Raw genomic sequence first — 63,165 nt, forward strand, 5'->3', positions numbered from 1 at the left:
GGCAGAGTAAGCACCCTTACTGAACTTTGCAACACGGTTTATTTCATAAAGTTCATCAGGACTAGCATTTGGAAGCTAATATAAGTTTACTGGGACTTGGGTTTGTTTTTGCATCTTGCAGCAACATTTTTATACCATATAAATCCAAACAACACAAAACTCTCTTAGTGGGCTCAATCCTATGTAACTCCCCCTCTCAAAATGAGATTAGACAGAAACCCACCTTGCTGAACTTCAGGTGAGTGACTAAGACTTACTTGTACCAGAAAGCTTGTTAAGCTAGTGATAGTTTTAATGAGAAAGTTTTATTGCTACATTTTCTGTGATTTGTTTGCTGAGAAATGTAAATGATTAAGTGGTATATAAATGCCTTGAATGAATAATAAATAATTGTATTTTTAATTAGGTATTATTGATTATTTTTGTATTTTGTAGTCTGCTTTGAACAACTCCCTGTTGGAAGGGAATAGTGAGGCATTCATTTTTATGTAAATAAAATTAATACTCTAATATTATACATAAAGAATTGCAATAAAGCTGATTGCCAAAGACACACATTCAGATGTAATGGAACAATACAAGGACCCAAGGTGTACTCATTCAGATTTTTCATTTTAAAAACTGTGTTAAGCAGTGGCGTGGGAAAAAAAAGAGATTTCATGGGATGCATTGATGCAGCTACTTTTTCCTCTTTTTCGCTATTTATTGCTCTCCTCTCTTGGTTGATGTCGGTATATGAGATACACTTCTGTACCAATTCACTGAGTCACATCTGTACTGATTGATTTCTTCCTTTCTGGAAAGAAGCAAACCTTTTCACATCTGAATAGTAAAAGTCCATCTGCACAAACAGCATGCAGTGTCGATTCAAATAAGAATTTCTTATTCTTCCAGGTAGTTGTTTGTCTTAGACTGTGAACAGACAATAGATTTTCAGTGACTTAGAAGAAGTACCATACTATAGAGAGCCTCCATTGCGTTCAATGGACCACAAGGAATTGGTTGGAATTGACATAGCAAGTGTCTTCACTGCCAGCCCCAGGTTGTGAATGCCCCCAGGCAACTCTCTCTCCATGGTTCCCCCACCATTGGGTCCTCCCCCAGTGAGTCACCCTCCCCACTGTCAACCTTGCCAGTTGCTGTTGTTCATCTTCCTACCATCACTACCACCTGCTAGCTTTACGGACAGAGAGCCAATGACACAGCAATGGTCCCAGTGAAAATGGGGGCAGGGGAAATGAGAAATGCCCATTGTATTCTGTTCTGGGAGTTCTTCTGACCCTTCTGAGCAGGTCTGGAGAGGGCAAAGAGGGTGGGGGAAGATGAAGGAATGTTCTGTTATGAAAGCAGGACCTCTTGTGTTGGCTTCCACTGGCACAGCAACTTAGTTGAATCTGGCTCCAGAGTTGCTATTCTGTTTCTATCTTAAAGGAGAATAACGGCTTAGTGTTGGGCCAACCCAAGACAAAGCACAAGATAGTGCCTTCGGCGCTGTGGGTTAAACCACAGAGCCTAGGGCTTGCCGATCAGAAGGTCGGCGGTTCGAATCCCCGCGACGGGGTGAGCTCCTGTTGTTCGGTCCCTGCTCCTGCCAACTTAGCAGTTCGGAAGCACGTCAAAGTGCAAGTAGATAAATACTGTAGGTATACTCTGGTGGGAAGGTAAATGGTGTTTCCGTGCGCTGCTCTGGTTCACCAGAAGCGGCTTAGTCATGCTGGCCACATTGCCTGGAAGCTGTCTGTGGACAAACGCCAGCTCCCTCGGCCCATAGAGCAAGATGAGCACACAACCCCAGAGTCGTCTGCGACTGGACCTTACGGTCAGGGGTCCCTTCACCTTCACCTTTACATTCCATGAACAGAAACTGAACAGCCTGGCGGGTGAATATTTCTTTGACACCGACAGCAGGAGCGTGTCTTCTACTGCACTCCAGGGCAACTGTCCAATAGCATTGCTGTCTGAAGCAACTATCTCACTCTGCCTTGTGGGAGGACTGGCCCTGGTTGGGTACTGGCATGTCTGCATTAAGATCAGTTGTTGGATAGAATGGGAGCTCCTGATTAAGGGTGGTCAATGCCTCAGCCCCACCACCCCACCCACCCCGCTGCTCTTTTTGGAACTCCCAGTGCAATAGAAGCCAGTAGGGCTGGCTCCAACTGCATTGAAATGGCTGAAATAATGCTCTTGAATTCATGAATATGAAGGAAAACATGTACATTTACTACAAGCTAACTCCACATCTGATCCACATAATCACTGCAAGTTACACCTGAGGGAGGTAGATCAAAGGAATTATTGTTGTTCATCTTTGGGTAGGAGAGAGGCGTTGGATTCTCAAAGGAGCTAAATTTGAGAGATCAGATTCTAAATATTTTAGATTAAATATGGCCACACAACACTGAATGGTCCGGTATCTCTTCTATATGCCTCAATTTATAAAAAAAAAAAAAGCAGCTGCCGGTAAAGTGTATTTGTAATATGACAGCTCACAACCTAGGCATATTAGGAATAACAGTTTACGGGCAATTTCTAAGCCTGAGAAGAAATTGCTTTTAGCCAAGCTTCAAAAGAAGATTCACTGCAAGAAAATTGCACCTCTGGTGAAATATTTTCTAAGCTTCAGCATAGACTTCCCCAGCATCAGGAATTAAAGGCCTAGAAGCTATGATAAATTCCAATAGATACACACACAAATTACTTAGAAAAAATAAGCCATAGAGCAATGGCTCCTGATTATTAACCTATATGCTTTAATATATATATTCATCTTGAAGCACTATTTTTTTAAAAATCAGATAATTTCCAATTTTGAAAATGTGGATGTTTTTGGAGATATCTCTCTCACACACACTCACACACTTGCCAAAGCCCCATATTTTGTCTTGAACTTTGAACCTCTTGATATTTCATCTGTGCCTTCACTGAAAATTCACTGCAGGAGAGAAGCTTTCAAAGAATTACCTAAAAAGAAAAAGAGGGAGGAGGGGTTGTTGGCCTTTTGAGGCTATCTGAAGTGACAAGGGGAAGGAAGGCAAGCAAGCCAGACTACATGCTCTTCAGAAACTTTCCCTAAAGGTTGCACAGAGGTAGTCAGGCATTTTCTTGGGCTGGAAATGTCACTTATGTAAACATCTATGGATCTAAAAATGCTCAGGCTGTGCTGCTCATAGAGCTCAGCCAGCAAAAGCCACATTCATTTCAAGGAGGCTCTGTCCTGTTGGAGTGCTGTGAGGATTGGCATTGCCTGTTTTGACTGTGTTGCACTGAGGCATGAATTTCTTTTGCATCTTATATAAAAATAGATTTGTCTCTTCTAATAAGCTTTGAAAGCCTGGAAATCCAAGCTAAGAAAATTCATTAGCTGAGCCAGAAGTTCCTTGACGGAATTGGTGAAATGGAAACATTTTAGATCAGCATCCCAAATACCAAGCCAACCTCCTATGAATAATGTTTTGGTTTAACTGGTTCTAAGAAAGAATCTATCCGGCGGATGTGGATATGCTCATTTTCGCTATGCAAATGAAAGCAATGCCATAGTTAAAGCAGGTCTAACTGCCAAGGTGAAGAAATCACACAATGTTCTGAAGTAAAAACAATACATGATGTCTTATTCTCTCATGTTCTATACTTCTTTCATTTGACAGTCCCTTTATTGCTTCAAAAGATTTGGAGACATTCTTTATACAGCACAGGTCTACCAATGACTATAAACTACTATATCCTTTTTAATTCCAGGAAATAGCCATGACAGCTTTTTTGGTGAGGTGACAAGGGATTAAGGGGCTCGGTGCAAGAGGGCAAATGGGTGGCTGGGAGCCCTCCTTCAACAGAAAAGAGCAGGGTGCAAACAGTGGCAGATGAACCCTCTCTGGCACCCGGGGCGGGACACCGAGGGGCAGGGCGAACCGCCCAGTGACGCACACACAACGTCCATACGGACTGTGCATGTGCGGCATCCCATACAGACTGCACATGTGCAGCATCCCGTACGGTCACCGTGTAAGAGGCAGCCCGTACGGACACCTGTATGGACGGCGCAAGAGCGCGGCAACCACATGAGCAGTGGCCATACTGACTGTGCGCGCCCTCGGCCACTCTACAGCTGTGGGGAAGCAGGGGCCATCTTGTCACACACACACCAGAGTGGCACCCGGGGTGGTCCGCCCCCTCCACTCCCCACTCCATACGCCCCTGGATGGAAATCAGAGTTTGGCAGTGGTGTCACCTAGAAGAAAAGGTGCAAGCTAGAGAAAAAGAGACACATTTGATTTCTATTTGAATCCAAGGCTGCGGCTATGGGAGAAACCAGACCCTTTTGGGGTGTCAATCCTGTGAGCCCCTCCATCGTAGGCTCAGGTTGTACAGTGCAATGCACCAGCATCTGTCTGTTTTGTCAGAAATGGAGTATACCTCAGGGGGTGAAGTCAACCCTTTGTGTTAGCAGCACCAAAATAGCCTCCCTGGGACGCAAGCCTGGCTAGTGTGCATGGAAGTCCTGGCTGCCCAGATGACAGGACCCCCTTCTTGACCCTGATGGTGTATTCCAAAGGAAAGCAGGAGAATATGTTTGGCACCAGGTGGGCTGCAGGAGTTGCTGGAAAGAGGAGTAAAAGGTGCCATCCAATCATTCTAGGAACTTCACTCTGGATTTGTGTAAGGTTTACTCCTTAGCCCAGGCATCCCCAAACTTCGGCCCTCCAGATGTTTTGGACTACAATTCCCATCTTCCCCGACCACTGGTCCTGTTAGCTAGGGATCATGGGAGTTGTAGGCCAAAACATCTGGAGGGCCACAGTTTGGGGATGCCTGCCTTAGCCTTTCCTGTTTCCACAGGAGGTTTAGGGTCAGAGTTTGCCTTCTCCTAGATGGGCTACCTTCCCATGTTAATGAGCTCCATCTGCCTTTCACTTCCCTCTACAGCACATACAGAAACTACCTTCTTGATCACTGGACCCACTATTGGCCCCATCCACTCAAGCGCCAGAGCCTGTCTCTGCATGCAAGGGAAGTCTCTAACTCACCAAGGGTTTGGTGAGTTAGACTACCCTCACCTGTTTTAGCCAGCCTGTCAAAGCTGTTCCCAGGATGTGGCTGCTGCCACATGCTGACAGGTTCTGGGAGTCACAGGTGAGGGCTGAGTGCAGGGTGGGGACCAAAGGTGGACAACCTACCCCAGAAGGAGGGTGACATTTCCCCCACCTGAGGTACTACCTCTTCCAAACACCTAGGTTGTATATATGTGTAAATAAACCTTAAATCATAAAGACACCACAGTCTCCGCTGTGCCTCATTTTCAAACAGAAACACAAACCCTGGGTGAGCGCTGGAACTCTAGGAATCTCACATTGCTCAGAGACTGGGGAGGCGTGCAATGCTATGATAGTTGTGTGGTACCTTTTTGTTCACAGGCAATAAACCTCTGTGTGTCTGATCTACTAAGCACAAAGGATAGGGCAGGGTTGTTTACCTGGTGGCTTACTTTTGGGTTTCCCAAAGTCATCTGCCTGGTTATCTTTGGAAAGAGGATGTGGAACCAGTTGTCTGATCCAACAGATGTCTTCTAAAGAGCTTTGTAGGAGCAATTAGAACTCCCACAGGCAATCATTACTGCTCTTGCCATCTTTCCACTGATCACAGACAAAGCTGGAAGTATAACTCTGTAACTTCCTTTCTTCAGGGATATGCTTTACCCAACGCCTATTTATTCAGGATAGTATGAAGCAGTTGAAGTAAATGGTATCCCCTTCACAAAGCAATATTGATTTTTGAATTTTAGTTTGCAGGTCCTCAGCAGACATAATTTGCACCGTAATCTTTGGAGTGTAAGAGTGAAGAAAACAAACACTGAGTAAAATTTTATGGTAGTTTTTCTAGGCTTTTGTTGTTGTTAAGAGGCGATGTGTTCTTGTACAACTCCCGTTCATTTCTATATGCAGCCCACAGACAAAAATTATTTTGTGCTCAAGCACCTTCATGTTTGAGAACCCATTGCAAGTGTATACAGTGGTCCATACACCTCATGTTTAAAAGTCAAGGCTCACCCCATGCAGACATGCCTTCTGTTCAGGTACTTTTAAGACTCCTTATTCATTTATAGTTAGATAATGAGAGCAATTGGTAGTATGAACAGCAAGCTGTGATTTATCTCTTGTTATGCATTGTAATTATTTCCATTAGCACAAAACATAGAGGAAAGCTGCAGGTGGAACTTGCTAGTTGGTGACCATGAATCAACAGCCATTATCTAGCAAGCAGGTAGGGCATGGCACCCTTCCAGAAATCAGGAAGGACGATTGAGGCAATTGACTTGCTTTGTAAAGTTTGAGTATTAAATTGTGGTGCATATCAGAGACAATGGGAAACCAGATTACATCTATAAAGGGGATGTAAGAATGACCATGACCAATAACTGTCCACTGAGTCTTGTCTTGTCCTGGACAGGCAAGAGTTAACTACATTAATACTTAATGGCTCTGTTTTCTATTCCGTACCTGAACTAAATATATGCGACTTCATTCAGGCTGAGTTTATACATTTTAAATTGCCTATTTCTTCAGTCTCAGCAATGCATTAGCGTAAGCTTTTTTATGCTAAAAATAATATTTACTTTTACAAATGCTGTGTTTTTCAGGCATAATTTTACCTCATTCTCAAGTCTTATCTCTTTAAAACATTATTTCATATGCAGGGCGACGGAATTGGTAGGTGCTGCCTAGAATTAGGATTTGTTCAGAAGGAAGTTTAAAAGCAAATGCATTCTCGTTGGCTTGAAATGCAGTTCCATCATTTGCATTTATTGTTTTATGGGGATGTGTCTGCTTCCGAGAATCCATGAAGAAGAAACAGGGGTGACCAGCTGCAAAGGAAGACATGACTATTGAGCCTTTTACACTTGTATTGAAGAGAATAAGGCAGGAATACGGAACTTATGGCCCTCCAGGTGCTGTTGGACTCCAACTCACATTATCCTTAACCACGGGCCATGCTGACTGGGGCTGATGGGAGCTGTAGTCTAACAATATCTGGAGGACCACAGGTTCGTCATCCCTGGTGTATGGGAAGCTATAGGTGCCAAAATTCTTTCTCCTATATATCTACAAAGTATATAAAAAAAGTTCTATTCATCCAAGCATCTGTCCACCTCTAAGAAGGAATACTCTCTGTTCTTTATTATCCATGTGAACAGGGTGTTGTTGGCAACTCCACTTGAATAACACAGACTTAGTCCAGAGAGAAAAGTCTGAATAGTGCCTTACTGAGCAAAACTGAACAAAAACAGTGTATAAATTGAGGAGAAAGTGTATAAATTGAACAGAGGAGGTTTGCCTTTCTCACTTCAAGCCTTGTACATGGCAGGAAGAGGCCCTCAGAACCACACACATGCTACCTCAGTGAAGATCATGCCACTCTGCTTGGTTGCTAAGAAACACCTCCACCCGTCCACCTCTTGGCTAGTTGACTTTGACACTAACAAAATTACAAACTGAATGATCCCTGCTGTTGCACTTCCAATGCAAGGTTCCACACAAACACCATCTCTCCAAGTACTATGAGTTTCCATGAAGCATCTCAGATTGATTCCACCTCTATGGATTTTCTCTTCTCCCTTTTGTCCCTTACTATCCTTTTATCCTCTTACTACCCTTGGTTGGTTTCAATTTGGATTTAAGCCCAACTTGGACACAGTGGCGAAGCTTCATGCTCCGGCACCAGGGGGCGGAGAACAGGCTGGCACGCATCCTGGAAACGTGGCGTGCTGCCCACAGTTACGTGCCCACAGTTACGTGGAGGCGTGGCGCCCAGCGCGGGTGGGGGAACAGCTGAGATGGCACCCCAACAGGATCGCGCTGCCGGTGGCGGTGCGCTCCCTCCGCACTCCTCTTCCTCTGCTACTGCTTGGTCAGTCAATGCGCCCTTTCCCTACAATGAAATGGAAGGTATTGTTTCATTCTGATACCTACTGTATTTTTGCTACTACATAATGTACTTTCTTGCGTGTAAGTTGGGAAAATATTTTTTAAACAAACAAAATAGAATCTTAAAATAAGGTTCGTCCCAAAGAAATACAGAGAGAATAAACCAAGCTAATTAAAAGTAACAGGAAAAATTGGGGGTGGCGGTGGCTGTTATTTGGCACCGAATGCAACCAGTCCTGATCATTCCTTCAGGAGTAAAAAATTCTTTATCCATCAGTGTGTGTGTTGCTATGCTGGAAAGATTCTATAGTAATGTGTAAAGTGAAGTGCTCAGTTTCGTAATAGCCCGGTGATGGGGGCAGTCTCCAGCTGCCAATTTGATAATACATTATAATCATGTGAAAATATATCGTAAGCAGGGGGGACCCACTTTTTAAGCAGCAAGGGCACTCAGTTTCAGTCACCACCTGTTAACCCTTTGCCCTTCCTAAGCTAGTTAAAAAAAAATCATTCCCCACTGTTGGAAAAATCAACCTTATAAATTGGCCATGCTGGTTTTGTTCTTTCCCCAGGTGTATTGTGTTTTGACGTTGCTGCTTTCATGCCAGGCATTTTTTTTTCCAGCATGAAGTGTACAGTGACTTATTAGCCTTGAAGTCTTTTCTCAGATACAGTAAGTGGTGCAACCCCATTGACTTCCATGTCTACCCTTGAGGCGAGAATTCCATTCCAGAGACTATGCGCTTGCACATTCAGCAGTCAGACACTGTCTTTACTACACTCCCCTGAGACATAATTTCGGGAGTCAGTCTTCATCTTGATGCCTTTTAAAAAAGAAAACCAATTGTGGTTGTTGTTCAGTATGTCCCAGCTCCTGACAATTGTCACCATTAATCAAGAACCCTTCCTTTCACCAACAGTGCAGTTGCTTCTTCAAAGTTGTCATTTCAGCAAGACAAAATACAAGGGGAAACGAGCACGCATTCTAGAACCAATCATTATACTATGTTGGATTATTGCTTAGACTGCTTTTATATTGATAACCAGCTAATGTTTTGAGTTTAGCCTCTTGCTCTGTTTTTTGGGGGTGAGGGAATGGGGAAGTGGTGGAGGGTAACTTTGCAGTACCATAATTTATTTTTTGGGGGGGTCTTATTGAAACATGATGATACATAACTGGGTTAAGGCAAAGGTTGTGTCCTGGTCTAGCTCATAGAGCCTGACCTAAGGGCTCTTCTAGACAACTTGTTTACTGAACATTCATCCTGATTTGCTTGCATAAAGTTATACATTGCTTGCTCTTTACTGAGCATACATTCAAATTTGTTTGCAGGGAGGTTAAATATCAATGAGCATTCATCTTGATTTGCTTGCACAAAGTTTATGTGGCGGTTACATGATTCCTGCTCTTTACTGAGCATTCTTTGTTTGCTGGGAAGGCTATAGCAGGCATCCCCAAACTGCGGCCCTCCAGATGTTTTGGCCTACAACTCCCATGATCCCTAGCTAACAGGACCAGTGGTCAGGGAAGATGGGAATTGTAGTCCAAAACATCTGGAGGGCCGAAGTTTGGGGATGTCTGGGCTATAGGTATATAAATGAGCAATGCATTCATCTTGATTTGCTGGTGCAGAGGTCTTCCTGTCAATCACTTATTCTGTACTTTTTAGTGCATTTCCCCTTCATCTTCCTAACTGCAAAAACTCATGATACAACTTCTGACAAATGCTGGAGACACACCTTTTAACCCTGGCTTTTGACATTTGAGGATCCACCTTATTTCTATGATCGTAGGTAGTTTTAAACTGTTTTAATACTGCAATTTAATGTTGTAACCAATCTTGGGACCTGAAGCAGTCATGTGACTGGGCCCTGAACTCCTTAGAACAGGCATAGGCAAACTCGGCCCGCCAGATGTTTTGGGACTACAACTCCCATCATCCCTAGCTAACAGGACCAGTGGTCAGGGATGGTGGGAGTTGTAGTCCCACAACATCTGGAGGGCCGAGTTTGCCTATGCCTGACTTAGAATAACAATTCAGCCCTTAGGCAACCAATTATCAAATAGCTATTTATTTCTTTGCAGTAGTTCTCAGTCACCCAATAATTAAGGTGTCCTGGATGAAATGCAACACGTATTGTGTCATTAAGTGCAAATTTGGATCACGTTTAAATGCAAACTGGATCAAATTTCTCCCCCTTTCTTCAGACACTACTGCTTCTGTGCAAGTTCTGCTTGTTTTGGAGAAGCTTTTAGAAGACTGGGATTAGGAAAGACACTGCCGAGCTTTTTCTAGAAAACCCAGATTGCATGAGCCTTTAGCTCCCATGGTAAAGTTTGTGGGGGTGGGGAGGTGCCTAGAAGAGGACAGGTAGAAATGAATGTCCATTTTAGGGAGAATCAGGGCTGGCCTGAACCCTAGGGTCAGGTACCAGAAGCCCAGAAGTGGCTCAAGTACAACTATGGCCTCCTTAACAACTTGGTAAATAGAGCTGTCAGCTGAAAAGGTTAGTGAAGCATGATGCTTCCCATGTAGCGTAAGGATGGCTGCATTTTGCCCCCGTCCTGAAGCAACTATCGCATTCACAACACTGAGAATGGAAAGATATTACTATGGCAACAAATTACTTTCATATTCAGATCAAGCAAAAAATAGATCTCCCTCCTCCTCCTCCTCCGTAGGAAGCACACATTCTGAAGTGCATTCAAGATTAAAGGTGATAAGCAGAAACAGCTGCAGGAACATGTTCCTCACCCCCTCGCCTTGGCTTTATTCAGATGTCTGTTTCAACTCGGAAGCGCAGAACTGAATGAAAGCAGCTACAAACAACTTCCTGCCAGGAAACAGAAACAGGTTCAGAACAAGAAAACAGGGTGCAAAGGGGATTCGAGACCATTCCCTGTGCCCCACGGTCCATTGGTTTGCATATCCAAATGTAGTCATTGCCAATTATGAAGCTGTTGTATACTAAGAAAGACCTTTATTCCGTCTCGGCCCATATCGTCTGTTCTGAGTGGCAATAAATTTCCAAGGTGGTGGAAATTTCTCAGCATCTGCTACGTCGGCTCCTTTGAACCAGAGATGCCAAGGATTGATCCAGGGGCCTTCTGCGTGCAAAGCATGGGCTCTGACACTGGATTACTTATATTGCGAAAGGGTATACAGTGGTACCTCGTCTTACGAATATAATCCGTTCCGAATGGACCTTCGTAGGTTGAAAAAATCATAAGTAGAAGCCTATGGGGGCAAAAATTCGTAAGTCGAAGCAACCCCTATTAAAAATTCGTAAGTCGAAAAAAATCCTATTCGCGCCGCATCCAAAATGGCGGACAGAGCTCCGTTCGTAACTCAAAACATTCGTTAGTCGAGTTATTTGTAAGTTGAGGTACCACTGTAGCTCAGTGGTGGTACATCTCCAGAAAGGGGTTGGAGAGACTGTTATCTGATACCTGGGGTAGCTGATACCAAACAATGTAGGCAAATACTGAGCTAGGGGGACCAGTGTGCCGAGCAAATAGAAGACAGTTTCCTATATTTTCCTACATTTCCTGTATTTCCCCCACTTAGGAATCTAGCATTTAAGAATGCTTTTCTTTGGCTTCCTTGATCCCACAGGGCATATATTCTGAGATATATTCTGTGTTCCTTGTGTTGGGATGCAGAGAGGGCCACACAGAGCTGCAATTCACAGAGTTCCCTTCGGAGAGAGGGCCCTGAACCCTCCCCCATTTTTGGAATAAAGAAACTTGACACCAGTACAGTAATACCTCCGCCTTGTCTAGCGTCCATTCCGGCGAATGTCCGCAGCAAACCCGTAAGTACCAGTATGGGTTACTTACGGGTTTGCCGCTCGCGCATGCGCAGAAGTGCTAAATTGTGCTTCGCACATTCATAGAAGCGCAAACCGCTCTGCGCATGTGCACAGATGCAGCGCTTTGCCCTGCGTCCTTTTCAGCTAGCGGCCGGGGCTCTGGAACAGATCCCGGCAGCAAAATGAGGTATGACTATATTTAAGGTTAATGGGCTAAAAAAACAGCCACAACTTTATTGGTTACAGAATGTGAGTGGCATTGGCTTAGGCATTGAAACCAAACCAACTATATATGACTCCTGCCTGCCTGCAGGAAGTCTCAGAAGGGTTAACCACCAGTAGGGGGAGCCCTGTTGAAGCACATCAAGTAGGAATTCCCCCAGGGTCACCGATAGGGGTTGTGCCATGGCCCTAGCCGCCTGGGCTTTGGATGGGGCCACGCCCCCAGATTCCTTTAACGGAATACAGTGGTACCTCGGTTTACGACGACGATCCATTCCGGGGAGCCGGTTGCTCCCCGAGTTCGTCGCTCGCCAAAGGCACGCTTCTGTGCGTGCATGAAGCGCTGATAGAGTGATAGAGTGCTTTGCGCACGCACACACGCGCTGCGCAGAGTGCTTCTGCACATCCACGCGTGCGGAACCCGGATGTAAATATTTCCGGGTCTGCGGCGATCGCTCTCCGAGTTCGTCATAAACGGAGGCGGTCACAAACCGAGGTTCCACTGTACCCTTGAAATAGGAGGGGTAGGTGATGGCCACTACCTCTCCTCACCTCTAACCGAATACTCCAATGCCTAACCGCCAAGCCTTTCAAAGTTGTGACAATTTGCTACGAGGTAGGCGAAAAACCAAGTGGCTGGTGCCAATTTGCCAAATGGAAAAAATTCCTACCAGGCTCCTTCAACGGGCAACCAACCAAGGTCCATACCGTAGCAAGGTCAAAGGATTAAGAGCCTAACCATAGAGAGGGAGAACTATGCGAACGGGAACCAGAAAAGGGGCAAGTTCCCAGCCGCGGGCTGCCTGCCATGCCCGCCCGCCCCCCAGCTGACCTGATTGGTCGCCCTAAGGAATGACGCAGCCAGGGACACCCTATGACATGGGGGCTAGCCACACCCCCAGCGCACGGGGCGAGCTCGTGACCAGCCCGCAACTCCATTTCCCTGGGGAAGGGAAATGGCTTTATCAAACCAGCTCTGGTAGGGAAATAGGAGTCTCGTAACAACTCTTATCACTCTTAACACTACATCTCCCATAATTCTTTGGGGGAAGCCATGGCTATTTAAAGTGGTATCATAGGGATTAAATGTATGGTGTGAATGTGGACTAGGACCCCGGACCATGGGTTCAGCACTTCACTCAGACATAAATCCCATTGAAAGACTATGGATCAGTCAATATCTTTCGGCCCAGGCTCTACCTCATAGGGTTGTTGATGATAAAAGGGGGGGAGAGGAGAATCATAAATAAAATAACAAATTTGTTTTTGCCAGTTGAGTCTTTGAGGTTTTTCCCCTTGCTACACAATAACCCCATACAGTCATTATAGCAAATGTGTGTTCATTATGCTGCTACATACTTATTGAATGTAAAGTGGTTTTGCCAGGCAGAAGGATTTTCAGAAAGTCTGGAATACTACCAAAACAGACTGCTTTTGATGCACTTGTTTGATTTTGTCGTTTTTCATGTAGTAACCTTGTGCATGTTTCCTTTCATTCGTGCCCTTCTTGACGAACAAAGGCTTTGAGCATCTCTACAGCTTACCTAAATGTAGTGGCATTTGTACGACCGTTTGAAAATGTAAGGATTGCATTTGTCTTCTGCAGATTCTAATGACAGTCAAGCAGTAAGTTCAGCTGAAACCCCTCAGGTATTCTGGTGTCAAGTGGCAAAGTCATTTCTGCCTTTTAAACAAAACATCCCTGGCATCTCTACCAGCTGAGCTGGCAACTGGCTCAAGGTTTCTACCAGCAGATCGCCCTGCCACTCAGGAAGTCAAGCCAATCAAGAGCCATGGGTGGGTCAGGCCTGGAGGCCAAAGGTGGACCTCGGGGCCTCTTTCTGGTGCTAGGGACTCTTCCCAGCCACAACCCCTCACCAGCCACTAACTACTCTGCAACATTTTGTTGCAGGTCCCACTTGTTTCATTTCTAAAGATCAAGTCTAATCATAGCTGTGGATAAACCTATTCCTCATTCACTTCTCTAATCCTTTTTTTAAAAAAAAAATTACCCCCGTAACCTTCACAACATTAATTGGCACTAAATGCCATGAGTTAATCATGCATTGTGTTAATTATAGTTTTTAATCTGTACAGAAGATAAACTGTTCTAGGGAAACGTCTAAATTTCCCTCCTCCTGAATTTCCCCCTGGATTTATTGGTTCCGAATTACCTTCTCCTGGCAGTGCCAAGGCAGTTGTTTTCTGCTGTTCTTTCTGCCTGGATGTGTTTTTTTTTAAAGCACTTGTAAAGATTATGATCAATGCATAGTTTGCTGTTGCTGTGGCTTTGAGCTCCTTTTGGCAGCCTCACCCAAATTGGCACCATCCAGATGTTTAGAACTACTAAGTGTGGCCTTATGGGAGTTGTAGTCCAGAACATCTGGATGACAGCAAGTTGGGGAAGGATGCCTTACACTGGCATTTATTTACATATATATTTAAAATATTATCCTGCTCTCTCTTTTTTTGCAAGAATTTAAAGCTCTAATAAGCATTATGGTGGGAGAGTGGGACTGGTCCCTATCAAAGCAACATAAGATAAATCTAACACCAATCTCAACTTCCTTCAAATGCCTTCTAAAAGAGACAGCTCTTGATGAGTCAAAAACTGAAGATGAAGCTAGCTGGGCTTCCTGGGGGAGAATATTGTACAACACAAAAAGTCTTGTGTGTTCTTCTCACCTACTAAACCTCAGTCAGTGGGTTAGCCTTACATAGAACATCAGAAGCTGAACGGAGTGCATGAGAGGGAACATGCAGGAGAAGGTATCCTTTTGGCATCCATGCCCAAAGCTGTTCAGAATTCTAAATGTCAGAATCTGCAACTTGAACTCAATCCAGAATCAAATGCATAGCCCCTGTATGTCTGTTAGTGCTGAAATTGTATACTTCGTGCAACCAACTCCAGACAAAAATCTGGCATTGTGGACCAAGGCATTTCAACAGGGCCGGCCCTACGGCCAGGCTGGGTGGCGCAGGGCGCCATGGCACCCGCCCGCCAGGGGGGGTGCCACAAGCTGCGCCCGCCCGCTGGCCCACTGGCCCGCCGGTCTGCCGCGCAGCTGCGCCCACGGGAACCGCGCTGTGCCTGCCCACCCGCCGCGCAGCAGCGCCTGTGGCAGCCGCGCTGCGCCCACCCGCCAACCGCACTGGGAAACGGGGTGGGGCCGCCGGAGGGATCCAGCGCACCACGGCGCCAGGGGCACTTAAGACGGCCCTGCATTTCAAGATGTTTTTCAAAGCCCCATGTAGAGTGCTGCAAAAGTCTAGCATGGTGATTGCTAAAACATGAATTACAATTTTCCCCCTTTAAATAAGCAATGCTCATGATCGTGTGCATGATCACACCAGCATTTATTTCAGTTAATGGAAAGATTGTGACTTGTACTTTTGTGGCATTTGTTCACATCCTAAGTCAGAGATGGGATACCTGTGTCCTTCCAGATGACAGGAAAAGTGAGATGTCTTTGTTCTTTCCTCCCAGATCTTCTACACTGGACAAGCTTAACTCCAGCATGATTTTCATTCACTAAAGAAAAAAAATGGGAATGTTAAATCCTGGGAGGATGGTCACTATGGTCCATGAGAATTAAAGCTATTCATTGTTTCCAAAACGAGAACAACTTATGTCTCTTTAGCACTGTTCCTAAAGGTTCACAGTTAAATGCTCCTCTGTAATTTATTCCACTCTTACGGCTAATTGGGACTCCAGATCTGTGGCTTTTTTCAAAGAGGGACAGAAGAGTTTCATGGTCTGCATGAATGAACTGAAGATACGATATCGTCAGATGAAAGCATCCAGAGTCTGTATAGTCAGTCATGCAGATGCAAAAGGTTTCTTGTCAAACCTTATTTATTCTCATTGTGCACGCATGAGCCAGAAACAGTTTGCCCACCATATTTCGTTGGTCTTTCAGAGGCAACTGTACGGGCAGGTGAAACTGCGTTTCAGCTTCATTTGCAAGACAGAATTTGAGACCAAAGTTTTCCTTTGATGGCAATGTGGCATCTGAAGCAAGATGAGATGGACCTCTGGTGTCCTCCACTGAGCTTTTGCAATATTCTCCTTACATTCTCATGAAGGCCAGATAGAATTGCACATACAGGTGATCCAATGATGGAACTGCTTTATGCAGGCCCGGCTCGCCCATTGACTCTAGTGGTGTGTTGCGCCATGGCGCCTGGGCGATCAGGGGGCGCTGAGGGGCGCCCCAGCAAGTGGGGGAGCTGCGCAGCGGCCTCCCTTTTCCCTCCACCAGCCGCGCCGGGAGAGCAGGGAGGTAAGCGAGCGGAACAGGGGCACTAGGACCCTGTTCCGGTCTGCAGCGCCAGGGTCATCCCTCACCCCGGCGCTGCGTTTCATTGGTAGAGGCGCCGCCACATGGCAGCACCTCTACCAATGACACGCAGTGCCCTGTTGGCGGGAAGGAATGCAGCCCCTGTTGGCACAAGGAAAGGGCTGTGGACCCAGCAAGCGCCAGAGTCGCGGGAGATGGCTGGGAAGGCCCACTGGGAGAAGGGAGGAAGGCCAGGCGGAGCAGCGGCGCCCCCTCCCCCACTCAATCAGGCATCGGACAGGTGGGCGGCCTCCGGTATAGCATGGCCCCACTGTGAGGCATGGGGGCTGGCCGTGAGGCTCCCCCCCACCCCCGCCGCCCGGCACGCCAGGTAAGAGCTTTCCTTTTTTTAAGAGTGGGGGGGCGCCCAAGGGATCCCTGCACCAGGGCGCCCGATGACCTTAAGACGGCCCTGGCTTTATGGCTCTATGGGAGGGAGCAACACTGTAGTTGGGAGTTCATCCCTCCCCTGGCTCAGTGTCTTTATTCATCTTTAAGGCAGGAGTTGCAGTTCACTGAGAATCAATGAGAAAGGGGCAAGGAACTGGCACAATGTGTGAGGCTGCATTCCTAACCCCACGTACTTATTCCCAAGTACCGTTGAACTCGGGGCTCCTCCAGGCAACCTATTTATTGAGCATTTGTCCTGATTTGCTTGCCCAAAGCTTACACAGAGCTTAGACAGCATCTAGTCTTTGTGGAGCGCTTGTAATGATTTGTTTGTGAAGATGTTATGCAACAAGGAGTATTCATCCTGATTTGCTTGTGGGGTGTTTGTATTTGTTCCCATTAATCATTTGTTCATTCCATACAGTTCAATGCATTTCACTTTTCTAACCTCAAAAAATTCCCTTTCTTTTTTGAAGTGGGTTTGTTGCACTAGGAAGACAGAACACTTAAATCCACTTTAATTGCACAAACCTAAACTTCCCAGTATGCGGTTAGAATTATATAATTATCTGATGTTGACCAAAGGGTAACTTGGTAGCAATCCTCCAATGAGCAGGTTAACAGGGAAAACCACAGATTCTACATATATATATATATATACAATCAGTCTATGTAGCCAACTGCTGCCTTTTTCATATATATTTCAAGGCTCTTATATGTGATTTTCTCTTTTATGGTTTTATTTGTAAAATGGCTAATAAAGGTTTGATAAGTAGTATATAATTGTAGAGTTGGAAGGGACCTTGAGGGTCATTTAGTCCAACCCCCTCAAAAACATCTGAATTTAGATGTGCCCTCAGGGGCATGTTCTGAGTAGACATGGTTAAGATTGCGCTATAAATACCAGAAGCCTTCTTGTTAGGTATTTTAGAACAAGAAATGCTGAAGAAAAATGGGACATTATTTATGTATGCTACTACAGCAGCAAGAATTCTAATAGCACAAAATTGGAAGACTGGAGAAATACCATCTAAAGAACAATGGCAGGAAAAATTGATGAACTATGCAGAATTGGCAGAGTTAAATTGCGTGAAAAGGACAATAGTGACTTTGGAAAAGAATGGGAACCTTTTACAACATACTTGCAGAAACAAAACAAAAACATGGACTTGACAGGATTTAAATAAACATTTACAACTTTATTTACAGAGAACAAGAAATATAATCAGTGATAAAGTGTGTCCTCCCTAAAAGAGGTGAGACCAGGAGACTGACCTCCTGTGTTATGGGTGAAGTAAGACTGGACAGCTACCTATTGGTAGGTCCCTCGATGTTGGGTTCAATCTGGCCAATGGGGTGCAGTCCAAACGGATCAAGGGACCTATATATATCCATCCACATGACCCAGAGCTTCCTCTTTTGGCTTGGAACACCCGCCCACCTCTCCCTACTTTTAGGGCTTTGTTGTGCTTGACCTTGCTATGCCGTCGTGTGTCATCTGTCACTGGGACAGGGGCACGGCAGGAATTTCCCCCACTTGGCTGGTTGGCTGGTGCCATTTGTATTTTGCCTGCCGCGTAGCAAATTGTCACAACTTGTAAGGTTGCGGATAGGCTCTGGTTCAGGTGATAGGGATGGGAGAACGGTATCGTCATCCCTATGTGAAGTGTAGTCCGTTAAAGGAATCCAGGGACTCAACTGGTTTGGTCAACCCCCGAGATGGGGTTGTGCCTGTGCCTGAGTCCAGGGGGACATCTGGGTGGCGGACATAGTCTGTTCCCGGCTTTCTGCCTGTCCAGGTGTTCACCCTTGGCTGACCTATGCTGGTGCCCTGGGTCAGCGCTACCTGCAAAGGTGCAGGGAGCTAATCGAACCAGAGCCTATGCAACCACTCACTTTTCCGTGATCAATAAAGTTGTGGCCTAAATTCTGCAAAAAACCAAAACTAAAATTTGAGTGAAATGTATGTTTATTTAGGGGGGAGGTCTCTGGGTTTGAACACGCAACAGAACATTATGTATAAACAGCAGAATGTAACATTTGGTGTAATAAACCAGAAATGGAAGTTGGTGGAAGTCAACAAGGAGGGGGGAACTAGAAAGTGGGTGTTAAATGATGATATTGAATATTTGTTATGAGAAAAGAAAATCAATAAAAATTATTATTTTTTTTAAAAAGAGAGATTGCGCTATAAATGACCCCTGACCCCAAACATCAAAGTCCAGTAAATTTATTACAACTGTTACATGCTGTGTAACAACTTCTTTTCACCCCACACTCCAGTGATCTGCAGAAATATATTGAAAATGTGGCCAGAGATTCCAGCGCTACCCCAGGCCTCCACCACCCCTATAAGACTGGATAATTTGACTTTCAATAGGTAGTGAGTTTTCTGTTTGCAAAAGAACTTCTTACCTCCTCCCGTTTTCATTTTCATGTTTGAAAACTCCTCCTGTCCAAACACATTTGTGTCGCTTCAAAGCTCCCCCCCCAAAAAAACCCTTTTTTGTCTCCAAAATCCTCTGATTTCTTTGCCCACGCTGCCATTTAATCCCATTGGCTGTCACAAACCATGTGTTTGTGTGTGCATGTTTTAATGTCATCATGATGAAACCACAGCTGCTCAAGAACAAAATAATGTGGCGGAGCCAAAGAAGATGGGGGAAAGAAGCAGTAGCCATGGGAACAAAAAAGGAGGCCAAACAGAATCAAGACGGTCTTTGACAGCAGAAGTATTTTACCCATCATTTCTGAAGCTGCCTTAATCATGCTACTTTCTCCTTATAACATCAGAAAAGATTTGGCTAAGTGCCGCTATTATACACCACCCGTTACAACATCTCCAACTTTATTTGTGATTATTGGACTGTGTGATTTATAGCCGAGCCGACTGCTATTCCCCCATTTGTCTGAGAACGTCATACATTAAAGAGCCCAGAAGAGTCAAGATTCTATTAGGCATCTCATCAAACTCTCAGTCAAATAAAATGGATTGATGCATGTAAAATGAACTAAAGGTTCTTAATAATCAAAGCAGCTTCCTTCTCCCAGGAGCACATGGATTTTTCAATAAAGGTCTCTACTCTGAGAAGCGTTTCAAAATGTTTGTATGTTGCTTTGACGTCTGACCCCTTGAACCAAGCTGGCATTTATAGGGTTGTTCTTCCCCGCCAAAATCTATATCTGCATCTATTTTTTTATTTTTGGAAAAAAATAACTGGTGGGATAAGCTCATTGATTTTAGCTCAGCTTATTTTCTACACACACTGAAATATCTTTTAAAGTGAGAAAGACATCCACCTGTTATTGGGATCCCTTGGGCCTGAGACAGAAGGTGGTGTCCCTCCCATGAGTTGAAAAGGGACCATGACTAAGTAAGCTTCTCTTTTCAGCTCATGCAGGTTTTTCTTTTTGACTAGAGACAACAGTGGAACAAATGTAATAAATAAGTAAAAACCATGGGAAACAAAACTTCACTGGAGAAGGGATGTACAGCAGTGATCAATCTGGGTTTCTCAGACTGGGTTTTTCCATTCGTAATTTCAGTTTTCCTAATTTCTACATCAGTTTGTGATTTTTTTTTTAAAAAAAACTCCTCAACCATGAGTTTTCAGATGGTGTTGGACTACATCCCCCATTAGCCCCAGTCATCTTAGCTAGTGGTCAGGGATGATGGGACTTGTAGTCCAACAGCATCTGAGACCCAAGTTCCAAAGGACCGATCTAGATGTGTGCTGAACTCCTACAAGTGCCTTGGAGTTCATTTCAATGCCTAAAGTAGCTGGATCACAGGAGATGCAGATAACTTAAGTCCTAACTTAAGCGCCTTCACTGTATTATAGTCAGCTAATGTACATTGGCCAGCTTATAACCACTTCGGGGGTATCCTTTGCACTGAAAATATTCCACCTCTTAACAGGGCGAGCCCAACTCTCCAATGGTAGTCTCTCTCACACACTTTAAATCTTATCTTTGTGAGAAGCTAGAAGCTCACCATAAAAATAAAAGCAGAGATTCTCAGGATGCAGAATGCTGTGCTCATTCAATATAAATGTCTATGTGAGTATAGCATAATTGTACAAGGATGGAATGCTGAGAATTATAAATATTTCATAGGGGGGGCATGCGCCAGGTAAAGATTTTTTTCTGGACATCCGCCGAGTTCATACATATAAACTCAATAACAAACCTTAAAGCAAGCTGTGATTTTGACCAGAAAGATTTTTGTAAAAGCAAATTGAAATAAAAGTGTTTTTTCTCCCCCAAATTGGTCGAAATCTATAGGGAAGGGGGGGAGCCAAATGTACTGGCTTTGGCTGTAGGATTTGTGCAATGGGGAGTGCAATGTATCAGTCTGTGAATTATTACCATATGTATATAAAAAAAAATTCCCCAGGTCATTTTTTTCAACATGATGTCAACATGTATTTCTGCAGGGCTAACAGAACGTAAGAGGATGATGCTTGTTTCCTTTCCATCTATGGTTTTGTTTCTCCATCTATAGTTTTGATAAGCTTTTCTATGGAATATATTACAGATCCAAAAATGTTGATATTCTCCCTGCCCCCGGTATAGGGAAGCCCTCTTTGTATTGCTCCCTTGACTTCCCATCATGCTGGAAAGTAATTATAACTGCTCCTTCCTTTTTCTTAAATTTGTATTTTTTTTCCCTCATGTAGGAAAACAGGAAGCTATTTTCTCACATAGTATTTGGTATTTTTCTTTTACGCTTTTGCAATTTTCATATTTCTCCCCACTCCACTTGTATATAAAACAGTGCGTTCTCAGGGTTGGTGGTTTTTGTTTCTTTCCTTTAAAAAAAACAACACCTGTTTCTCTACCTTACAAAACATATTTCTCTTTCTGGCAGGATTGCATTTGTAGTAAGAAAATGAGTTTTCCCCATGTTGATCTCCCTAAGAAAGGAAGAAAGAAAATTCAGACGAAACATCTTAAGAACATTTTTTAGGACCCTGTTCTCTCCTTGCCTAGGACTGCTTTCAGCAGACAAGTTGTTATTATACTTCTTTTCAAGCAAAGCAATTCCAAAGATTTGAAAAGATGTTTGCCGTTTCTTCCAAAGCCCAATTCCCCTTTCTGCACTCCAATATAAGCTTTCTTTTTTTAAAATGGCTCCCAGTAGGGCATTTGCTCTCTCTTTCAACCAGGATGTATCCAAAGGCATTTCTCACCAGGTTCCTGGAACTGAGTTTGGTTATGAAGAGCAATAAATATTTCTTTCCCTTTCGGAAGTCCCAAGACACTGAAAAATCTCCCATGCATGAAGTTATTCCTGCTAATGTGAATAGCCAAACGCTGTGAGAACCCTGCAGCTCACATGGGCAAAGTGAAGAGGGTATGCGTAAATACTTGCAGAAGCTGTTCCCACTGCAGCCTACAGAAAAGCAACAGTCATTTCCCTCTAATTACACAAGCCCTAAAGGTGTCTTCCTTGCCATGTATTAACAATATAAGGCGTTCATTGTGTATTCAGACCAACACGCCAAGTAATGCAGTGCTATCAGTTCTGACTGGCACCAGATGTCAAAAGCAGCTGTTCAAAGGGCTGGTTCAGAGGTCATGCAAAGTCATAGTTTAGCTTGAACGTGCACTGCAGCAAGCCTCAGGCTTACCGGTATATACTCACCACTCTGTCTCTGTTGTCACCACGAGGAAGAGTCTGGAAAACTTTCTGCCCCAATTTCCTTTAACCACGCAGCTTATTTTGTCACCCAAACTGGATAAACTGTGGCTAATATTAACTAGCATTTGTTTGAAGCAAGCGAGCTCGAAACCATGACTTGGGAAGCTGAATTGTTTAAACAAAATCACAGTTAATGTTAACCTCGGTGTAGGGTTTGGATGACACACTAAACTGTGGGTAATGGAAAGTGGGAAAGGAAAAACAGAAGTGGGGATAAGGCTGAAGCTTGCCTAAGTTCACTCCATCATATTAAATTATGACTTAACTTGATATCAAAATGCAGCCAAAGCATTTTACTTCCTGCAGCGCCCCCTGGGCTCAGTGAGCGTGAAGCAGTCGCACTGCCTTAAATTTGCCTCTGCTTGTGATAGCCATGATAACAGTGTGCATTTATCTGATGATTTTTCCTACAAGCATGTAACAATCTGTTACCTGGTTACTAAGGCTTGGCCATCTGCTTCATGCCATTAAGCAAACCGACTGCTACTCAATGACTGAACAAGTCGTTTCCTCTGGCGTTTTACATTGTAAAACAATGCATGCATGGTTTTGAAGCGAGGGAAGCAAGAAAATTATGTATTGAAAAACCTGGAACTCGAAAGCAAAGCCACTGAAATGTTGGCATGTCAGTGTAAGAGCAGCTAAGCATACACAAACTAGAACTGAACAGAAAGAGCAAACCATCTCTCGTATATTGTGGGGGTTTTGAGATGATATTTTCTGAGAGCTTTCAAGGGCACCAGGAAGTAATGGCATGCAGACTGCTTTCCACAGAGACCAAGCTGGCAACCCCTGCATTCAGAAGCATATGGACACAACTATATTCTTTCTGCATTCTTCAGCTTGTTTTAAATTGTTCAATAGGATTTTAATGTTACACGTTTGTAACTCACCCTGGGATCTTACGGAGAAGGGTAGCTTCTGGGATAGCTCAGTCGGTAGAGCCTGAGACTCAGGGTTGTGGGTTTGAGCCCCACAAAAGATGGGGCAAAAGATTCCTGTATTGCAGGGGGTTGGACTAGATGACTCTTGTGATCCCTTCCAATGATATGATTCTGATAAATCTTTAGACAAAATCAAGAATAGTAAAATCAGAATCAAACAAATCACATGTGAAACTGCGTTAAAAATAAAGGGTGATGAGAAAACAAACACACATACTTATAAAATCTGGGGGACATACTATTTTGTATATTTTTTTTAAAAAAATCATAATAACAAACATGGTGTAGCTTTCTTTGATACCTCTAAGCATCCATGCTTGTTGTTGGTCTTCTGCCGGTTGCTTTGTATCTCAAGCCACAGAAGGGAGGTCCAAAAAGTTTTCAACTACACCTCACCTAATCCTTGACTATTGCCAGGTTGGGATGATGAGAATTTTGGTCCAAAACGTCTGGTTTTGGACCAAAAACCAGGCCTGGGAAGGTTGCTATACATTCTTACCTGGAAGCGTCTTCTTAAACTCCACGGGGTCCCACTGTTGGTTTAAGCCAGAAATCTAGAAGCCTGTTTTTTTCCTAGATATTGTAGGACTCTTAACTCTCATCAGCCCACGTCGGTATGGCCAATGGTTAGTAATGATGGGTTTGAGAATCCAGCCATCTCAGACAGGCACAGGTCCCCCATCTGTCCATTAAGTGATCACAAATGGTACATGAAGTCTAGTGGATATTTTGAAATGTAATACTGATTATTTACTTGGTGTTGTTGTTTAGTTGTTCAGTCGTGTCCGACTCTTCTTGACCCCATGGACCAGAGCACGCCAGGCACTCCTGTCTTCCACTGCCTCCCGCAGTTTGCTCAGACTCAGTTCCTTGGTACTTCAGTGCAAATATTCAACATCTACCTTGGATCAACCTGGAGAGGTTAGAATTTGTGAGCCAGCAATTTGATGGTTCATTTAATCTTTTCTCATACATATATTTTTAATGGCTTTAATTTTACTTTTTGGAGTAGAAAGCATAAATTGTGATTGCACTTCTTTTATTGCAACAAAATGTAAAATTTAATAATTCACCTAAAGTATGCAAATAACTTGTTTTAAAAAATCGGAGAAAGCCAGTGACACCTTCCCATTTGGTCTTCTAAATGACACAAAGTGAATCTTACATTATCTGCCTGCTCTAAATAATCCCTTTTAGTAGGATTAGTCAGAGTATTAAATTAACAGAAGAAGCAATTAATTATACTCTTTTGAAACCAAGAGCAGCCACAGTATTTGAAATGCTTTCCCCCCCCTCTCCTTCTTTGTGTCTCGTATCAGAAAGCACACTATGCATGTTTGCAGATGTGGTAAATTCTTCTTGAATTGTGTTTTAAGGGAAAGCGCTGGGAATGAATGATGAACAGGGCAAAATTAATTTCATTTTGCTCTCAGATCTACTAGGGTAAGTATTAATCTCACATCTTAAAAAGAAAATAAAGCCTTAATTTAATTTATCACTGTGAACATGCAAAGTGAGGTCCTGCTGCCACAACACAGATGTGCCAAGTTCAACTTATGTGGAGAACCAGTCCCCTTTGGCTAAATCCTGCTGAATGTGTGTCATGAGTTGGGTTGCAGGATAATGCAAACCCTTACAGGATTAGAAACACAAGTCAGCACTTAATATCTCAATGTACAACCATATATATTGGCATGTTGAGTAGGGATGTAGCAGCCTGTCTCATACCAAGCCAGACCACTGGGTCATCAACTCAGTATCTCCTGCATTGACTGGAAATAGCTCTCCAAAATGTCAGACAGAGGTTTTTCTCAGTCCTACCGGGAGATGCTGAGAACTGAATGCAACGAAGATGCTCTACTAGTGACTTACAACCTAGCAACCCTGTCATGCATTATGTGTATATTATTTGTCTTAGTCTCCTGGGTAAACCTTTTCAAACATGAAAATCACAGTATTTTTTTAAAACCATCTTCTAGAAACAGTCTGCTTCCTATGTCATATAAATTGGATTTCCAGGAGCCTCCCACATGCACTGCGTCAGGAATATTTTGGGCATCGCATGGCAGGGCAGAGTTTCAAACAAAGATGTGCTCTCCCATGCCCACATTCCCAGCATGTTCGCACTTCTGTCTCAGTGACATCTACGCTGGCTTAGTCATGTCCACAGAATAGAAAGGGTCTCCATAAGTTGAATAGAAAGAAGGATCCCCAAGGACATGCTTCAGGCCCGTTGGCAGACCAGCTCTGTCTGCAAACATGACGAGAAGGCTGGCAACATCAACCCTGCCATGTGGGAATCCCTTGCAGACAACCACAGTGCCTGGAGACAGATACAGTGGTGCCTTGACTTACGAATTTAATCCGTTCCGAAGGCACCTTCGTAAGTTGAAAAATTCATAAGTTGAAAAACGCCATTGGAAACGCAATTTCCCATAGGAATGCATTGAAAAAGGAAAAATTCGTAAGTCGAAGCAACCCTATCAAAAAAAATTCCTGTCGCAGTTTTTATTTTCGGATGTCAAGACATTCGTAAGCACGCGGCCATTACCCCCATTCTTAAGTCAGAAAATTCGGTTGTCAAGTCGTCCATAGGTCGAGGTACCACTGTAATGAGGTTGTGCATCCATAGCAGTGACCAGAGGACTGATCCTGGGAGGAGCACAGAGAAAAGAAATGCCATGGTGCATCTGCAGCAGCACAACCGGACACCTTCATCTGCCCCAGCTGCAACAAAACATGTCTCTCCCATATCGGTCTCTGTAACCTTCCAACAGTTTGACTTCACACACACACCCTTCAAGGTGAACTCCTCCATTGTCTCCCGAGACAGACAGATGTCAACAACAAATACGCCATTTCCACCTGCTTCTTCTAGTCCTGACATTTCAGTATGTTATCTGCAGCCCTTTGAATTTAATGTATGAACAATATTAAACGGTGTGGTTAAACATTTTTATTATTTTTATTAGCGGACCATACCTCTTTAAATACCTAATGGTAAAATTTCTCATTAAAATGGCCATAATGTTTCAATGTCAGGCTCTTAGCGTCTGCTCCAGGGCCTGAGTGCATCTGGAATTGATGGCTGTTTCATTAAAACAACATGCAGGCCGGGTAGCTGAATAAACAGATGCTGTTTCTTTTCAGACTGCATTTTCTACTCTCACGCTGCTATAGAGGCACAGAATATAAGAGTCACTGCAGGCAGGGATGTTTACTCAATCCAAGCTTCATTCTGAGGTATTTTTACCTATAGCAAAGACCGGGGATCTGTATTTGTCAAGATGGCTCCTGTCCAATTTGGATGTGCTGCTCTACAGCAGATTACTTGAGCAAAAAAAATGAAAGGCACAAATACAGGATGGGTGACACCTGGCCTGAGAGCAGTACATGTCAAAAGGATCTAGGAGTAGACCACAAACTTGACACGAGTCAACAGTGTGATGCAGCAGCTAAAAAAGCCAATGCAATTCTGGGCTGCATCAATAGGAGTATAGCATCTAAATCAAGGGAAGTAATAGTACCACTGTATTCTGCTCTGGCAGGGCCGGCCCTACGTGCAGGCTGGGTGGCGCAGGGCACCATGGCGCCGGCCCACCAGGAGGGCGCCGCAAGCATAGCTCGCCCGCTGGCCAGCCGGCCGGTCCGCCGCGCAGCGTGCTGCGCCCACCACACAGAGAAACAGGGCGAGAGGGCTCCGGAGAGATCACGGCAGCGCCTGTGGCAGCCGCGCTGCGCCCACCCGCCCACCACGCTGGGAAACGGGGTGGGAGGGCGCCGGAGAGATCCGGTGCACCACGGCGCCAGGGGCGCTTAAGACGGCCCTGTGCTCTGGTCAGACCTCACCTGGAGTACTGTGTCCAGTTCTAGGCACCACAGTTCAAGAAGGATACTGACAAGCTGGAACATGTCCAGAAGAGGGCAAACAAATTGTTTAAAGGCCTGGAAACAATGCCTTATGAGGAACAGTTTAGGAAGCTGGGTATCTTTAGCCTGGAGAAGAGAAGGTTAAGGGGTGATATGATAGCCATGTTCAAATATATAAAAGGATGTCATATAGAAGAGGGAGAAAGGTTGTTTTCTTCTGCTCCAGAGAAGCGGACACAGATTCAAACTACAAGAAAGAAGATTCCACCTAAACATTAGGAAGAATTTCCTGACAGTAAGAGCTGTTCGGCAGTGGAATTTGCTACCAAGGAGTGTGGTGGAGTCTCCTTCTTTGGAGGTCTTTAAGCGGAGGCTTGACAGCCATCTGTCAGGAATGCTTTGATGGTGTTTCCTGCTTGGCAGGGGGTTGGATTGGATGGCCCTTGTGGTCTCTTCCAACTCTATGATTCTGTGAATCTACCGGTATGTAAGTCTAGGTCCGGCCCAATGCTTTCTGATGTCTGAGGCAAATAAATAACAATTTGGGCGGCTTCCAGCCAAATATAAAAATAAAATGTCAGACATTAAAAACTTAACACAAGATGGTACCCCTTGCCTACAATTTCATGTAAAGAATCTGACTGGAATGGAAGTTGAATTTTCCAGTTGAATCTAATGTCAGTACTGGCACTGGGACAGCATCTTTTACCACACCTGAGGGCAGCAGGCTCTCTTAGGGCAGGCATCCCCAAACTGTGGCCTTCCAGATGTTTTGGCCTACAACTCCCATGATCCCTAGCTAACAGGACCAGTGGTCGGGGAAGATGGGAATTATAGTCCAAAACATCTGGAGGGCCGAAGTTTGGGGATGCCTGTCTTGGGGGGAACAGGGAAGGCTCTGTGGCACACACAGTTCTATCCTCCAACATGTTGCTGCTGCTCAGCCATTGCTGTGCCTGGCTGCTGCCGCTCCCCTCAGCATCCGTCATCTGAAGTGGTCACCTCACTCTGCCTAATGGCAGGACCGGCCCTGTAGATGTAAGTGACTTTCAAACACATAACAAACCCTGCTCCTTCCCCAAATTCAAAGCGTGTACTTTACCCCCGTCCCCCCCTTTCTCTGTCTCAAGGCTCTTACCATCTAAATAACCACAATCTATTTAAAAAGCCAGGTAGGAAAAACCCTGAGTAGCACGCCTCAGCATTTGTAATATAATACATGCAGGAAATATTTTAGTTCGATGGGGAGCAGTCAGGAAATGAATAATACTAAGTCAGAAAACAGGAGGCTAAAAAGTACAATTAAAACAAAAAAAAAACAACTAAGATGTGCTTCAGGGGACTTTAAATTTTCCCTTGGCTTTCTGTATCTTTGTGAAATCTCCACTGAGTTTGCCATTCTTGTCAAGCATGAATGGACAATAACTCAAGAATGTGGCAGTGTAGCATTTTGCCGGTGTTTCTTTTAAACTCTAGTAATATCTAAGGAAGACAAGAGCAATCCCAAGGTACCTGCACGAACATGAAAACTTCATTCTCCATTTCCTGCAGAGAAGTGCTTTAACCACTTTTGTTCTAAGGGTTTCAAAAAAAAAATGCAATTTCTTTCTGTATGTATTGATGGGGATAGAAGGTTGTTAGGAAAGAGTTCTATTTCAACTTGGTGTCTGGCAGTTCTCTGTGATGAAAAATGAGGTCAGGTAAACACTCTCCGCTGCAATCATGAATTATATCCACAGATGCTGTGGGCTGCCGACTGCCCTCATCCAGTTTCTGAGTAAACAGCCTTTGAAAGCCACAGACTGAAGTGACTTGGGTTCTATAGCCACTCCAAAAGCATTACCTTCATGGCTCCGTATGCATCTCGGAAACAGATTGGAAAGACACTTCTGAGAGCAGGATTATTGTCTGCCTTGTTCAAAGAGTCACCTTCCTTTGGCTGGACAAGTCTAATTGAACAAAGCAAGGGCAATGTCTCCTCAAGTGAGTTTGAAGAATAAAGCCGTCTCAAGGATATGCACAATAATGTGTGCATAATCCCATCTTTCCAATGTCTACATGTCATTCCAGGTATCTAACATCCATTAAAATTACAATCTCACAATAAAACCACAACACTAGCATGCTATCTTAAAATAATCCTCAAACCATAACATCATCTGTCCTGCAAGCCAGCGGGGGGTGGGGGGTGGAGCCTGCTGGAATAGAAAGCTTTCCACTAGCTGGCAGAAAACAGCAAGAAACAGATGAAACTCCCTGAAGAAGGTATTCCACAACCTGGGTGCCACAACTAAGAAGGCACTCTCTCGATTCAATGCCAAACAATGCAGAGTAATGTCTATCCAGATCTTAGGCAAGGTGCAGACTGGAACAGGAGAAGGCAGTCCTTTATTTATGCTGGACTGAAGCCATTTGCGTGTGGAGACCTTTTAACCACCCCCTTTTTTCAGACAAGACTCAAATTTTGGGTTTGGTTTTTGGCAGAATTTAGGCCACAACTTTATTGATTACAATCAAGTGAGTGGTTGCATAGGCTCTGGTTTGACTAGCTCCCTGCACCCTTGCAGGCAGCGCTGACCCAGGGCACACCGTAGGTCAGCCTTGGGTGAACACCCGGAAAAGTAGAAGGCGGTGTACAACCAGTCCACCAGCCAGATGTCCCCCTGGACTCAAGCACGGGCACAACCCCTCTCAGGGTTGACCAAACCATAGAGTCCCTGGATTTCTTTAACAGAATACCCTTCGCATAGGGATGGCCAGACCGCTCTGCCACCCCTATCACCTGAATCAGAGCCTATCCGCAACCTTACAAGTTGTGACGATTTGCTACACGGCAGGCAAAACGCAAGTGGCACCAGCCAATCAGCCAAGTGGGGAAAATTCCTGCCGTGCCCAAAGACTGGCGACACACGACGGCATAGCAAGGTCAAGCACAAGCCCTAAAAATAGGGAGAGCTGGGCGGGTGTTCCGGTGCACAGAGCCCAAAGGAGGAAGCTCAGTGAAATGTGCATGGGCTTAAATAGAGGTCCCTTGATTGCTTTGACTGGCGTACCTCTGGCCAAATTGCAACCCAGGATCGAGGGACCTCCAATAGTGTGTTGTGGCTATCCAAACGTTCCCACCCACAACACATGGTCTAGTTGCCAGGTTGCACCGCAACACGTGCCCTCTTGTTAGGGAGGAGCCGATTTATAATTACTACATTTAATTGCACCAGGAAACAAATTGGTGCTAGAGCAAGCATTGCAGGCTGTTGTAATGCAGTCTTATGGGCAAACGCCGAGAAACAACCTTGATCCAGATACGGTAGATCTTATTGAAGTAATCCGACCTTGATTTAATTCAGACGTGTTTTCACGGCCACGTCTGACCTCCTCAGGAAGTATGCAAATGGCACACCAACCTGAACTGAACAAAGGCATTCCTAAACCTCTGCCTCCACCACCTGAGCATGCAGGTGCAAGGCTGACTCCAAGATTGAGCACCCTTTCCCCTCTTTTACATGGAGTCTTGTATTTTGCATTGCAATTAGCCCAGAACCACAGAATTTGAAGGGACAGAATCACAGAACTGTAGAATGGAAGGTATCGCAAATGTTGCAGTCAAAGACCTTTGCAGGCTCATGAACACTTGGCAACAAAACCCAGGTATTTGCAAAGGAGTTACCGTAAGCTTTTGTTGCAAAGGGCCTTGCATTGATCTAGACTGCCAACTAACAGTCGTAAATAGCAGTCTGCCTATAACAGAGATTACAACTTTGCCCAAAATTACTGTTACACCAGCAGGACATTTTTAAAATGTTATCATGTATAAAATGGCATCACAGAATTATTCAGCTCCTTAGGGTAAGATACAAATAGATAATAATTAGGATAACTAGGTTCCATTTCTTCCCCTTCATTAAATGCCCACAAGGTAACAGCTAGGTAATTTCAGTTTAAAACTTTTTGCATCACCTTTCACTCACCAATCAAAATTATTCCAGAAAATGGCCTTGAGTGCTGATAACTGCACGAGCAGCATTAAATCAGTTTCTGCAAATTTGCCTGTAGGTTGAAAGTGAATTAGCCACCATTCTCAAATGTTTGCCATTACTGGTTTTACTTCCCAAACTTCTCATCTACCATTAAGAATACCAATAAATTTAAATTATGGGAGAGACACTGTGGGTCATTCGCTCTTTTCTTCCATGTGCATTATTCATAACATGCAATGGGGAATCCAATTCTGGGATATGATTTCGAATTAAGTAGTCTTTGAAATGTAAATAACATTCATGAGTACATTCTGCCTGCCCCAAGAATGTGCCCTCATCAAAAACTTAAAAGCATTTTATTTTTCTCCACTGAGTTGCAATTTTCTTCCCTCCACTTTCAGGCAGAAAATCGTCAGAAGTAAGCTTTTTGCCTCCCACCTACAGATAGCTCTCAGCTGGTGTTAGTTTACACAGATTGCAACTCTTAACTTTCCATATCTGTAACTCATGGCCAGTATTGCAAGAACCCTTTAGAATTTGCTTCCAAACTGATCAGTACTCGGTGCCTTTTATGTTTAGCCTTTCATTTTCTTGTTTTCTTTTATTACTCGATCTCCCAACAGGTCAACTTTGAGCCGAGACACACTGAGTTTCTTCATAGGACTGGATGGAATTACAGCAACGGAGGAGGAGTGCGAGTCCTTTCCCTCAGCACCACTTCCCCTGTTCAAACCCTCACCTCAAATGCTATTAGGCACAAACGTGCAGACATAATATTGGTGCTGGGGAAGTTGCTGCTTCTTTCCATTTCATTTCACTTTTAGCTTGTATATTACTATACACAAGGTGGTTTACAAGCTGAAGAAACAACAAATGAGACAGCAAAGATCACACACCAACATGTGGTCCAATCCAAAAAAATCATAATAAAAGGATAATTTAAAAATAAACAACTTATATCAAATAAAGCAATATTCGATCCATTGGAACATGATAGTAAACAGTAAAATTAAATATCAGCATATAATAAAGAATTACAATAAAGAATTACAGAACTATAATCAATAGAAATAACGGCAAGTCACCATGCATAAAATACCACAAAACATATGCCATGTAAGAGCATCAAATTGAGAAACGAAAACACACAACTGATAAAATATCATTGACCTCCTTTTCCCTCTTCCCGGCTACTTCTGCTGTTCCCAAAGTCATTCATTCATTCAGCCTTTATTGGCATAATTGTTCTCAAAGTCATGGTCTAGACCAGGTATAGGCAACCTTGGCTCTCCAGATGTTTTGGAACTGCAACTCCCATGATCCTCAGCTAACAGGGCCAGTGGTCAGGGATCGTGGGAGTTGTAGTTCCAAAACATCTGGAGAGCCATGGTTGCCTATACCTGGTCTAGGGAAAGGCTGGAGGGTGGGGCAAGGCAGGTGGGAAAATCTACCGCCTGATGACCAGCATGAAGTCTCTCTCCCCTCACAGTTCTTCCTCTGGAATCAGAGTTTCCCCCTTTGCTGCCAGAAACTGCTCCAGGGAAGGGAATCAGCACAGAGGTCATGGGTCAGCTTCTTCACCCCACACTCTTTGATCCAAATCCAGGCTGTTTTAACAAAATATGTCAGGAGTTACATGTTATGGCAGGAGATGAGTAATTGGAAGTGCACTTCAGATTCAGTTTTAACTTTTGTATTTATCATCAGTTGTATTCTGCACATACTGGAATGGCCCAGTTAAGATTTCACACAATGGCCTATGGCTTTGCCATTAATAAATTGACTTGCTTCCAAAATGACTCATGATTTCCCAAGCTTCTGCCAGGCAGATCCAATAAATCTGTCTTAGCTGCAATGGCACAAAATAGCATCCTATAACCCTGTCAAGGAAGAGGCAGCTTCTCTGAGCTCTCTCCTGCCAGGTAAACAGACTCAGTAGCTTTTCATTTCCGAGAAAGACACTGAACCTAATTGGAAAGCTATTCGCACTGTTGCACTGACTTTCCAGAGCCTCTAGCAGGTGAAAGGCCGTCCAGGCCTGAAATAATGTAACTCCTATCCCCACTAGTGTCACATAAGTACAGCGTGAAATGAAAAAGAAATGAAAGCCTTACTATCCTGATGGCTGCTACTCCTGCAGTCCTCCTGGGAATGGTGCAAACAACAAGGCAAAGGGTACCAGGTTGTTTCCTGCTACTGTTAACTCGAAACTCCATAAAAGGACGCAGCTGCATGCTTGGGAAAACATATACCTGCGCGGCACTAATATCACGGATTTCAAAACAGTATGTCGATTCTAAATTTCTATTTCCTCAAGTCACGTGCTAGTTTCATGGTGTTGAGGGAAGGGGGTTGGAATGCCTTACTTCAATTATGGCAGCTTTGTAGCAGGTATGAAGCAATTACCTTGCAAAATTCTCAGTCTGCAAAGTTTACAGTGTAAACCACGGTTTATAGTGTAAACCACGGTTTATAGCATAAACCATGGTTTACAGATCAAGAATACTGCTCTGTCAAATGAGCACTCCCCATTCTCTCATAAACTATAGTTCTGTGTTACATTTGAATTGAGGTAAATATAGCTGTGGTTAGAGCTGATCAGAATTGCCTGAAAACATGGTTTGCAAAATCATTTTAAAACATGGTTTCAAAAAGAAGCCTAGTTAGCTCCAGCCATATTTGGTACCAGTGCAGACGTCGTGTTAAGTGATAGTTGGAAAACCACATGAAAAGGTGGAGGGGAGTAGTTTCCTGTGGAAGAAAAAGTGGGAGGATGAAGCACATTATGACCTAACAGGACCATTCAGACATGTACACTTTCCCCAAGTTTAATTTTGATCAATATAAAAACAAAGTGGTACAGTTTGAAGACACCCATTATGAAACCACTCCAGAAGAATCTGCTAAAAGATTAAAGCACAATATGCTACCAGTTTACAACACATGTAACTGGTTAGAAGATTAAATAGAACCCCAAATTATCACTTATCTGCATATATTTTTCTCCAGCTAGGAATGAAATAAGATGCAATAAAATTCATGGAAGGGTTTTGGACAAAGTCTTCTCGGTGGTGGCACCTGCCCTGTGAAACGCCCTCCCATCAGAGGCAACCCTGTTCAGGAAAGTTTTGGATGGTTGATGTTTTATTGTGTTAATATTTTGTTGGGAGCAACCCAGAGTGGATGGGGCAACCCAGTCAGATGGACGTCATATAAATAATAAAAACATTATTATTATTAATGAATACTTGTTGCCATCTTGTATAGCCCAACATTGCATGAAATCAGCAAAAGGAAATAATATGTTGCACTGAAATGGTGAACCTATGCACCTTCATAGTTACCGCAAGCATTAAAACATAGCTTCACATGGGAAGGGAAGGAAGCACACCCTTTTTAGGAGCTCAACATTAACAGACCACCAACAACTAAAACAAAACCCCAAACCCACTGATAAAACTATGTATAGTATGATAGCTAACAGAGTAATTCTTCTACCATGGAAAGCAGCCAGAATGCTTAGAAGTATATTGGCCCCAAGTGACCCAGCTAATTTGGAGACAAAATCTTTCCAATTAAACTGACAGGACAGAAAAGCTTGTCCTGATTATTTTTAGAGATGCATGACCAACCTAAAATCTGCGACTGGGTAAATGTTTTAAATACATAGTGCTGATGGCTTCTCCTGTTTGGCATGTTCCATATGACTTCTTTTGTTGTGCGCTTGCATGATTCCACCCTTAACGCTCATTAAAAACATTTAGAGATCAAGGGTGAAATGCTCAGACTCTCCGGAACCCTGAGCACATTTCATTGTCATCTCGCATAGCTTTTATTTAGTGAGCTGCGGCTCTGCGCTTGGTATTATAGGTCACTGATTGAAAATTGCGGCCATAATTTTGCGCAGCGCTAATTGCTTAGCAGGGTCTAAAAACGAAGTATTAAGGGTTGTCTGGACATATATAGGAATACGTTACCCAGCATAATGAATTATACCTATTACTTTGTATCAATGAGCTGCAATAATCTTGAATTTCCTATTCTGGGAGGAAAATGGTAATGCCTTCCTACTCATAATTAGGCAGCTCTTCCTTTTTCTCTCTGCATGCAAAAGGTTCTGCGTCCAATCCCTGGCGTCTTCTGTGAAAAGTTCAGGAGGCAAAACTGGGAAAGACCTCCGCCAAACACATCTGGCTGCCACATCCATCCATAGTATTGGGGATAGGCAGGGCTGACTCGGTCTAAGGCAACTTCACACTGTTGTTGCTGTTGTTGTTTTTTAAATGAAATTGAATCGCACATCTGAAGGGCACAATATGCAGGCACCCGATCAGCACAACCTTTCATTAACTGTGATTTGTTAAATAATACGGTTATGATTGTTTTATTTCATTTATGAATTGCTTGTTGTAAAACATCTCGTTGCGATCCGACAATAAAAAAAAAAACACCAACAATAAAAGTGTACAATTTCAAGAGTCAATTTAGATCAGTCTTCCTCAACCTCTGCCCTCCAGGTGTTTTTGGCCTAGCTAGCAGGACCAGTGGTCAGGGATTATGGGAATTGTAGTCTCAAAACATCTGGAGGGCCGAGGTTGAGGAAGCCCTAATTATATTGTGAGCCTGGGAGGAGGGCTAGTTTAATTGGTTGCATCTGAGCCACTTCATCAGGATTTTCAGCTGAAGAGCAGGATGCAAAAGCTCCAAAGAAAGAGCCATTGTAATAATAATAATAATAATAATAATAATAATAATAATAATAATAATTCATACCCCACCCATCTGGCTGGGTTCCCCCAGCCACGCTGGACGGCTTCCAACAAAAGATTAAAAATACATTAAAACATCAGTCATTAAAAACTTCCCTAAACAGGGCTGCCTTCACTGTCTTTTGAATGTCAGATAGTTGTTTATCTCTTTGACATCTGATGGGAGGGCGTTCCAGAGGGCAGGCACCACTACCGAGAAGGCCCTCTGCCTGGTTCCCTGTAACCTCACTTCTCACCGTGAGGGAACCACCTGAAGGTTTTCGGAGCTAGACCTCAGTGTCCGGTTTGAATGATGGGGGTGGAGACGCTCCTTCAGGTATACTGGGCCGAGGCCATTAGATCTAGGCCATAGATTAACAAAAGCCTCATCTGTTTTTCTTTTTTTCAATTTAGTTTCCTAAAACAAACCCTATGCCTTTGATATATTGAACTGATCACACACTGACTGCCCAGTAACATGTTCAAAAGTGCAAAGGCCATTTGGCACCTTAGGTGGACGTTCTCAGTGGACACACACTTTAGCATTTTAATTCTTTAGTGATGACTAACTGAAACTTTAGAATGCAGTATTGTATGTGTGCCTGATACTATCTTCTCCAAATATTTTGAGAAGCACGCATGGCACATAATGAAGGGTACAATGCTGGGTTTTCCAAGAACTGCCTTTCTATTTCTAGCAACTGCCAAAATGAACCGCTTTTACTAAGTGGGGCTTTTTTTGCTGAGTTGCTTTGACTTTGCCGCTTTTTTTGCACCGCTTGTGGCCATCTGAGGAAATGTCTAGTTAAAACAATTGTCAAACAAATCTACTTATTCACAACGAGATAGCAAGAAGAAATAGACTCTCAGAGGATATGCAAGTTAAACAAGGCATTCGAGCAGAAGTATAAAAGATTAATGGAATGCACTGACACTCTCAAGATTGGGTTGTTTATAGTTCATCACCGTAATACAGCCAGGGAAATACTTGTGCAAAATGGACTCCGACAGAAGGGTGCCCTTGCTGGATTGGGAACAGTGTGTGAAGCAGAGGAATGTCCCAAGGCATTATTCTTAAGGCAATGTGCACTAATCACCTATCACCTGTGAGGTGTAGCGGTTAAGAGCGGTGGACTCGTAATCTGGTGAACCAGGTTCGAATCCCCGCTCCTCCACATGCAGCTGCTGGGTGACCTTGGGCTAGTCACACTTCTCTGAAGTCTCTCGGCCTCACTCACCTCACAGAGTGTTTGTTGTGGGGGAGGAAGGGAAAGGAGATTGTTAACCGCTTTAAGACTCCTTAGGGTAGTGATAAAGTGGGATATCAAATCCAAACTCCTCCTCCTCCTCTTCTTCTTCTTCCTCTTTTTGCAATGTGGCCAGGATTGCGCAGCCACATTGCTAAGTAGCAGCAGAATGAGAGGATAGAATCTATAAATGGGCCGAGCCTTTTGAGAATGCCCAGAGAAGGAGAGTATTTAAGAAATGTTAAGGAGAAAGCTTGTTCCTGGAGGGAGAAAGACTCCAGCTTGTCCCTCTCTGCGATCTAATGGGTTTGAGGATTAGACAAACCCATGCTCTTGAGGATTAGACAAATTCATGTATGAGACTAACCACAATGGCTATATTCCACCTCCACTGTCAGAGATAATATGCCTTGGAATTATCAGTTTCTGCTGGGAATCCCAGGTGACAGACAACAGCGGCAACACGAGGACTGATGAAAAATGAGGGCATAAATATATATCTTTATGTATATCTTTATAAGTTGCAGCGAAGCGATATTCAAGAGTACAGTCCATATAGTATCAAAATAAAATTCATCCAGTGATGTAATTTGAATGCTTAGCGATATCTGTCGATGCAAATAATAGCAAATCATAGACAGTGATCCGGATGACACTGTTTCGACGTGGTCTTCCTCAGTGTTCAACTCAGAAATGTATACAGTCAACTTCTAAGGAGCAGTGGTCATAAACCTGATTTAGTGGGAATCCCAGGTGGGCAGTGTTCTTATGCTTGGGTCTTGCCTGAAGGCTTCCCAAAGGCATCTACTTGGCCACTAAATGGGCCCTTAGCCTGACCCGGCAGGTTCTTCTTATGTTCTTAATGTGTTTCTCCAGTTGTAGCTTGAAATAATGTACAGTCCATCATACCATCTTAGGATCCGCCACTTTATTCTGCTGGGATTCCCTGTAGCAGATGATCAAGGCCCATATGCAGTGAAACTTCCCATTATCATAGAATCATAGAGTTGGAAGAGACTACAAGGGCCATCCAGTCCAACCCCCCGCCAAGCAGGAAACACCATCAAAGCATTCCTGACATATGCCTGTCAAGCCTCTGCTTATAGATCTCCAAAGAAGGAGACTCCACCACACTCCTTGGCAGCAAATTCCACTGCTGAACAGCTCTTACTGTCAGGAAGTTCTTCCTAATGTTTAGGTGGAATCTTCTTTCTTGAAGTTTGAATCCATTGCTCCGTGTCCGCTTCTCTGGAGCAGCAGAAAACAATCTTTCTCCCTCCTCCATATGACATCCTTTCATATATTTGAACATGGCTTTCATATCACCCCTTAACCTTCTCTTCTCCAGGCTAAACATACCCAGCTCCCTAAGCCGTTCCTCATAAGGCATCGTTTCCAGGCCTTTGACCATTTTGGTTGCCCTCTTCTGGACACGTTCCAGCTTGTCAGTATCCTTCTTGAACTGTGGTGCCCAGAACTGGACACAGTACTCCAGGTGAGGTCTGCCCAAGGCAGAATACAGTGGTACTATTACTTCCCTAGATCTAGATGCTATACTCCTATTGATGCAGCCCAGAATTGCATTGGCTTTTTTAGCTGCTGCATCACACTGCTGACTCATGTCAAGTTTGTGGTCTACCAAGACTCCTAGATCCTTTTCACATGTACTGCTCTCAAGCCAGGTGTCACCCATCCTGTATTTGTGCCTTATGAACGAAACCTGGCTAGAAAGGTGAGATTCGAGCTGAAAAATCTCAGTTTTCAACTGCAGAAGACTTTGTTTGGAGCACTGTACACCTATCCTAATGTTAATGTTAGGTGCACACGGCTGCTTTTTTCCAGACTGCACAGTTAAACTGATTTACCACTGAAAAGTGAGGCAGTTAGCACCAATTTTAATTATCTCAAATTGTTTTCATTCCTACTCTGTATCTCCCTAAAGAAGGAAACCATTTAAATGTTCATTTTCGCTGCACCCACTCTGGTGAGTTAATGTATTTCAGCCTTGACAATACTGATAAAATGATAGTTATCAAGGTCTATTCTATTTATCCTTGGAGAAATGAAACTATTTAACAACAAGAAGTTAAAATAAAATCTTTCCTCGGCGGGCATTGTAAGTCCTATTGCCTCAGTATAATATTTTCTTCCTACCCATCTTCTATCAATTGTACATTTTGAATTGCTTTATGAAATTAAGGCTGCAGTTCAATGCACCTGAGAGCAAATCCCATTGAACTCTGTGGTACTTATGTCTGAGTAAACATGCTTAGAAGCAGGCTCATAGCTGCCAAGTTTTCCCTTTTCTCGCGAGGAAGCCTATTCAGCATAAGGGAAAATCCCTTTAAAAAAGGGATAACTTGGCAGCTATGAGCAGGCTGCATAATACATACCAAGTGGACAAACTGCAATCTCCTTTTTCTTCTCGTTAGAAGCAACAAAATAAAAAAAAATTCCTTCCAGTAGCACCTTAGTGACCAACTAAGTTTGTTACTGGTATGAGCTTTCGTGTGCATGCACACTTCTTCAGACAGACTACGGCAGACCAACACAGCTACCTACCTGTCCTTAGAAGCAGTTTACCTTGCGTTCAGTGAATATATACAGTGGCACCTCGACATCCGAGTGACTCGACTTCCGAAGGTTTCGACTTCCAAAGTCGGCAAACCCGGAAGTCTTTTTGCTGCGTGCACATTCTGCGCCTGCGCCGAAGCGGCGCGTGTGGTAAGCGCATGCGCAGAAGCGCAAAATCGCGCTTCGCGCACGCACAAAATGGGCGCTTCAACAACCGAAGACTTCGACTTACGAAGAATTCGACTTACGAAGAGCGCCGCGGAACGGATCACCTTCGTAAGTCGAGGTACCACTGTACATATACCGGTATATATTATAATAAATATTAATATTACAGTGACTTTTCCCCTCTCCATTCCATGGATCAGAGAGGATCCAAACTAGAATACAATATTTAATTATTGATCCTTAAGCCAATATCAAGTACTAGAATATTGCTTGGACAAATATTTAAACAACTCGGAAATATTAATGATCCCTACTACAGTAGATCATTACTAGATGGGGAACATGGGGCCTACTAGATGTTGTCTGACTACAACCCCCATCATGCCTGGCCAACTGAACTCAGCGCCATTGAACTCGGTTCATTACTTCTAGGTAAATATGCTTAAGTTACGGCTGCAAGGCCCCATCTGCACTATGCAGCATCGTATCACTTTCAACAGTCATAACTTCTGCCAAAGAATCGTTAAAAATGTAGTTTGTTAAGGGTGTTGAGAGTTGTTAGAGGAGATGCCTGTTCCCCTCAAAGCTAGTTTCCAGGGTTCCCTAGGAAAAGGGGTTGATTGTTAGCCCACTCTGAGAATTGTAGTTGTGAGGAGAACTGGTGTCCCCTCACACTCCTCTCAGCACCCTTAACAAGCGACACTTCCCATGATTCTTTGGGGGAAGCCATGGCTGTTTAAAGTGGTATGATACAGCTTCAAATGCATAGTGCAGACGGGGCCTTAAAGCTGCAACAGGTTTCTGCATCTTCCACCATCACGAAGCCTATTCAAGATGGCACATTTGAAAACTCCCAAGATTGAGGCTCACAATCATGTTCCAGACCCAAAGTAATTAGGACTACCTCTTGAGGCAAAAGCATTCCGGGATCCTGGCACTTCCCTGCTGTCAATTATGTGACTTCTTGTTTCCTAAAGCAGTTTGGACTGACATAAAAGGCCACGTGGAACCATTTCAGAACACCTCAAATTCAGCACTTAGGATTTTATTGTCCAACACAGAAATGTACAGGTGACCTGTGGTTTGTACAGCTTTCTCGACAGAACTTGTCAGCATCCCAAAAAGCAGGAGGGTTCTCAAAGCAACGTATCAGAACATCATGGCTTCTAGTCCATCTTCCATAAACTTCTTATAGATGGCCATAAACTTAGCCACAAATGCTTCCAGGTGATAAATGGCCTTGCTGCCCAGCTGCAGTCGGTGCTCATAGAAAGCTGCCATCTGTGCAACCTCTCCTTTCAGCTGTCCATCACAGTTGTTCAGAAGTTCAGTCAGAAGGCCCTAAAATAAGCAATACCCAACAGTGAGAGAATGGAAGGCTCTACTCCCTAGAATGTTATGGGTACCATGGGCACTCAACAATCCAGAAAGTTACCCTGTGAGAATCAAGCCATTCAAATGATAATCTCCAATTTGGTAGGAGGAGGGACATTGTCATACAAATAACAGAACTATTAATATCACATCTGCAGAGATATGCAATATATACCTGGTTCCAGATACCCCAGTAATTAGGAATGGAATTACAGTGGTACCTCTACTTACGAATTTAATGCGTTCCGAACGCACATTCGTAAGTCGAAAAAAATTGTAAGTCGAATCCCACAGGAATGCATTGGGAGAAAAAATTCGTAAGTCAAAGCAACCCTATCTAAAAATTCGTAAGTAGAAAAAATCCTATCTAAACCGCATCCAAGATGGCGGATGGAGCTCCATTCGTAAGTAGAAACATTCGTAAGTTATTTGTAAGTAGAGGTACCACTGTACAAGATTCAGAGCACTATCATTGAATCAGAGAATTGTAGAGTTGGAAGGGACCCTGAGGATCATCTAGTCCAACCCCTTGCAATGCAGGAATAGGCAGCTGCAGGGATCAAACTTGCAACCTTGGTGTCATCAGCGCCACGCTCTTAACCTACTGAGCTATCCAGGCTGCACTATGAACGGTGAAAATTAAAAATGATAACACATGCATGCCACACTTCCATTTAATCCTAGTCTCTGTTACTAAACCAATTAATAACCACAACATCAGTTACCTTTATTATAATCTCTGGAGGAATGCAATGGGTCAAGAGTTCATAGAGTCGCCCACGAACTTCCAGGAGCCTGTTGGAATAAAATCATTGGAAAGCTAATGCTTGGTTTTAACTCCCTGTAATGCAAAGTTTTAATGTTTAGTAACCGGCTTTTAAGTCTTTTTATTTCATTCATATATATATATATATGCAGCTATGACAATCTCAGTCAAATTACCGAGTCAGAAAATTCAGTTCTCAAAGCATTCAAGCTCAATTTGTTTCTGCTTTTTAAATCATGGGTGCACATAGCCCCAAGAACTCCAGGCTGGACGGGGTTAGGGATGGATCAGGGATGCATCTCTACTGGCAAAGAAAAACTTTGTTGGTGAGGGACCTCGGACGCCCCCACTAAGCCCACTTAAAGCTCTGTGGGCACAGATCTACCAGCCGTAGGTCCTGAACAAGGGTGTTCTGGGTGTCTGGCAGAGGAAGCCTTGGCTCTGCTGGACCAGTTTGGGACTGGTATGGATAATTTCCTTCCCACTTGTTTCAAGGGAGGAGGAAATGTAATATTAAAAAATACAAACGTTGCCAGGGCAAAAGGAAGCACTTCTCCTTGCCTCCCATCCTGGTAGAGGACTTTCGAAGTGCTAGGATTACTCTGCCCACTGTCAAACATGCTTACTTCCAGGAAGTTAGCATGGCCCAAGAGCAACTCGTCTGATGTTCTGTTATCTTTTTAGACATTTGCAGCAAAGTAACAATGGATGAAAACATTTACTCTTAAGAGCTTCAATCACTCATATGGCTCGTCCTTATCTGAACTGGTTTGCTACTGGTGCACGGTGGACCGTGAAGAGTGCCAGAGCGCACGGAAACGCCGTTTATTTGTAAAAAAATATATACAAATATTGCATGTACCGTAGCATTGTGGGGTTAAACTTGTTAAGCCTGCAGATGAGGGGAGCATCTCCGTAGTTGGGAATGAAGAGAAGACTCTCGTGCTCCTTGAGTTTTGGGGGATCTGGAAGCATGGGTCATGTAGCCAGAGGGTATATTTAGAGACTCAGAAGAATACATGAGCAGATAACGGCATGATCTCAGCAGACAAAGGAACTGGAGCTTTTAAAATTTGGGAAATTGGACATCAGTCGATAGTGTTAAGGGACTATGCCTAGGCAGGGAGAGCTGGGCTATATTTAACATACATTTTTTTGCTCCATTGGGTGGAATGCTTTTCTGTGCATTTTAACTTTCCTTGTGCTTAATTTTTTTCCTAAGAACTGGCTTCATCTTTTTACTCAACTTTTAACTTTGTTTCATTTATTTAAAAGCACTAATGTGGTAGTGTTTGTTAATATAACCCCATGTCTAATGTGGTAATTTTGGGTTGCCTGGTGAAAGGCAGCCTTGTAGAAAAGGGTATTTGAAAGATATTTAATATAGTGGAAAGAAATATATTAATTATTTATACTATGCTTCCTATGCCAATTCACTGAAACACCAAGTGATTTAATTAATTATGCCAACATTTCTGGTAGGAAAACAAGTTTTTCCTCTTACGTTTGGAGGACACTATTAAGAGAAATTTTGAGGATGCCAGCTTACCTAATTTTGAGATACCTGGTATAATTGTTTTGATCATCCTGAATAATCGCCTGAATCTGAAAGCCTACAGCTGGCCAAAAGCTAGCAAGCAATCCTGCAACTCTATTCTCCTGAGCCGCGTTTTCCAAGTGGAACAGCTTGTTAACAGCAGCATCGTCAGTGCTCTGCAATTTCTAAACAAGGCTTACAACAGCAACAAACTTCTCTAACATGTCATGGTCCAACACAAGGAAGTCTCAAAATGCTTGTTGGGTTGCTTGAAATGACAGGAAACCATCTACAAGCCACGACAGCTGGCAGCAGCTCTATAGTTAACGTGAGAGTTGTCAGTGTCTCTTGCTGGCAGTAGAGAGCCGTTTTATTTATATGCACCTTTTAAAATCCTGAGTGTTGAAAAGAAATGATGAGGCAGGTACCTTGGAATTAAAAACAATTTTCTCCTGGCCCTGGATTTTACCGGCACATGCGTTATTCAACCCCAGTAGTCTCTTATAGGCACCTTCAAAGGCCCTGCTCCTCTATTTCAGCAAATGCTACCTGGTACCGAGCTAATAGGAAGTCCACCACTATGAAGCACAGACAAGGTTATTCCACAACCACAGAGCTGCTATTGTCCAAAGGTGCAGGATGTGTTCTAAAATCAGGCTGCTTGCTGCAAGATGGTAGGTAAGAGGACACACAGGTCAATCATGGAATTGTAGGCAGCCACCAGGAGAGCGCAAAATATGGTCTGAAGCTCAACATCAAAAAAACAAAGATCATGGCCACTGGTCCCATCACCTCCTGGCAAATAGAAGGGGAAGAAATGGAGGCAGTGATAGATTTTACTTTCTTGGGCTCCTTGATCACTGCAGATGGTGACAGCAGTCATGAAATTAAAAGACGCATGCTTCTTGGGAGAAAAGCAATGACAAACCTAGACAGCATCTTAAAAAGCAGAGACATCACCTTGCCGACAAAGGTCCGTATAGTTAAAGCTATGGTTTTCCCAGTAGTGATGTATGGAAGTGAGAGTTGGGCCATCAAGAAGGCTGATCGCCAAAGAATTGATGCTTTTGAATTATGGTGCTGGAGGAGACTCTTGAGAGTCCCATGGACTGCAAGAAGATCAAACCTATCCATTCTGAAGGAAATCAGCCTTGAGTGCTCACTGGAAGGACAGATCGTGAAGCTGAGGCTCCAATACTTTGGCCACCTCATGAGAAGAGAAGACTCCCTGGAAAAGACCCTGAAGTTGGGAAAGATTGAGGGCACTAGGAGAAGGGGACAACAGAGGACGAGATAGTTGGACAGTGTTCTTGGAGCTACGAACCTGAGTTTGACCAAACTGCGGGAGGCAGTGCAAGACAGGAGTGCCTGGCGTGCTATGGTCCATGGGGTCACGAAGAGTCGGACACGACTAAACGACTAAACAACACAACAACCTATTTTTCTATGCCTAAAGCAACAAATAAAAAATAGCTCACATCAAAAAGGACCACACAGAAGGGAAGAGGGGGGAGGAGGGGGGGAGGTCAAACCCAGCTTTAAAATGGACCCCTTTGACTCTCTATACCCACGGGTACCACTGGTGGCAGAAGAGGACCTGTGGGGGGGGGGAATGGAGGGACAGAGTTTTTATATTGGATGTTTGTTTTGTTTGTATTAAAATCAATAAAAATTATTATTAAAAAAAGGACCACACAGAGGGGAATCTGTGTTGAAAACATCCATATCTGCAACATACGTTTAAAGAACTATTATACCCTTGGAAGGTCATGGCTTCTCCCAAAGAATCCTGGGAGTTCAGCAGAGCAGTTTAACAATCAATCCCTCTTTCCAGGGTTTTCAAGAAACCGTAGCTCTGTGAGGCAAACAGAGGTGTCCTAACAACTCTCAGCACCCTCGACAAACTAGTTCCCAACCAGCCATATAAATAGTGGCTTTAAATGTATGGTGCAAATGTGGCCCACTTCACACACTGCCATATCTCTTAAGAGTTTTAATGAGATCAGCAGCAGAACACATGACTAACAGTATCATCCGTTCACAGCAAGGAAAGATTCAGTGCTCCAAATTCACCGTGACAGGATGTCATTCTGTTTCTGCCAATGCAATATATCTAAAGCTAGAAAAATGGCTGGCAGCTGTAAAGAGGACAGCGATGAACAAGTGCCAACACCACAGCACTTCATTCGCTGAAAGAAAAATTTTTACAGCGCAAACAAACAAACAAAGATGCTCTCATCTGATCCAGCTGGAAATGCTTCATTGCACTGAGCAAGCAAGTTTGTTTTACAACAGCCTGGTTCACTGCAGCTATTTTTAGAATATCAAAGATGGCTGCTAACGGGAACTTTACATCCCAATAAGTTATTTTGCGCACTGCATACCATAGGAACGTCCTTGCTGGAAAATAGCCGAGACTCCACCAAGCCCAGCTATCTGCTACTCTTTCCTTACAAAGAAATTGGAAATAATACACAGTTGAAGTTTCTCTGTGGTGTACATCTGGCTAATTCAGATGACAACCTTGACCTGGGTTAAGAGCTCTGAGAACTTAAATAAGTATGTGTTGGCCGATTCGGACCTCTTTTTCTTATGGCAACACGGACCACTCATAACGTAGGAATTTTCTTCACAACTATGAGCAAGGCAGTGGGGTGGGGTAAGGTGAAGAAAAGCTACGACAATGAACTGTAAAGTTGCTCCCCGCCCCTGCTCAAGCTGCACAGAAAAAGCAATTTGGTTCCTGAAATTCAGTCTGATTGTGCAGATAAAATATAAGTGATAGAATTCTACAGGCAGGCACCTCCGTATGGCAGAGGTGCCAGGCACCATCCTGTCGCCCAGGCATCTTCGCTTGGTTGCGAGTGCAAAATGCGACTGGCTAATTTCAAACACTGAGACCATAACCATCGTGGCTAGTAGCTACTGTGATCTGCTCCAAAACAACAAGAATTTCTGTGAAGGAACTGGGATTTAATATATATATATATAATTGTCTCGAAGCTTTAGGTGCCCAGGAGGCAGAATACTATATGTTACTGCCTGCAGCAGATTTATTTGTTTAGGAACACAGGTTGCCACTTTAGACCAGGTGAGACCACTTACCAAGAAGCCCAGTTTTGTGTATTCTGATTGGCCGTGGTTCTCCATGGTCTCAGGAAGAGAACCGTGTTTTCCATCACTGGCTACCTGCTTCTTTTAACTGGAAGTGAACCTGGGACTTTCTTCATACCATGCACATGCTTTTGGCTGCGAGGTTGTGCAGCAGTTTCAGGATTCCTGTATGCAGTTAACTATCCGCTTTCAGAAATCTTTTTTTCCAAACATTTACACACCGATATAAAAGCAGGTTTAATACCTTAATGACCAAGGCTAACCTCATCAGCCTGAAATTTACTTCAATCAACTCCTACCGGTTTTTTATCGAGTTCCTGGAAATGCACTCTGTCTAGACATTCGAGCACACACAGTATTAAACTGCTACGCTGCATTTTAATATGGGACAACTTACAAGCACCATCAATTTTACAGCTAGGCACTGTCCCCCACCACACTGACCTACCTCTGCGGGGTCTGCTGACCAACAATGGCGTTTGCCGTCTCTCTCAGATATACCTCCCAGTCCGTCTCAGAAATGTCTTGGTCTGGAGTGAAAGGATACCTGTGGAACAAACCGTGATGACTTCCTTAAATACCAAACGGACAAACAAACAAAAAGCCCCTTTGTAACCAAAACTCCCTCCTGTATTCACCCATTCTTCTGGACTTACTGTTGCACCCTGCATGCCTCACACATCAGAAGGGCCTTTCGGAGATTTCGGCCAGACTTTTCTGCAATCCTCTGAGCAAGTTCTCGAGGAAGAACCAGACCCTCCTTCTTACACACAACAGACAATACGTTGCAGATCTAGAGATTCAACAGGACAATTAATAGTTTTGCATGGTGCCTCACTTTCCAAAAATTCCAAGTATCTCTGCTCTAGTCAAAATTGCTGCAGCTGTCAGCAATTTGTATTGTATTATTTTATGTACTGTGGCTTGCTGTTGTTTTCTTGATTATAGTTTAGAAATTATTTATTGTAACCGCTGAGTGGATTTCTGTTTAACTTTTATATGTTATTATTATTACTTAATACTATTCTAATGATTGTTGAATGTTACTTTTTTATATAGGTTACCTATTTTAAAGTTATGTTTTATTATCACATTTTTGTATTGCATTAGATTGTTTTAAGATGTACATTTTTTGTTTCTTCAGCTTGTAAACCGCCTTTAGTATTGTAAGATAGACAGTATACAAATCAAAAATGATGATGATGATATGCGAAAGCACAAAGGAGCCAATTTTACAAATAATGCTTGCGGGTGACCTGCGCCCACCTTCTGAGTCACCTCTTTCTTGCCACAAGCCCCATTTGCCAGCCCTCCTGGGTACCAGGTAAGAGCAATGCGATCCCTTCCCAAGTGCATTCCTCCACGAAGGAATAAATTCCTTCCTGCTGCTCCTTGAGCCAGGGACAAACCACATCAGCAGTTGCTCCCTGTATTCTTCACAGTAGCAATGAGACAGACATACCGGTACTACCAGCCTACCTCAAAGGATTGTAAGAAATAAACAGATACATTGATAAAGTGCCTTCAGCAACTACTTAACAAATTCTAAGGGTTGATCTTTGGTATTTTCTAGTTTCAGAGAAATGCTTGGAGAAGTGTGGACTAGAGAACGCTTGGAACTAAGCATTGGTGGCAAAGTGATGGAGTTTCAAAGACCTCCAACAGTTCTTTATCTCCCTCCCATGACTATCATACCTATCATTAGGGGTCCAGCTATTTCTTAGTCCACAGACACTTCCACCCCATTCCAATCCTTGCTAAACAAATAAAAAATTACAACCCACATTTTTTGAAGAAAACCGCAGTCATGCAAAGTACTGTAAAGGGGAACCTAATTTGGAAGTGTTCCACACACAAAGAGACACAGGATTAACTAGGCAGACAGAGTCTGGGGGAAACAAAGAACAAGGAATCCCAAATCAGGTATTTAAACTTGTTGCATCCAACATTGCACAGAGTAAAATGCAAGTGCACGGAAGGGCTGCCTGTCTGCCGTTGCCTTGAACCTACATCTTCAATGCTGGGTGCAGGCACTCGCACTGCAAGGCACCTGCTTCGGATAGGTGCAATGACTTTCGATGTAGAATTGCAGCACAGAATTAATCTGCAGGTAGCCATATACTTCTCCATGGTTCGGCGCAACGCATGCTGGGCATCTTTTGTAAGCTTGTCCACTTCAGTCAACAGCACCACTGAAAAACAAAACAAAACAAAGCCAGCCTTTATCATGCTCTCACAGAGTCTATCTTAACTTGGCTTTTAGCTTCTGCTGATACAATGGGGCAGGATTAGAGAAAACCTTCCCACTTGTGCCTTTTCCCCTGAAGTTCCCGAGAGGTGCAATCCTGCGCTGATGCCAGTTTGTGTAAATATTCTAACCATATGTGTGGGAAAGGCACATCGCCTGAAACAGCCAACAAATGGCTAGCTTAGCCACGACAGCACTGAAGAAGGGTTCTTGCAACTGGGATGCCTCTGACCTTGCTTTGAATCCGGGATCTTCCACTTGCTATTTATTTCCAGCATCTCCAGGTAAGGCTGAGAAAGGATCCTGTTTGAAACCCTGGAGAACAACTGCAAGTCAGTGTATTCTCCAGTCCTGGTATTCTCCAGATGTTGTTGGACAACAGCTCCCATCATCTGTGACCACTTAGCTGGGGCTAATGGGAGTTGTAGTTCAACAATATGTATGACTTGCTTATATGGCAGCTTCCTATGTTCACATGGGTCTTTCCCACGAGAGAAGCACTTTGCCAGGAAGGAAGGTACTACATAGCAGCCGGGGGGGGGGGGGTGCAGAGACTCTGCATTGAACCTCATCCATGTGATTAGAAAGTATTTACATATGCATGAAATCGCAGTACGGTACAATGAAATGTCTTCCTTATTGTTCTGTATGAGTGAGTGTGACAAGTCAGGAACTGGCTTGAGCTGGTGCTACTTTTGCAAAAAAATAAAATAAAAATAACACTACCTTGCCACTTCCCACCAAGAACAATGACAAAAAAGCCAGCTTAGTTCAGCCAAAGAAAACTGATGATCAGCTGAAGCCGATGAATGAATATTGTTACAGAGCCAATGCACACTGCTGCAAATCTTTTATATCCAAGGTTCAAAAGGTATTTGTTTAAAGCATTTTTTTTACCCAGCTCTTCAGCTGAAAAGGCTCCCAGAGCAGCTTACGAAGATCAGAAATAAAGAGTCCTTGCCCTCAGGCTTACAATCTAAACGACAGGACACACAAGGAAAGGGGCTTGGGAGGGAGGCAGAAAAAAGAAGCAGCTATGTCAAGCACTTGTTCTTAGTTACACAATTCTGATCCCTGGATTCAGAGTCCAGAGAGCCAACCTTTACAGGTAGTAATGTTAGTGATGATACCACAGCTATTTTAAAAAAAATCAACACTGTAAACTGAAGGTTGCATTTGGCTGCAATAAGCTTAAGAGCGGGTGCTCTACAGGAATTTCAAACGTTGCAAAACCGAGAGCCTCTCATGTATGCGGTGCCAGGGTGCAGCCTGGAAGTCTGCCAAGCATATTGCTACTATAATATTGCCCTCGTGCAAACAGATTATCTGCCTCCAATTCCATCTGCCAGATCAGGCTCAGCAATAGACCATTCTACTTAACATGCAGAAGGTCCCCTGGAGAGTCCCTGCCAGTCAGTGCAGACAATACGGAGCTAGATGGAGCAAGGATCTCACTGGGTATAAGGCAGTTCCTAGGTTCCTAAATGAAGGGAACCATAGAGTATTTTGAGAATACAAAGTCACAGAAGAATCAACAGATGAGAAGAATCTAGACACCTTCTAACAACATGCAAACCTCAGCCTCCCCCTTTCTGAATACCATGAAGCTCAGAGCAAAAATTCAAACATCAATAGCTTTGGATCTTTTGGACAATTATTACAATTACAGAAATAAATACTATTATCTGGAACCCAAGTATTGCCCATATTTCAATTCCCCCCCCCCCCAATTTCTGAAATGCATGCATTTCTGTTGGGGAACTACAATATTTCTAGAAATTTTGTGTCTCTAAAAGTGACGGAAGACAAAAAGAGCTGGAGAATATAAAGGATTTACAATATTCAAAGAAGCATATGGCTGATCTTGTGCAAAGTACTGCAAGATATTTTTCTTCAAGGTTATTGCTCATTTACAGACCTTTAAAATCTCGCTGGGTGCTTGTCTCAAGTTGCTGTGATTGAGCTAATGTCTTCAGTAATTCCTGAATTACCACCCGGTCACTGTTTCCTGCATCACTGAAAATAAGTTCAGATTAAAATACAATACTCAAGGAGGGTGCAGTGCATGGCTGGGGGGGGGTCTCAAGGGGCAGACAGAGAGGACTGGAGGGCCGCATATGCAAACAATTCCTTAAAGATACAGCCATACCTCAGAAGTTGAATGGAATCCATTCCGGAAGTCCGTTCAACTTCCAAAACGTTCGAAAACGAAGGAGTGGATTCTGATTGGCTGCAGGAAGCTCCTGCATCCAATCAGAAGCTGTGTCGGACGTTCAGGTTCCAAAGAACAATTGCAAACTGGAACACACACTTTTGGATTTGCGGCATTCAGGAGCCAAAACGTTCAACCAGCAATGCATTCGGGATCGAAGTTACGACTGTACTATGGTTTCTTTAACAGTAAAGCTGGAGCTAGCTTTAAAATTGCAACAATAAAACAATTCTCTTCTAGCAGCTCAGTAGCTTTTGCTGCAATGGGCTATAAAATTTACTCCTCTGAAAATTATAAGAATTGCAAAATTCCCACAGCCTGCTACTGCATCTTGTGAGCTTACTGCAAATATACCTTGGGTTAACTTCAAGGTGATAGTTGCTGGCAATAGTGCTAATTTCAATCTTCTTTTTAGAAGGTGCCTGAAACGAAAGATTGAACAAAAAATGCATTTTAAAGAGATCAGTGGCGGAAAGACTTAGCTGACATCAGTGGGTTATGAATACAGGCTTCAAAAACCACACACTGCTAACTGCTTAGCATGAACTGAGTTGAAGTACTTGAAGGGCTTAATGGCACCCAGGCTGCAATGCACCAGGGAAGCTACGAAATAAAGAGACTCAGCGTGAAAATGGCTGCAGGTGGAATGGCGTGCAAGGAAAAGGGTAACACCCTGGGTTCAAAGCTCTCAAATTCAAGCAGCATGCTAACCTCTCGGAAAAGACGATATGTGCCCCAGTTTGCATGTGGCTTTAAATAATAGTTTAAAACGAACTAAGGTTTCATGCGAATGAGCAGCGTGGCCAAGCACAATACTCAGATGTTCCTTCTCCTTCTCTGCCACGAAACTGACTTGTCATGTTGTTGTCCAAATCTGGGTTCATGAATAATCTTATGCACTTCTTTCAGGTTGCCTCTGGCTTGCCTATTCTCTAAACTAAAAAGCACCGCATTAAGGAAATTGCGGCATCCTCTGAATCATTTTCATTTCCCGTTTCTAAACCTGTTACAACTCTTTTGGAGTTGAGGTGACCAGGACTGTACAGATTTGTATAGCAGCCTTATGATATTGTTTGTTTTCCCTTCCTTTCCTAATGATCCCTAGCATGGCATTCCAGCTCTTCTCACAGCTGCTGTGTACTGGGTTGACATCTCCATCAAGCTAGACCAGGGGTAGTCAACCTTTTTATACCTACCGCCCACTAATGCATCTTTCTTGATGGTAAAATTTCCTTAGCGCCCACTAGTGCTCAATGGAAGGAGGATTCAGCTTGTGCAGTAGAACCTCCTACTGCCCACCTAGAATCCTGAAATGGCCACCAGTGGGTGGCAGGGACCAGGTTGACGACCCCTGAGCTAGACACTATGACCCCAAGGACTTGTTCCTGATCGGTCACTACCAGTTCGTGATCTTCAGTATCCAGCTCAGCTTCTAATATTGTGGTTTTAAGTAACTCATAAGCATTTGGGGGGGGGTATTTGACACTTTTGTCTTTCAGCTTTCTTTCTTACCAATCCCCTCATTTGGAGAAGATCGCTCTTTTGAAGTCAAATGTGACCATGCTGATTTCTTTACGCAAATGGCGTAAATACACATATATTTAATTTAATAGCACTATGGTTACTGTTCCAAACTGTTTCATCAACATTCTAGATTCAGGTAGGTAGTCATGTTGGTCTGACGCAGTCAAAATAAAGAAAAAAAATTAAAGTAGCACCTTAGAGACCAACTAAATTTGTTCTCGGTATAAGCTTCCGTGTGCATGCATACTTCTTCAGAACAAATTTAGTTGGTCTCTAAGGGACGCAGATGGCGCTGTGGTCTAAACCAGAGCCTAGGGCTTGCAGATCAGGTCAGTGGTTCAAATCCCCGCGACGGGGTGAGCTCCCGTTGCTCGGTCCCAGCTCCTGTCCACCTAGCAGTTCGAAAGCACGTCAAAAGTGCAAGTAGATAAATAGGTACCACTCCGGCGGGAAGGTAAACGGCGTTTCCGTGCACTGCTCTGGTTTCGCCAGAAGTGGGTTTGTCGTGCTGGCCACATGACCCGAAAGCTGTACGCCAGCTCCCTCGGCTAGTAAAGCGAGATGAGCACCGCAACCCCAGAGTCGTCCACGACTGGACCTAATAGTCAGGGGTCCCTTTACCTTTAAGGTGCTACTGGACAATTTTTAAATTTGTTTCACCAACACTTACTTCTCACACCAGATCCCAGGCAGGATTTAAGTCCAGGTTCACTGCCCTTTTGGTCAGTTCCATGACCAACTGTCCTTGGGCAGAGTCGTTTGGGGTATCTATAGAGATTTTACATTATACTTCCAGCTTCTCTATAAGAAGATTACAACTTTCCAATTTCTTATACGTTGAATCATCACTGGTGTCGCTTCCGATTTTAGGAACTAAAATTCTGCTTCTCTAAAAACATTCTTCATGTGTACAGTAAGGCTTTCAAGTATACCTTTTACGCACGGTGATTAAATAGACCTTATCTAGTTCAGATCAAACTACAAAATGAAGCTATATAGACACTGCAGCATCATTCTGCTCTGCCCTATTTTAGTTTAAAAGTGCCAACCTTCACATCTCTTTCTGTGTTTATATTAATAACATGCCACTACTTTATACGCAGGGATTTTGAAGATGATGAAAAAGACATTTGTCAAGTTCTACCCATAGCTAGATGCCAAAGAGCCCTCAGATAGGAAAGCATCTGACAGGAAGGGAAGCTGATATTTTGAAAGACTATCTACTTAAAACTGTTCCACTTTAAACTCCCCAGCATTAAGACCTTTGCAGGCACAACATGTTCCCATAATGTCTTATTAACTTAAGCAGGAAAATTTAATTTAAAAAGAAATAAAAACGCCAAGAGAGACTGTTTGCACAATGCTTTGGAAATATCTGTCTTCTCCAAGAACTCTGCTGATTACTAACCACTCTCTTTGCAATTTGCTGATTAGAATGCAAGCTTTTCCCCAAAAAAGATTTTTGAATTGATAGAAAGAAAATCTTTAGTAATAGATTTTCCAGGGCTGTTTCACTCTCCAAGCACTATGGTAACTATGCAAAGAGTTCATTATATTTGTTAAAAGCATCACTTTGCAAATACTTCTTATCAAGTTATTGGTGGCATGTGAGAAAACAATAATAATTAGTCAGTGAAGCCCACAATAAAGACAAACTGGTTTCTTGACACTAACTGCAGGCTTCAGCCTGAGACAGCAGGAAATGTAAGCTAAGTGCCCGACTAAATCATTTCAAATATCACACAACTGAAGGGAGATAATAGTACCGGTAAATCCTTGGCAGTGATTTGCCAGGGAGAATCCCTCCAGCACAGAATGTTTACAGCCTAATCAAGTACTAATTCGTAATAGGAGGAAACAGCCACTGGTTATTTAACCAACTGTGGAAATGGTGCTTAAACTGCCTGTAGGTCCTTTTCCAGCCTGGACACACAAGGGCAAAAGTGTGTAGACAGCGACAGACATGCCTCCTCCACCTCCAAACTTTGCAGACTTAGGGTGGAGGTCTGAAGGGGCCTGTAAGTGTGTTTGCCTGAACACGCGTACAAGCCCCCACATTATCAAGGTGCACAATTGCAAGGAAGCTGGGAAATATATTCAGGTAAACATGCTTACATGTGAAACTCTCAGCGGTTGGGAGTGAAAGGGGCAGAACTGGAGATATTGGATTGCCCTGATTTGTGCATCCCTTTGGACATCAGGGGTGAGGAAGTTCGGGCCTAGGGAACAAATATAGTCTATGCACTTTTGCCATAGGTGCCAAGTTCCGGATTGAAAAATCCGGGATCAGCAGCGCCACGGCACCGGAAGTCGCTTCTACGCACTTCTCGACATGCGTAGAAGCGACTTCCAATGCCACTGTGCCCATTTCCAAAATGTCCACAGCGCCAGAAGTTGCTTTTACGCATGTCCGGAAGTGCGTAGAAGCGACTTCCGGTGCCGGCGCGGCACCAGAAGAACATGGCCGCCGGCTGGAGCTCCGTAATCCGGGGGAATACGGGGTATTTTGCCATTTGGGACACCTGCAGGAAACGGTAAGAAAATACAGGGGTTTCCTGGGGGAAACGGGGTACAGTACTTGGCAGCTATGACTTTTGCCCTCATGCACTCAGGTCGGACAACTTTTAGAGATTAAAAACTAGCATGTGTTGAAATGTGCTGGCTTTTCCTGCATTATGTTGACAGTCAACATCTTTATCTCATTTTGTAAATATGAAGTTAGGATAGATTCTTACAGTTATGCTCTGATGTTCAATCCTCAGCTTCTCCACTCCAGAGCCATACAGTTCTCTCAGCAGGCACATTATTCTGGTCTTTTTCCCTGCTCCTGAAGGCCCATACACTAACAGATGAGGAAAGTCACCACACTGAACCTGTCAAATGGAATACAGTAAAACTGAATTATAGTAATGTCTTAGTCATCCTCACACTAGTTTTACAGCCCTTCACAATGTTGTCTTTTACTTTGGAAGGCCATCGATTTAGACACGAGCACAAAATAGAGAGTTCAAGAGGACATGAAACTGTGACCATGTATGGCGTGAGTCTGATAGAAGACCTTGGTGCATTGGGTTTTCTAGGAGTCAGGTGGCTTGAGAACACATCCCAAAACAAACTAGGACCTGGAAAACCAGAGTTCAAATCCCCACTCAATCATGAATCTTGGGCAGGTCTTCAACTCTCAGCCTAACCTACCTCACAAGGTTGTTGTGAAAATAATATAGAGAAGAAGATGTGCCCCCTTGAGATCCTTGGAGGAAAATGGAATATACAGTAAATGGAATAAAAATAAAAATAGTCAGAAAGTGGCATACAGAAACTTGAAAATAACTTTGAGAACCCAATTTTTAATAAACTAATGCAGAATTCTGTTGCAAGCCATAGACACCCTTATCCATGGGTGTAGCCAAGATTTTTGTTGGGGGTGGGGTAGGACTTTTGTTAGGGCGGGACAGAACTAATGTGACTGGTCCATTAGTTAAGAATTTCTATTGTTTTACTTGATCAGGGGAGCATAAGCCACCCCTTGGCTTATTTGGGCATTAAGTCCTAGGATCAAAGAGTTGGAAGGACCTCAAAGGTCATCTGGTTCAACCTTCTGCTGTTAAAGGAAATCCACAACCACAGCATCTCCAATAAGTGAAATTCCTCCAATAGGTGGAAAATGAAAGAAAGTATACCACCTTTTGAAGCAAACTTAATGGAACTCAGTTGCAGAGCACTTTTTCCCCTCTCCCCCCCCCCCTTTTTTTGCATGGTCTGCAGAGTAAAGATTCCAGTTCTCGTAACATCTCTAGCCTGGTAGTCCTGGAGAGCTGTTGCTGCCACCAGCCATTGTAGAAAATAATGGGCTATGAAACAACCATCTGATTCTATTCTATTCAGGGCAGTTTTCTAGTTTCCTAATGGATCAGGGTTAGAATGTCAATGACCTAAGTTCCCCAAGCTAGTTGACTGAGTTCTATCTTATGAGACTGCCAGTCTCATTGGATGCCTACAAAAGAATATTTTGGGATTCACAGGTTCATCCTGCCAGGTTTACATACATCTTTCATTATTTGGCCACAGCACCTAGCTCCATTTAATTTGTGGTTGACTGCATTCCAGAACCAGGCCTGTCTTCTTGTATCACAGGAGCCAACCCTTGAAATCTCTGTCAGATGAACTATTTTAACCCCAAAATAATCGCTTCTGGCAACAGAGCAATTGCAGATTTTATGGTCAAGAGTACACAAAGTGTTCCTACTTCATTTTAGATCTGACAAACAATGTATTACAGTGGCACCGAGTTAAGTTTATATATAGACAATTACCCTGGGGTAAATCCAGGGTAATTCCATAAACAAGCCACCAACGTGAACAGCAGCAGCTAGAGTTAGAGAGAAAAAGTCATGGGAGGAGATCACCAATGGTTAATGCTTTGGTAACTTGAGCCTGTCTAATACCGGTACAGTGGTACCTCGGTTTACAAACACAATTGGTTCCGGAAGTCTGTACTTAACCTGAAGCGTACTTAACCTGAAGCGAACTTTCCCATTGAAAGTAATGGAAAGTGGATTAATCTGTTCCAGACGGGTCCGCGGAGTACTCAACCTGAAGCGTACTTAACCCGAGGAATGAGTGTAATTGGTTCCGGAAGTCCGTACTTAACCTGAAGCGTACTGTACTTAACCTGAAGCAAACTATCCCATTGAAAGTAATGGAAAGTGGATTAATCCGTTCCAGACGGGTCCGCGGAGTACTTAAACTGAAAATACTCAAACCAAGGTGTACTTAAACCGAGGTATGACTGTATGTATTCTTTAACCTAGAAGCCCTATTCCCAAATCCCTAATGGATGGTGAGTGTTGAAGGGAAAACATAACTACACACAAAGACCCCAAAAAAACTTCCTGTTAAAAAAATTACATGTTCCAGGATTGAGCTTTTTGCTCAAATCAAACCACAAGAGCCAAAACTTCCAAACCAAGACACAGTGGCATTGTGATGTTCGCTTTGTGAAATTTTTGAATGCAGAGTCACACAAGTAGTGGAATCCCCCCCCCTCCCCACACCGCAACCGAAAAATAATTATTTGTGCAATCAAAGACATATCATTGCCTAAAGTCCACTGGAATTGGAGCATTCTTAAGTTTGCCCTGGGTTCAATTTACTTAGTAGCCATGTTCTCTGTCTTGGAAGTGTGGTATTATCACAAATTCCTGGTGCTGCAAACAGTCACTGCCTTATACAGAGACAGACAGTATAAGCTGCCTTATATTGAGATATTCCCCTGGCCCATCCAATCCTGTGTACAAGAGCCTCCCCACTACATATGTTTTGGATTACAACTTCCAATAGCCCAGCCACCAGAGTCATGCTGACTAGGACTGATAGGAGTGGACTGGAGGTCACCAGGCTAGGGGAGGCTGGTCTATTCTGAGAGCCAGCAACTCTCCAGGGGTTCAGACAAGCCTTTCCAGCCCTACTGCCAAACGCTAAACTTGGTTACCATTCAGGCTTTGCATTAAAAGGTCACAGGCTTCATCTCTGGCATTTCATGGACTTTCCGCCCTCCTATTTTACATTGGAGTTTTTTTCTCTAAACATGTGTGCCTGCATGTGTAAATATTCTTGCCAACTGACATATTTTGTGCTTAAGATGGAAGGAGTTCAGGTCTGCGAAAGCTCATGCCCCAACCAATCTTGTACGGTATGGTACATATTTGGTACTCCCAAACACCATAATTTTTGCTTTGCACCTGCTGATGAGCAGCGTCATGAGGGAGAGAAGCTATGGTGCTTTTCCAAACCAGGGTTCAGTACCTCGATAAGTGAGGCGGTAACGAAGAGAAATAAATGCACCTGAGGACATACACAATGCATTTTCGTCATCGCAGCTTACCCCGTCCAAATGTATCCAAGAGCCTGACTTAACTTGAGCTCACGCATCAGCCACATAAAGAGTATCCTCAGTAAGTAGGTATGCACACATGCTCACTACACATGCTCAGATACTTTTCTTTTTCTTATTACTTCAAGTACTGCAGGACTGAAATCAATCCCAGGACTGCCCTAGGCTGGAACCTAGGGCAGGGACCTCATAGGGGAGCAGTACTGACCTTTGAGGGGCACAGTTTCGTACAGATTCACTGGATTTTTGTACTGAAACTTTCTTTGGCATTTGAGAAAGATAACCAAATATTTTCGCATTGCCTAGTCTTGCAATTTAAATTAAATTTAGCAGTTCAAGTTTTGTGCTTTTCATTCTTTTCCTACAAAACATCTGTTTTTGAAAATTGAAGAAATAATAATAATAATAATAATAATAATAATAATAATAATGGTGCAAATAGGTAGCTCTGCCTAGAACTGGCACTTGCTATAACCCAAAAAAAGGAAGGGGGGGCCGACGGATTGAAGCTACTGCGGAGAGCAAAAACACTCGCCAATACCCGAGGCCCAGCGTGGCAAAATACGAAGGTCCCCAAAAGCCGCCGAATAGGTGAAGAGCATAGCTGTCAAGTTTTCCTTTTTCTCGCGAGGAAGCCTATTCAGCATAAGGGGATTTCCCTTTATAAAAGGGAGAACTTGACAGCTATGGTGAAGAGATAAGTAAGAGAAGGGCACCCGAACATGTGCAGAGCGCCAGCCGCCTGTCTCCCTCTCTCCCTATCTCTCTCACCAGGTTGCGAAGCTGCGCTGCCTGATCCCGGTGATAGTCCACTTTGCCGAGGGAGTTCGGCCGGTATTTGTCCACCCAGAGACTCATGGCCACGATCCGCCGAAGGGAAAAAAAGAAGAAACCAGGTTGCAAAAAAGGAAAAGGAAAAAGCGCGCGCTCCTCCGCAGCGCTCCCGCCCACGATAGGCGACTTAAGCGCCGCCGCCCCGTGAAACGTCACCGAGCATGCGCACGAGCTCCTCGTTTAGGTCGTCAGCCTCAGTTCTTTCACTTCCGCCAGTTCGATCGAATCTGGGCCCCGCCTTCCTCCCTTACGGTGGCCGCCTGGGGATAAAATAATGAAACAAAGGGAAGCTTAACGCAGGCGGAGAGCAGGGGCGGCGAAGTGGAGAGTAGCGCGCGCCGCCTCGTGCAGGAGATCGCGGCGCTGGCGGGGGCTGTGCCATGGGTTTTCTCTGGGCCACAGTGCTCCTAAGAATTTGTGCTCTGAGTCACCTGCTCGGCAGCATTTGCTTATTGCTTTATGTTCTGCCTTTGCTCACGATTGCATAGAATCATAGAACTTAGAAGGGGTCCCAGGGGGTCATCACGTCCAACCCCCCTGCAATGCAGAAATCTCAGCTAACAACTTGCATGGCAGGTGGCCATCCAACCTCTGCATAAAAACCTCCACAACCTCCCGAAAAAGTCCGTTCCACTGTCAAACTGTTCAATTATTGGGATTAAAACATTTTTTTATGTATCTTGTTTTTACAGTATATTGTGATTTTATGTCATAACTGCCCTGAGTGAGACCCGTGGGTATAGGGCAGTATGTATACAAATTTAATTAATTAATTAATAATAGTGGTGCAAAGAACTAGATACAGTACTCCAGATGCAGCCTGCCCCCTCCCAGTCTATTTTAGCCTCCACAACAATCCTATGAAGTAGGCTAGGCGGATAGGGGGAAAAGCTGGGCCAAGGTTGGTACATAATCCCGAGAGTATTATGGATAGATTGGGATTTGAACCTCCATATCCCCTGGACACACTGGCTCCAGCTCCTATCTGCCTCAGCTAGTATGGCCGTATGTCAGGGATGACAAGAGCTCTGGCCTTACAACATCCAGGGAAGGGGGGGGCACAGGTTCCCCATCCCTAATTCAGTGCAACATCCTGATTCCCACAGTACACTTAGCCAGAAGCATTGGTGAAGCTTACAGTGGCATGGCATGGTGGCAGCAGCCCCTTCCCAGCCTCTGAAATCAGAAATATTCACTGAACCTGGAGGTTTCATTTAGCTATCAAGTTAATATCTGCTGACAGAAGTGTCCTCTGTGAACCTGAAGTGTTAGGCTGTTGCTTAGAGGTGGTGATGGGGTGGATGTGGGCCAATAAACTGCAGCTGAATCTTGCAGATAGATATCTGAAAGGCTGCCTCCTTCTCTGCAAACCCCTTGAGGGGTTAAGAGCAGCACAGGGCAGTTCCGCTGCCTTCAGAAGCTTGGGGTGGTGATGAGGAATGAGCTTTCCCTGCGGCAGCCCCTAAAATGTGGAACTCCCTTCCACTCAGAAGTGCCCCTGGCACCTTCACTCCTTTAACCTGAGCCCCCTGAGCTGTTTATTTTTAGGGCTCTCCCTATTTGTGGTGTGGTGGAGTCTCCTTCTTTGGAGGTCTTTAAGCAGAGGCTTGACAGGCATATGTCAAGTATGCTTTGATGGTGTTTCCTGCTTGGCATGGGGTTGGATTGGATGGCCCTTGTGGTCTCTTCCAATTCTATGCATAGCTGCCAAGTTATCCCTTTTTTAAAGGGATTTTCCCTTATGTTGAATAGGCTTCCTCGTGAGAAAAGGGAAAACTTGTCAGCTATGGTAATTTGTTTTAAACTGTTTTTAATACTGCAATTTAAATGGTTGCAACCTTCCCTAGGTTCTTAGGGTGAAGAGTGGGTAGTAAATCAAATTAATAAATATATTAATAATAATTAAAACTTGTCTGATCCAATTTTTGAAAGCGATCTAAAGGATAAGCTAGATGTAGCATTTATCACATGACTGGCACGCATGATTAAAAAAAAGAAAAGAAAGAGCAACAGGATCTGGCCTTAGGATTGTGTACTAGTTATTTGGGGGTGCTTTTTAAAAGAACCACACACACCAGTTAAACGTGTCTATGATATCCAGTTTGGCCCTAACCCAGGCGCCAAAGTAAAAATAAATAAATAAATCTTACTATCCATTTTTTTTCCACACCATGCATAATTGTATAAGTCTCTGTCATGTCCCCTCTTAACACTATGCTTGTTTGGATGTAAACCCCGCTGTGTTCAATGGGGTTATAATCCCAGATAAGTGTGCATAGCCTTCGGCTGCAATCCTGAACATACATGGTGGGACTTCTGAGTAAACATGCTTAGGCATGCAGTGTTATCTTTCTTTGTAAACTAGACAAGTCATAGCCAATCCCATTCCTACCAGGCAGCAAATGCATATGAAGTTAGGGGATTTATTTGCACTCTGTACTGTCTCTCATTTTGCATTCACCCAGAATCTCTTTGCACATTCTCATTGCCTAGTTTGGATTTTTTTTTAAACGGGGGTTGTTGTTTTTCCAACAGCTGGTTTTGGATTTCAGCTTCCTAAATAGTGTAGCATGTCATCTGCAAATGCAGCAACCTCACTGCTGGCTCCAGATCATTTATGAATGTCCTATTACAAACTCTTGGAAGATCCCAGCGTTCATTTCTCTCCATTGTGAAAACTGCCCATTTATTCTGCCCCACTCCTTCCCAGCAAACCTTTGATTTCAAAAAGGACAGATTTTCCTGTGACATCACGACTCCCCATCACCTTGGCAACCTGCCAATTCTTCTGTCTCTGTCCTCTCCTTGAAGTGGGGGCAGGGGAGAGGACAGGCTGGCTATTTCTGAAAATGCATTAAAGGTAAAGGTAAAGGGACCTCTGACCATTAGGTCCAGTCGTGACCGACTCTGGGGTTGCGCGCTCATCTCGCATTATTGGCCGAGGGAGCCGGCATATAGCTTCCAGGTCATGTGGCCAGCATGACAAAGCCGCTTCTGGCAAACCAGAGCAGCACATGGAAACGCCATTTACCTTCCCACTATAGCGGTTCCTATTTATCTACTTGCATTTTGATGTGCTTTCGAACTGCTAGGTTGGCAGGAGCTGGGACCAAGCAATGGGAGCGCACCCCGTCACAGGGATTCGAACCACCGACCTTCTGATCAGCAAGCCCTAGGCTCAGTGGTTTAGCATTATAGTAGGGCATTATATGTATTATATAATATAATACATTATATGTATTATAAGGGACGTCAGAGGACAAGATGGTTGGACAGTGTTCTCGAAGCTACGAACATGAGTTTGACCAAACTGCGGGAGGCAGTGCAAGACAGGAGTGCCTGGCGTGCTATGGTCCATGGGGTCACGAAGAGTCGGACACGACTAAACGACTAAACAACAACAACAACAAAGTAATGCATTATAGTAGGGCAAACTGCTTTGTAAAAAATTGGCATTGGGCAAAACCACACACAAAAATGTGTATATTAGGAGATGCTGGTGCTTTTTCATGAGGACTTAAAAAAAAGAAAAGAACATAAACTGATGTGGAAATGTGGAGAATTGAATTTAAAATTGGAAAAATGAAAAACTAACAGACTCACCCATCCCTAGTAGGAATTGACTTCCAGTGCAATGGAAGTTAACCTTCAGACTTTGATCTGGCAATCTTATAAATAACTGTAGCACGTGCTTGAGGCTGTTCTGCTGTGCAATAAGGAACAATTACTTAAAACTTAGTGAAGGACATC

At 43.7% G+C, this 63,165-nt stretch overlaps 1 protein-coding gene across 1 annotated transcript; it reads right to left on the minus strand.

Annotated features, from left to right (window-relative positions):
- Positions 1 to 40,942: 40,942 nt before the first annotated feature.
- Positions 40,943 to 59,609, minus strand: RFC3 (replication factor C subunit 3). The gene is made up of 9 exons (XM_035116271.3): positions 59,353 to 59,609; positions 55,424 to 55,561; positions 51,519 to 51,586; positions 50,871 to 50,968; positions 48,715 to 48,896; positions 47,361 to 47,497; positions 47,153 to 47,251; positions 42,013 to 42,082; positions 40,943 to 41,254 (listed from the first exon to the last, which is right to left on the minus strand). Exons 1-9 carry the CDS (start codon positions 59,437 to 59,439, stop codon positions 41,063 to 41,065), a joined length of 1,071 nt encoding a protein of 356 aa, XP_034972162.1. The 5' UTR covers positions 59,440 to 59,609; the 3' UTR covers positions 40,943 to 41,062.
- Positions 59,610 to 63,165: the final 3,556 nt, after the last annotated feature.

The sequence above is a fragment of the Zootoca vivipara genome, chromosome 4 (assembly GCF_965207765.1).
Source record: "Zootoca vivipara chromosome 4, rZooViv2.hap1.1, whole genome shotgun sequence".
NCBI lineage: Eukaryota > Metazoa > Chordata > Lepidosauria > Squamata > Lacertidae > Zootoca > Zootoca vivipara.

Bases quoted from the DNA above. Each gene is read 5' to 3' on its own strand.
- RFC3 (XM_035116271.3), bottom strand. From the start codon at position 59,439: ATGAGTCTCTGGGTGGACAAATACCGGCCGAACTCCCTCGGCAAAGTG. The intron at 42,083-47,152 runs GTAGGTCAGTGT...TTATTCCAACAG, and splicing joins GGTCAGCAGACCCCGCAGAG to GCTCCTGGAAGTTCGTGGGC. The intron at 41,255-42,012 runs GTAACTGATGTT...TGCTTATTTTAG, and splicing joins CTCCAGAGATTATAATAAAG to GGCCTTCTGACTGAACTTCT.